Source organism: Arachis ipaensis, chromosome B8, assembly GCF_059453495.1.
Source record: "Arachis ipaensis isolate K30076 ecotype BB chromosome B8, ASM5945349v1, whole genome shotgun sequence".
NCBI lineage: Eukaryota > Viridiplantae > Streptophyta > Magnoliopsida > Fabales > Fabaceae > Arachis > Arachis ipaensis.
Genome location: NC_142443.1, coordinates 135,238,848 through 135,310,936, shown reverse-complemented (window position 1 = coordinate 135,310,936; position 72,089 = coordinate 135,238,848). Strand labels below are relative to the sequence as shown.

General features: G+C 29.8%; 4 protein-coding genes and 1 long non-coding RNA gene across 11 annotated transcripts; 1 reads left to right on the top strand and 4 right to left on the bottom strand.

The window, feature by feature from the left end:
* Positions 1 to 8,067: 8,067 nt before the first annotated feature.
* Positions 8,068 to 9,533, bottom strand: LOC110266102 (uncharacterized). Its single transcript, XR_002353041.2, has 2 exons — positions 9,128 to 9,533; positions 8,068 to 8,664 (listed from the first exon to the last, which is right to left on the bottom strand). It is a non-coding gene; the product is annotated as an uncharacterized LOC110266102 (long non-coding RNA).
* A 6,020-nt stretch (positions 9,534 to 15,553) lies between these two features.
* On the bottom strand, positions 15,554 to 18,411 carry LOC148549946 (uncharacterized). Its single transcript, XM_088495862.1, has 6 exons — positions 17,595 to 18,411; positions 17,454 to 17,499; positions 17,301 to 17,352; positions 16,403 to 17,210; positions 15,737 to 15,883; positions 15,554 to 15,669 (listed from the first exon to the last, which is right to left on the bottom strand). The coding sequence occupies exons 1-6, from the start codon at positions 18,409 to 18,411 to the stop codon at positions 15,554 to 15,556; spliced, it is 1,986 nt and encodes a 661-aa protein (XP_088351988.1).
* Positions 18,412 to 26,212: 7,801 nt separating this feature from the next.
* Positions 26,213 to 31,280, bottom strand: LOC107612683 (putative terpene synthase 2). The gene is made up of 7 exons (XM_016314389.3): positions 31,102 to 31,280; positions 30,732 to 31,014; positions 30,275 to 30,647; positions 29,359 to 29,577; positions 28,769 to 28,907; positions 27,126 to 27,374; positions 26,213 to 26,622 (listed from the first exon to the last, which is right to left on the bottom strand). The coding sequence occupies exons 1-7, from the start codon at positions 31,234 to 31,236 to the stop codon at positions 26,287 to 26,289; spliced, it is 1,734 nt and encodes a 577-aa protein (XP_016169875.2). The 5' UTR covers positions 31,237 to 31,280; the 3' UTR covers positions 26,213 to 26,286.
* A 14,296-nt stretch (positions 31,281 to 45,576) lies between these two features.
* Positions 45,577 to 51,676, top strand: LOC107612682 (SWAP (Suppressor-of-White-APricot)/surp RNA-binding domain-containing protein). 7 transcript variants are annotated; one of them, XM_088496599.1, is made up of 6 exons: positions 45,609 to 45,950; positions 46,300 to 46,692; positions 47,242 to 47,959; positions 48,148 to 49,223; positions 49,903 to 50,177; positions 50,618 to 51,676. In XM_088496599.1, the coding sequence occupies exons 4-6, from the start codon at positions 48,199 to 48,201 to the stop codon at positions 51,394 to 51,396; spliced, it is 2,079 nt and encodes a 692-aa protein (XP_088352725.1). In that variant the 5' UTR covers positions 45,609 to 45,950; positions 46,300 to 46,692; positions 47,242 to 47,959; positions 48,148 to 48,198; the 3' UTR covers positions 51,397 to 51,676. The 7 variants fall into 7 exon arrangements, with proteins under 7 accessions (XP_088352726.1, XP_088352724.1, XP_020965652.1 ...); XM_088496600.1 differs by lacking the exon at positions 46,300 to 46,692 and having other exon boundaries at positions 45,577 to 45,950; positions 49,903 to 50,171; XM_088496598.1 differs by lacking the exon at positions 46,300 to 46,692 and having other exon boundaries at positions 45,577 to 45,950.
* A 2,138-nt stretch (positions 51,677 to 53,814) lies between these two features.
* Positions 53,815 to 58,795, bottom strand: LOC107612684 (putative terpene synthase 2). The gene is made up of 7 exons (XM_016314390.3): positions 58,618 to 58,795; positions 58,154 to 58,436; positions 57,693 to 58,065; positions 56,759 to 56,977; positions 55,888 to 56,026; positions 54,284 to 54,532; positions 53,815 to 54,180 (listed from the first exon to the last, which is right to left on the bottom strand). The coding sequence occupies exons 1-7, from the start codon at positions 58,750 to 58,752 to the stop codon at positions 53,884 to 53,886; spliced, it is 1,695 nt and encodes a 564-aa protein (XP_016169876.1). The 5' UTR covers positions 58,753 to 58,795; the 3' UTR covers positions 53,815 to 53,883.
* Positions 58,796 to 72,089: the final 13,294 nt, after the last annotated feature.

Sequence of the window (72,089 nt, the reverse complement as noted above, 5' to 3'; positions counted from 1 at the left end):
TAGGCCTTGCTTGTGGTGGAATATCCAACAAACATTCCTTCATAAGATTTTGGATCAAATTTTCTAAGGTTTTCTTTATTATTAAGTACAAAGCATTTGCATCCAAAAACATGAAAGTACTTAAGATTTGGAGGGGTTCCTTTCCATAGCTCATAAGGGGTTTTCTTCAACCCTTTTCTAATGATTGTCCTATTCAAAATGTAACAAGCCGTATTCACAGCTTCAGCCCATAAAGATTTAGGAATCTCATTTTCACAAAGCATAGCCCTAGACCCCTAGTCATCTCTTGAAGGCTCCTATTCCTTCTTTCAACCACCCCATTTTGTTGGGGGGTTCTAGGGCATGAAAAGTTATGAGAAATTCCTAAGTCATCACAGAATTTTTCAAAGTCTTGATTTTCAAATTCTCTTCCGTGATCACTTCTCAAATGAGCAATTTTTAAATCTTTTTCATTTGAATTTTCTTGCAAAGAGTTGAGAAAGCATGAAAGGCATCATTTTTATGAGCAAGGAAAAGTACCCAACCAAATCTAGAGTAATCATCTACTACCACAAGACCATAGTGTTTACCTCCTAAACTTTGAGTTCTTGTTGGTCCAAAAAGATCAATATGTAACATCTCTAATGGCCTTTTGGTTGAGATTCCATCTTTAGGTTTAAAAGAGGATTTTACTTGTTTGCCCAATTGGCAAGCATCACAAGTAAGATACTTATCAAATTTGATGTTTAGAATTCCTCTAACTAGATTTTTCTTAACTAGCTTAGAAATTTGGTACATGCTTGCATGACCCAACTTTCTATGCCATAGCCATTTTTCAGATTCAAGGGATGTAAAGCATGTTACATTTTGTTCTTTTAGGTCCTCAAGAGTCAATCCATACACATTATTGCATCTTTTAGCTTCAAATAAAATATCCCCAGTTTTCTCACAAACAACTAAACAAACAAACTTCCTAAAAATAACCTCAAAGCCTAAATCACACAGTTGACTAATACTAAGTAAATTATGTTTCAAGCCATTCACAAGAAGAACATCATTTATACAAGAAGAAAAGTTTTTACCAAATTTCCCAACAGCCACTATTTTTCCTTTCGCATCATCACCAAAAGTGACAAGTCCTCCATCATATTCATCAAGCTTTATGAAGAAGGTTGTCTTTCCGGTCATATGCCTAGAGCATCCGCTGTCCATATACCACATGTTTTCTTTTCATTTGAATGCTAGGCACACCTACAAAACAAGCTCAAGTTACCTTAGGTATCCAAATTTTCTTGGATCCTTTCACGTTAAACCATCTCTTATGCCCTAAGCCATTATAATCAAAAACAACTTTATAGACTTTATCACCAATCATTCTTTCACCAAAGAAACACTGAATAGGAAAGTGTCCATTTCGATTGCATAATCTACAAAATCTTGGAGTTTCTGTTTTGTTAAAGTAGGTGGGGTCTTGAAATCTTGTATCATTAGAAGATGATGCAAAATTTTCAAAATGAGATTTTTCAGCAGATTTATAAAACCCCAACCCAGCCTTGTCATAAAGAGGTTTTTGACTAGCCAAGATTTGATTCAGATTTTCAGAACTTTGGATGAATTTGGCTAAGTCTTCCTTAAGTCTTTTAACCTCTTTAAGCAACTCTTCATTTCTTTTAAAATAATCTACATATGCAAGAACGGAATGATCACTTTTACAGCTCTTAATTTGGGCTTTTAACTGCTTATTCTCTTCAACAAAATCACAAGCAGTTTCGGCCTCCCTTACTTTTTCTTTAAGAAAACTATTTTCAGCTTTAAGAATGGTAATTTGTTGTTCAAGTTCTTGATTTTCCAACAGAAAGCATCTTACTTTTTCAGAAAGGTGGTCTATCATAAGATGAAGATCTTCAGTGTTAGGGTTATGAAAAACTACCTGATCTATGTGATCTGCCATGAGACAAGGTTGTGACTTAGTCTCAGATTCCTCATCATCATCATCCGAGTCATTTTCCAAATCTTCCCATGAAGCCATCAGTCCCTTCTTCTTTCCTCTTTTTGGCTTCTCTTCCTTCTTTAACTTGGGACAATCAGATTTGAATTGCCTCATTTCCTTGCAGTTGTAATAAGTTACTTTGCTAAGGTCTTTCTTCATTTTCCTTGAGCTGCTGCCTTTGCTTTTGAGCTTCATCATTTTCCTGAATTTTTTTGCAAACAACACAAATTCATTTTCAGATGAGTTATCACTGAATTCATCATCCAGAGGGTTAGTGACAGAAGAAAAAGCTATTCCTTTCTTTTTTGAATCTTTTTTCAAGTAGGTGTTTTCAAAAGCAAGTAAATTTCCTCTCAAATCATCATAGGTCATAGAGTCAAGACTACTACTCTCAGAGATAATTAAAGCTTTTGTTTCCCACTCTTTTGTAAGACATCTCAACACTCTTCTCACTAGCACAGATTCAGGATACTTGATTCCCATAGCATCCAAGCCAACGATGATGGTGTTGAAGCGTTCAAACATCTCATCAATGGATTCTCCTTCCTTCATAGCAAACATTTCATACTCTCTGTTTAACATATCAATCCTGGTCTTTTTCACAATGGTTGTTCCTTCATGAGTAACTAGGAGTTTATCCCAGATTTCTTTTGCTGTTGTGCAACGTGATATCCGTCGGTACTCCTCAAAGCTGATAGCACAGTTGAGCAGATTGATGGCCTTGGCGTTGAGCTCCACCTTTTTTCTATCTTCATCCGTCCAACTTGCTTCAAGTTTAAGAGAAACAACTCCTTCGGCACTTGTAACAGTTGGATATTGAGGCCCTTCCAAGATGATCTTCCACAGTCTGTAATCTACTGCTTGCACAAATATCTTCATCCTCTCCTTCCAATAGGTATAATTTTTCCCATTGAAAAGAGGAGGTCTGTTGCTTGATTGTCCTTCGGTCAGATTGTAGGACACCACATTTGAGCCACTATTTTCTGCCATAAGGATCTTTACTCCAAGCTGCAAAGCTTGATCTCTTTGAGACCAAGCTCTGATACCAATTGATGGTTTCAGTGGCTAAGAGAAGGAGGGGTTGAATCTTAGCCCCCTTTTTTTGCTTAGTAACACTTGCTGGCCTTTGAGATAACTTCAGGAGATTTTTTTATTTTTGTCTCGTCCTTAGCCACGAGACTTTTATTTTTATCTCGTCACTTGGCACGAGACTTTTCTTTTTGTCTCGTCACTTGGCACGAGATATTTTTTCAGTTTGAGCTCCTGTGTAATAGAAACAGAATTGGAGTAGAGAAGAGAGAAAATAACACCCAGATATATCCTGGTTCAGCTGCTAAGTGCAGTGCAGCCTACATCCAGTCTCCATCACAACCATGATGAAATTTCACTATAATCTTCTTGATTACAGACTGTAAAGTGCTAACCCAAGTTACAAGGGGATTCCCACAGAATCATGAAACACAACATAGACGTACAAAGGAGATCTAAGGACATCTATGGCTTTTTCTTTTAATTTTGTACTCTCTGCCTTTTTCCGCTCTATGGCTTTTTCATACAAACCTCACTGTTTGCCTTTTTCCATGAGACTCAAGACATGACAAAATTTAAATAGAAAAATACAAAACAGAATACATTGAAGGAGAAGAAAATCTGTAAGCTTAGGTAGCTCTGAGAATCCTGTGCCTTGCACTCTCACTGCTTACTTCTAACTCCTTGCTCCAAACAGTGGCTGTTCTCTCTTTTTATAGAAGAGAGAAGCCTCCACACTTGAAGCCAAAATCCAAGCCGACTTCTTCTTCTTCAAGAAACAGAACCGGTTCGGCCACATAGAGAGAGAAGAGATAACCATGCAAAACCCAACATGCAATTACCTCTAGTCCTTCCTTGGTCACCATTCTTCATCAATCCAGGCTCCCCATCCTTGGCTTGCTCTCCAAGATGGATTTCTGGCCCTTGATGCTTCATGATGATGATGATGACTTCATCTGCTTCAATCTCTGTCTCTTCCATCACTTCGCCACTCTAGCTACTTCCTGTGGTGGTTGAACAGAATCAAAGACAAGCCATGCCTCCAATAATCTCTTCCTTGCTGGCCGAATCTTCTTCTTTCTTTTTAAGCATGAAGAGCTCGAGATTACCTCACCAAATCTATCCATATTTGGTGAAAATCTCAGCCACAGCACACTTTTGTTTTGTTATGCTTTCTTGCCATCATCATGATGGTCTTGTAGAGTGTTCTTCCTTCACTTTGGTAGCTCATTTTTGCTTCCATGGTTTTCTGGTTAATGACCAAAGAAAAGAAAGAGATGAGAGAGAAAATAGAGCTAGAAGAAAAGTAATTAAATGAATCAAATTAATTGAAGTGAGATTGCTTTTACTTCCCTAGTGGTTTAGCGTGCAGCATTGATGTTTTGAATCAAATCAATGACACATTCTCTCTCATAGTTCCCATGCATTAACTTATCTCAATAAAATTTTGAGTTCCATTATATGCTTAGAGAGGATATCCGTTGAAAGCCTCAGCAAATGATAACATTTACTTTCCTGATGGATTGGTTTCGGATCATGCATGAGAAGCACTTAGCATAAAATATAATTGGGCTTGTAATGATAGAAGAATCAATTTGGCCCAATATAACAACTAGTTTCAGCCACAAACAAATTTGAACACTCAAAGCTGAGCCAATATTAAAATACTTGGGCTTGTTAATTTTCTTTTGTTTCGGCCCAAAATCAATTCAGCCATACTCATCATGTCTACTTGCATTAGTCAAGACTGAGTATAATTGGGCTTGCACCAGAATTTTATTTTCGGCCCAATTGTTCCTGCATAGCAAGAATTAATTTATTAACATATGTGAATTAATATTTTTGCTATTTATCAAAGTAATAATGTTTAGTTATCACAAATATTTGCTTAGAGTTTTCCAAACTCATCATAATATAAATTTTAAATTTATTGTAGAGTCAAAATATGAAGTGTATATTAAATTGTAACATTTAAATTTAATGTAAAATATTAAAAAAAGATTTATTAAGTTGTTTAAACCAACAAAATAAAATAAACACAACAGCAATCTAATTATTTTAAGAGACTTGTGTAAAAAATTAATATTAATATGCATTTATGATAGACAAATTCCAAATAAGTTCAGCACTTTTCAACTCTGAAGCAGAAAAATTATGCGTTGAGCTAAAAAATTATGGTCCGTAAATAAAACGGGCTTAAATAAATCAACCCGTTTAACCCGCTCAATTAATCTAATTTTGTTCACTTAATTTAAAATTTCGAATTATAACATTTTTAATTTAAAATTTAAATAGATATAATTAACTTACATGAATGATTAAATTTAATTGAGTTAATAGTCAAATTAGTCTCTGAAAGACGGGATATTTTTCAAATTTATTCTTAAAAGATTTTTTCAATTAAATTAGTTTTTTAAAGATTACAAATTAATCATATTTATCCTTCAATGATTTCATTAACAATTTTCGACAACAATTGATAATAAAAAATATTAATTGACAACATACATAATACTTGACATGTCTAATTAGATGTTAACTAGATATATTTATCAAAATCTATTAATTTAGTTTATTTTCCTAATTACATAAACTATATTTCTAATATAACTTAATAGTTAATAACAAATTGATAAATTTTCATAAGCATATTTGGCCAGCGTTCAATTGATCATGTTAGGTATCAATGTATGCTATTATTTAATATTTTACATCATTAATCATTGACAAAAATTGTTAATGAAATTACCGATTGACAAGTATGATTAATTTGTAATCTTTAAAGGACCAATTTGATTAAAAAAATCTTTTAGTGATAAATTTAAAAAATATTTTATTTTTCAGAGACTAATTTAACTATTAACCCAAATTTAATTTGATAAAAAAAAATTGTAGGCATATTATTGTACTCATAATACGATTAATGTTAGGACTATAATTAATTTTGTTTTCAAAGAAAAAAATCCAGCTACCAAACATAATTTTTAAGTATCTCAACAAAAGATATAGATATATGCAATCCTTTAAATTAATAAAATTTATAATTTAAAATTTTAAATCCAAATAATAAAGTTAGATTAATTGAACAAAGAAATTTCAAGTGAATTATAAAATAGATATATTATGTAAGAAGCAATTATATGTAGACATATAATTGTTTATTAAAACAAGCCTAATTTTTTTAATTTTTTCTAATACACACCAACTATGTTAATCGATATTTTTTAACGTTTTTTAATATACTTAGAAACGGATGGATTTGAGCCTCAATGTGAGGTACAGACTTTTTTGGAGCAGCCTCCGACGTCTTTTCTGGGTCGAGGTGTTGCCGTCCGAGTTTATTGTGAGAAGATGGGAGTGGTACCTGCAAAAAATTCTGATACTTAAATTAGCAAATGTTTAAACAAATTCAAAATATACTTGAGAGTGTAAGAGTACTTATAACTGTAGATGTAGAGTCAATAATCATTTTTTGAGTAGTTTCACCTTTATAATGGGTTGGTTACTTTCTTTAGTAAGAAGTTTGTTAAAATCTTCTTTTTAGATAAATACAAGAGATAATAGGAGTTAGTAGTTACTTATTTAGATAAGTACAGTCGCGTTTATGCCGTTATGGCCGACCTCCATGAGTTGAAGTTGGATAAATGTCGTTCTATATAATGTATGTAGATTGAGCTTTATTTATTTTGGATTTAGACTAAATTATAAATCAGTGCATGAACAATAAATTTATTATATGATCTAAAGACACATGTTAACTAAACTTACAATATAAACTAATTTTTTAATTAATTTTTTTACTGGTCCATATAGGCCCAAGGGTTAAACACATAATTTCATACTCTTTTATTAAATTTAATCTTTTATAATTCTAAATTAAATTTCAAGCGAGGTACAAAATAGATAAAGTAATTTAACATCATTTATCTTGTAAGAAGCAATCATATGTTTATTAAAATAAACTTAATCGTTAAATTTTTTTTTATAATACGTTTTAACTATGTTCATTATTATGTTTTAACGTTTTTCAATATACTATAATCCTATAAATATGAATTTATGATGATTGAAAAATGTAGTTAATACACTTGGTATGAATATAAGTGCAAAATCTCTAGTTAAATATGGTTGACTTTTATTATTATTATTAGGCAAATTCTATAATGCCTATATATAATTTTGATGTTGAAATTATCAAACTTATTTTTTATAGTAAATTTTAAATATTAAAAATTTATTTATTTTTATATTTTTAAATTTAAATATTAATTTTTATTTCTTTTTAATAAATTAGACAAATATAGATAAATACCATAGAATGCACCTTATTATTATTATTATTATTATTATTATTATTATTATTATTATTATCCCACCGTATTAGTATTTATATTTAGTTAATGTTGGAATGCTTTATTTCTTTGTTGAGAAATAAAATCACATACATTAGCTCTTCAATTTAATATTGATTTTTTTTTTTTTTGGTCATAGTGATTTAATATTAATTTCTATTTGATACTATTCTAGTAAACTAATATATTTCTATGAACTTTTTATATAATATAATAATAATAATATAATAGAAAGCTCCAAAAATTGAAGCTATTCTCTTAAAATAAAAATCCCATCAATAATTACCCAAAACTTATTAATAGCTCAGCTATTTGTGCCACTCCCTCACGTGGATCTGTCAAACTGCTCTCTCAAAAGAGACAAAAAATCTATGTGTCACAAAGTAATTCAATTAATGGGAATATCTGTATTTACACCGTAGAACGATACTTGTTTCATTTAATTATTTTCATTCATGTAGCGCTTTCGTAAACCAACGTGGCTTTCCATAACAAATATTTCAAACTTATAAATTAAAAATTAACAATAAATAAAATAGACTTCACTGAATTCCTTAAGATGATTCGATATTCTCTATGCCCTACTTGTAAAGTTCCATTCATATGCCTTTGAGCGAGATATATGCTTGATTCTTTTTTTTTTTATGAAAACGATTGCATTATTGTTTCCTCTTCTTATTACTATTCTATTTCTATATATTTGTTAATGAGTGGAAATTTTTTTTTGGAATTTTGCTTTTAGAAGCTTTATTTGTTTGACTTAATCATATATAGCAGCATCTATAGCATCCTGATTTTTAGTCCTAGAGGTCCTTGCAGCAAGAAGGATAACATACTCCTTCTCAACATCTTTAGCAAATACCTCAATCAAGTTTCTATCAATATTGAGCTTATTCAATGTCAAGGTTACACTTTTATTACTGCAGAGGACATCCATCCTAGCTATTTTCTCAATAGTCGTCATACGTTTCGAGCAATTGAGCAAAGTTACCAATTGTTGTAACCACTTTCTAGAAGTGTCCAACTTGGTTAGCGCTGTCCACCAAGTGAGCCGCTTTACCAAAGAAGGTGTGCACACCAGTGACTATCACAACTGCTTCTATCTCACCCTTCTTGATTATTGATCCAGAAAATACTTCATCAGTGGAGTTCTTAGTCACTAGAAGAGATTCTCCTGTTAGAGCAGACTGATCAACACTTAGAGAATTGTCCTCGAGAAGACAAGCATTGGCCGGAATGATATCTCCTAATTTAATGTTGATTATGTCTCATGGTACTAAAATTACAGCATCTTGTTCACTCCTGTGGCCATCTCTTAAAACACGCAATAGAAAAAAGATAACTTGCACTGAACAAATAACAAAGTAACAATAACTAATTGACCATTGAATTAGATCTAAAATCATTTTAGATTTTTGACAAAGAAAATAAGATATATTTTAAAAGTAAAAGTAAATTTTCCATAAGGTTTCAATTTGTTAAGCAAGCATATGTGATTAGATGCGCCAGAAGCAGTGAGTAAAAACTCATAATTTATGTTTTTAGCACAAATAATTACAACTAAAAATCATAACCAGATAATTAGGAAAAAAATCAGAACCAAAAAAATAGAATGAATAATAAAAACAATAAGAACATAATTAAAACCCTAAATAAAAAATCAGAACCAAAAACAAATAATCATAACAAAAAATCAGAATTTAAAATCAGTTTTGAATCAACAATAATAACAAAACCATGAGAGGTGCAGAGATTCAAAAGACTCAAAATACAATACCGACAGCAACAAGAACATCAAGCAGGACCGCCAGCAATGCAACCGGTAGCAGCAACAGCTACTGAAAGAGCTTATGACAGAAGAAATCAAAGAGAGACGGAGAGATGCTGGATGGTGAGATGACGGAAATGAAAGGACCGAAACCGAAGAGATGACGAAGATGCTGGATGGAGACCACGACAGCGCTGGGAAAGGAGCGACGCAGAACAAAATGCACAAGGGGATTGTGGGCTGGATGGGGGCGCGACTGTGATGGAATCCACCGCCAACAACAAATGGTGAGCCTCTGGTGGAAGCTTGAGGAGTGTGAGAAACCTAAAGAGTGCAGCGCTGGAGTGTGATGTGTGTGTAAGGGTTAGGTTTTAGTGGGGCAGAGAGTAGTACAGCAGTACGGGTTAAGCATGTTTAACGGGTATAGTATAGATGAGGAAATTACTAGAAATAATGGGATTTTGGGTTTATTTTTTATTTTAAGTACTAAAAAGTGCGCTTATAAGCATTTTCAATTTTTGAAATTAAATATTTTTTAAATTAATATAACATATTTTATTTTTTGTTTTTAAATTTTTATTTCATTTTTAAAAAAGAATTTACGTTTTAAAATTTTTTTTATAAAACAGATAACTTTTTTTAAATAAATACAAAAAGATTTATGTAAATATCAGTGATCTTATATTAAAATAAATAAATTAAAATAATTTATATTTTTTTAATTTAAAAATATTTTTATATTTTATAATTTATATTTTCACCACCAAAATCTCACAAATAAGTTTAATGTAAATATAAGTTACTATTAGATACTTTGTATATAATAAAATTTATTTAAAAACGATATATATCATATAAATAAATAATAAGTAAGTATTTGGCATTCAAATCTCATTTCGTGTATATAATAATTTATTGACTAATAATAAACTGTTAAATAGAATTCTAATCACTTGTCAGGTTAAAAAATGCCATAAAAAACTAAAAATAGTAAAGATATATATATGAGATATACTATTTTGTCAATAAAAAGTGGATTTGTATATATGATAAATAGACGATTATTTTAAACTATTTTATGACATTTTAGTTTAATCTTAATCATCTATATAAACTATTTAATAGATCATATATCTGATCTGTATACTTTAATATATTTGTTAGTATTATTTATTAAATTTAATATATATATATTATTGAATTTATTCATATATATATATATATATATATACACATAGGTACTTATTATTTCTTGTATCAATATAGTTTAGTTATTGAAAATCCTTTATTTATGAGCTTCAATTTTCTAGCTATTTCGAATAATTTATTGTCAGAGTCTAACCCGGTAAATTTTTTATTAAATATTAAAAAAAAAACTCTATTTTTTTGGGATGAGCAATTTAAAAAAAATATATTAGCTAAAAATATTTTTTAAATTAGTCGTGTTACATTTTTTAGAGAGCTAGTCGAATTTCAGGTCGAATTTACAAAAAAAATATATTAGCTTATTTTGGAAAAAAAAAATGCATCCGTTTGACCCGAGAATTGACCAGCTTAATTCGCTATTTTTTCTGATTAATCGAGTTAAGTCATTTAGGCTCTCTTTTCTTATGAGTTTGATTTTAGAGTCAAATACATACCCATCTATTTAAGTCAGGTAAATGAGCTAGTTTGACGAATTTAGTCCATTTTGACGATTCTAATTAATTCAAGAGCTAACTCAGTTTAATTTTTATTGAACGAATTCCTAAATGATTCTAATTAATAATTAATAAAACTTTTATGATCATATGAAAATAAATTATCATTTACAAAAATAACAACAAATTTGTGATCTAATTGCGACAAAAATATTTTTTAAGAAAAAACTTTTGATTTGAGTTGTTTGAGATTTTTTAAAATCGACATCTTGCTAGATTATTACATTTCTAATCGATTGAATTAAAAAAAAATTCATATTATCATACGAAATTCAATCGATTGTGTTATATTTCCAATCGATTGAATTATCAACAATTATGATTTTTTCCTAGTTTTTACGGATGTAACGGATCAAGAAATAAAAAATCATTAATTCGCATTGCCAAAATATTTATGGAGGTGACGATTAATGGAAGACTTATTTTGTTGTTGTTTTGTTTCTAATTGTTAATAAACATGATAGATAAATAATAAAATAATAATTTATAAAATACGGGATAAATTTTATAATTAAATAATATATAAAAGTTTATTTTATAATTAAAATTAAATAAAAATTATTTAGTAATTATTAAAAAACTTAAAAACATATTTTATTATCGGAATCATTTAATAGTGCAAACATTATGGAACGGTTGAATCTTTTGCCTAGCTTCATAATGCTTTTATTTTTTAAAGTTATAATATTTATGTTTAATAAATTAAATTAAAAATAATTTTTAATAAGTATAATTAATAATAAATATTAATATAAAAATTAAATTTAAATATTAATTAATATATGAAATTATATTAAATTTTTTATTTTGATAAATACATGTTATTTTTTAAAAAAAAATCTACTTCAGATATTTTTAAAAGTATTCTTATTTTTTAAAAGTATAAGCATATAGTATTTTTAATTTACCAAATACTAAATGAAGAGTTTGTATTTTTCAAAACCTCTTGAAATTTTTTTTATCAAATTAGGATAAAAAATTTCAGTTATTAATAAATTTTATTCACTAAAAATTTTCAAAAATTATTAAACTAGTCTTTTTTCATTTTCAATCAAATTTTGAGTATAAATAAATAAATTTTTAACAAATTTTATTATAAGATAATTAAATTTTTAAAAAAAATATTATAAAACAAATTAATCCATTCAAAATAGCAAAAAGACCGATCTATTTCATGATAATAATTTTTAAGAACTTATAAAAGAAATAAAAATTCGTTACGACCAACAAATTTGTTAGAGATTGCTCTTTCTATGTTTTATTGACAAAGTAGTGACTAGTGAGGCAGAGGATCTTGGTCTATAGATAATAGACTAATTACACAATGAAGAAGAATGTTATATGATAACCAGAATTTATTGTTTTTTGTTATTAATTAGTTATTAATATTTAAAAGTATAGACTAAAATATATATTATTAGATTATTAAATTAAAAAAATTAAAAAATAACCAAAAATATAAATTTTAATGATTTTCTAGTATTTTTTTTACAATAATTAAGTGTTATATTATAGTATTTTATAAATAGCAAAAGTTGTAAATTTTATTAAAAAAAATATTTTAAAGGTAAAAAAGTGTTACCACTTTCGTAACAAATTTTGGTTTTTGTATTAAAAAAAATTTGTTACAAAATATTACTTTGAGTTGTAACAGTTCCGTTTTTTGTAACGGGACATACTGTAACGGCCTCTTTTTTTTGTTACAAAATCCTTTTATTTTAAAATTTCGATTTTTTATAACAATTTTTTTTATTACAAATATTGCTTTTTCTTGTAGTGTTACAATCTCTAAGTGTAAATAGCTAGATAATTTAAAGGGTAATATATTAACAATCCTGCTAAGTAAACAATGAGAGTAAATAATGTGAATAACTAGTCGTATTTCAGACCTACTAATCATATTATATCTAGTTAATTCAAAATTTTAAATTTTAAAATTAAAATTATTTTTTTAACCTATTATTTACATTATTAAAAAAAATATTATTCCTCTTTACTTTCTCATATGTTAAATAAGAGAATTCTCCTCTAATTTTATTAGATTATGTTTTGCTTAGGTATAAGAGGTTTCATATCCTTCCTTCTCATATTATTGGCACTGGATCAACAAGCAAAGCTTGAATGCATTTCTTCATTTTTCAACCTGGTACACGTGGTGGCAAGTCACAGTACTTTATCCAAGAAATCTCGTATCTCAGATCATTTAATCATTTAAGCCAAATATTATACATGATCATTCATTTGATTATCAAGCCAAGTATCATACATAATCATCCGTAACATTTCATAATCAGCTCATCACTTTCCTTTTTAGCTTTACTTCACTGCCAAGTTATCCCCATTTCCTAACTTCATCTGATTGTCAGGTTTAATACCACTATTTATGACTAAAGGAAAGGAAATAGAAGTTTAGAGGTTTGAAATAAGGTTTTTAAAACTCAAAAATCATGTTTGCTGGAATAGGGGCCACGCGTGCGCGTGGAAATATAAAACTACAGCTCGTGCGCGCGTCCCCTTGTCACGCGTACGCGTAGGTGCAAACTTCATGTCACGCGTACGCGTGGGTCATGCGTACGCGTGAACATGCTTGTTGGCTCCTTTCGCGTACACATAGGACCAGTTGCGTACGCATTACCAAAACCCATGCCACGCGTGCGCATGGGCCACGCGTACGCGTGGACGTACGTTCTTTTAAAAATACAGAATTAGTAGCAAAAGCTGCAGAATGATAGTAAAAGACAGTTTTTAGATACAATTTTCCAACAACCATAACTTCTTCAATTTAAAATATGTTTCTCCCGTTCTTCGAATGGCATAAACTTCACGAACCCAATTTTTACTTTAAAACAAGTTGGCAGCAAATTGAGAGTCCGAAGGCCAAGCTATGCCTCGTCGAAGTTCGGCCAAAAACCAACTTTGGTAAACTTGCAAAACCTCTTTCCTCATTCAAACAATTTCCATGTTTCCAACACAATAACCTACACATGCTAACATCAACAAATCCTTCTTCCTTAACACCATAACTACCATGAAAATCACCCTTCGCACCAACAATAATCACATATACACATGCCAAATCCACCATCAATAATTGCATATACACATGCCAAATCTCAGAATCAAACCATAGTTCATGAATTACATATTTGTGTCCTCAAATCCCTGATTAACAATTTGTCAATTCTTCAACTAATCAGCACCACATCAATCCATATTTAATAACAAAACACTAAACCACATATACATATACGTTCCAACTTATCCTTCGGTCGTCTAGTCTAAGTTTTCATAGAACATTATATATTAAATGCAAGAAACCTAAATTATACCTTGGCCGATTCCCACGTAACGATCAAGGAAATTTATTTAAAACCAATCACAGTCCCAAAACCTCAACTACACAGCTTCCTCCAAGTTCCGGTATTCACAATTTCAAGCTCCAATTATTTATTCACAACCTAATACACATTTATAACACATATATACCCAATTTAATACTCAAAGCTCAAATTCAATGGAATTAAAATAGAATTATGGTATTCTCACCTTACCCAAGCTTCACATAAGCAAGAGTGAACGTTTTTCTCAAGCTAATTGGATCCTAAAACATCAGAAATCAAAGAAATTCAACATTCCTACTCAATTTTCGAAAATTTGGGGGAAGAGGAGGCTGAGAGTGATTAAACAAGTTACCAATAAAATTGTTCCGCTAGAAATGTAGAGCTCGACGCGGTGGACGCGTGGCCACAAATGGTGCGGCGATCGGAGCTCGGACGGAGAGGTTACGACGTTCGGGATTTGACACAGGGGTTTCGTGCCCTTCTCTTCTCCTCTCTAGTACGTTGCTGTTTCTACTATGTTGGTGAAGAAAATGAGCTTTAGGCTCATTTAAATGCTGAACCGGTTGGGCCCACGGCCCGGTTTGGGCTCGATTCAACTGGTTCGGCCCGTTCGGCCCAATCTTGGGCCGATTTCTTCGAAATTGGTGTCAAAATTCTTGTTTCGATGAGCTCTATCCTAATTTAATATTATATTCACATTTCTAATCTTCTTCATTAAAAACTAATTTATCGACTAATTATTTACTAATTTAATGGGGTTTACATCCTACCCGCCTAACAAAGAATTTTGCCCTCAAAATTCAAATGTAGTTACCTGAAAAGGGATGTGGGTAGTCCCTCCGCATATCCAATTCTTTCCCACGTATTCGTTTAATGCTGGTGTCATCAATTCTTACCGGAATTACTGGAAGTGTTAGATTTTCTCTCACTTGGATCGGTTCCGATTTTAGAACATGATTTGCGTCAGGAGTATATCTCCGAAGCTGTAATACATGAAACACGTCATGCAAATTCAAAAGATATGGCAGTAAAGCAATCCTATAAGCCACCGGCCCAATTCTTTTCAGGATCTCAAACGGTCCAACATAACGGGGATTCAGTTTCTTAGTCTTAATAGCTCTTCCCACTCCAGTAGTTTGTGTAACCTTTAGAAAAAAACATGCTCCCCTTCTTCAAATCCAAAGGCTTTCACCTTTGATCAGCATAACTTTTCTGACGGCTCTGGGCTATAAGCATTCGGCTATGAATCTCCTTTATCTGTTCAGTAGTTTCAGCTATCACCCCAAGTCCTAACAAGCTTCTTTCTCCAGTTTCATATCAACATAACGGGGATTAACATTTTCGGCTATACAGCTTCATACGGAGTCATTCCGATGCTCGCATGGTAGCTATTATTATAAGCAAACTCCACCAGTGGCATATATCGATCCCAACTCGCCGGCTGGTCTAACATACAGGCCCTTAGCACATCCTCCAAGGTCTGGATAGTTCTCTCTGATTGACCATCTGTCTGAGGGTGATATGCAGTATTCAAACTTAACTGAGTCTCAAATGCACGCTAAAAGACTCCCTAGAACCTTGATGTGAACAAGGGTCTCTATCAGATATAATGGTAGAAGGCACGCCGTGGAATCTGACAATCTCTTTGATGTACATCTGAGCCAATTCTTCTATTGTACAACTTACCCGAATGGGGAGATAGTGAGATGATTTTGTCAGTCGATCTACAATTACCCAAATAGCGTCATAATCAAACCAGGTTCTAGGCAAACCTATCACAAAATCTATTGCGATACTCTTCCATTTCCATTGTGGAATCTCTAAAGGCTGAAGGGTTCCTGATGGTCTCTGATGCTCAATCTTAACTTTCTGACACGTTAAACATTTAGATACATGCAGTGCCACATCATTCTTCATTCCTAGCCACCAAAATATCGCTTTCAGATCTTAATACATTTTGGTACTTCCTGGATGTATAGAAAATCCGCTCTTATGAGCTTCTGCCAAAATACTCTATCACAGGTCCCCAACATCTGGCACAACAATCCGGTTCTTAAACCTCCATAAACCATCCTTATCTTTTGACACTCTCCATTGCTTTCCATGTTCAATTGCCGATAACACCTTACGTAATGCTTCACCATCTTGATGAGCCTTCAGAAGTTCTGATTTAAAATCACTTGAGATTTGCAACTAACTCAAACACAGAATTACAGATTCTTCCCTAACTTCCAGGTTCAAACCTTGAAATGCCTTTAATAACTCTTCTTCCCATAGTATCATCCAAGCTACATACAAAGACTTCCGACTCAGGGCATCCGCCACAACGTTCGCTTTTCCTGGATGGTAATTTAATTCGAAATAATAATCCTTCAGAAGCTCCATCCACTTCCTCTGACGCGTATTCAACTCTTTCTGCTCAAAGAGATACTTCAAACCCTTATGGTTTGAGAAGACATGAAACTTAATGCCATAGAGATAATGCCTCCAGGTTTTCAGAGCAAATACAACAGCAGCAAGTTCTAAATTGTGAGTCAGATAGTTTATCTCATGCGGCCTTAATTGCCGTGAGGTGTATGCTACAACATTCCGGTACTGCATCAAAACGCACCCCAAACCCTTTAATGATGCATCACAATATACTTCAAACGGTTCACTTGGCTCAGACAATACCAACACAGGTGCAGTAGTCAACCTTTGCTTCAATACTTGAAAACTCTCTTCGCACTCTAAAGTCCAGACAAAAAGTGTATCCTTCTTAGTCAACTTAGTTAAAAGTAAGGCGAGCTGTGAAAATCCCTTAATGAATCTCCGATAATATCCCGCCAAGCCTAGGAAACTCCTGATCTCTGTCACTGAAGTTGGTCGCTCCCATTTTATCACTGCTTCTACCTTAGCAGAATCTATGGCTATTCCCTGTTTGCTCACTACGTGACCGAGAAACTTCACTTCACTCTTCCAAAACTCGCATTTAGATAACTTAGCGTACAACTTCCTGTCTCTCAGAATTTGTAGCACAGTTCGCAAGTGATCAGCATGCTCCTCCTCAGTCTTAGAGTAAACAAGAATATCATCAATGAAGACAATAACAAACTTCTCCAGGTTCGGCCGGAAATTCTTGTTCATATAATCCATGAATACTGCTGGAGCATTAGTTAACCCGAAAGCCATCACCGTATGACCATAACGTGTTCTGAAAGCAGTTTTTGGAATATCTTCATCTCTAACCTTTATCTATTTTAAACCTAACATCACTCTAAATAGATCCACCCTTCTAAGTTAACTAAACATTACTTCGTCTTAACAACTAATAGCCTTCGACCAATCATCGACTTGGGCTCTACAATTATCATCGCACGTCATATATTACGAATGAATATCACATATTAATGATATGCAAGGAAGTTTGAAATTCAATTGCTAATTTATGGTTACCTCGGGTTTGAGAATCGGATTCGGCTGCATCCCGGTGTTTCCTGTGTGAACAATCTCGAGTTATATGCCCCGGCTTCCTGCATTTGTAGCATTCACCTAACCCGGCCCTATGCGGCTCATCTGGAGCAGTCTCTCCATAGCCTTCCTGTAGCATCGCCCACTTCATGGAGTAATTTTCTGTGAATTGACTCTTCTTAACCAATTCAGTGAAATTCGTTAACTTTTGCGGATACACGTAGTTAAAGATGTCTCTCCTAAGTCCTTCCTCATACTGAGCACACTTCCACTCCTCATAGTTGGCTAGATTTCCTTGACAAACTCTTGAGAGACGGCACAGGTTATCGAATTCACGGGTATAGTCAGCAACAGACATATTCTTTTGCTTCAGCTGCATTAACTCCAACTCCTTCACAATGTGAAGTGCATGCAAGAAATATTTTCCGTAAAATTCGGTTTTGAATATATTCCAAGGGACATCCGTTAACTCTATCTGCAAGGTATGATATAACTCCTGCCACCATTTCTGAGCATCTCCCTCCAACATGTGGGTCACTATTTCCACTAACTGTACTTCAGGAACGTGCTGAGTGTACAAAAACCTCTCCACGTCTCGAAACCACCGATCAGCCTCCAACGCATTGGCATTTTCATTAAACTGAGGTGGACCACTCTTGAGAAAATCAGTAAAGGTCATAGACCTGTAGTATTGGCCTACATTACTTGTACCAGCACCCATGCTTCCATCTCGAGGTCCTTGCATTGGTTCTGTCCTAAGATTTTCCCTTTGGGCACCTCGCTCGGATCCGCGAGATGACATTTGGTCCCTATTCACACCAAATAATTGATATTAAGGTGATCAATCTCAATATCTCAAGTTTAATGCTTTAAATTCCCAAACGCATGCTCACGAACATGTATGCAACACATACCAGTCGGATATCCTAGGTAGAACATAGTCACACACAGAGTATGCACAGAAGCATAGTCAGTCCGTCTCTCAGGCTCTACAGGAACGAACTGCTCTGATACCATAATGTAACACCCTACCACACAGAGCTTTACACCTAGGATGTAAAAAATAAAGGTGGAAAGGTGCTACGACTTCTAAAAATTAAAATACATACATATAATAGTAGAAAGAATGTAATAAACTAGGAGTCTTGAAAAATGGGTAAAACAAAATCGCGAAATAAAAAGCGCAACGCTTCGAAAACGGAATAACTTGCGTGTGAAGAAAACTTTAACTGTCAATTATAAGATAATAAAAGTAGGAGTAGAGAGCCAAAGATACAGAATAGCAAGCTCCTAACTCAGACCGCGAAGTCAAGACTGGCCAGATATATATACATATCCAAAACCCAAATATACATAAACAAAATCCTACCTCTCCATAAACCTCTAGGAGGATCAAAAAGAACAAGTTATGCGGAGAAAAAGCTAAGTACACATATACACATCACTGTACAACAAAATAACACAGTAACCACTTCGCTTCAGGAGTCCAGACGCCTAACGAGATGCCTCTCGACCTGCATATGAAAAACAACAACATAGTATGGGGTGAGAACCAGAAGTTCTCAGTATGGTAAAGGTGCCACACACATAATATATAAGGTCCTGGGAATGCCAGAAGCAATCCTAGAACGCCGACACTCAGATTATAGAGCTTAAAGTATTAAACAAAAGTCATAAAAGGTGATTTTCTAAGAGTTTCTAAGCCTAACTTAACTTAACCTTAAAACCTAAGTCTCATACTGTCATTCCTCCATACTTCCATCTCTGTCAGCATTTCACAGACAAATAAACAGATAAAAGCAAGCACAAGAAGGTTACAAATACCGCAGATAACAAATATACAATTAACATGGCAAGTACATTTAGGCACACCCAGTTAATGCACAAACAAGTAATTCAAGTAGTATGCATATGATGCATGCCTGTCCTATGGCTGATGAGGCTCATCTGTTGGTTATCCAGCTAACCTGACAGGTCCGAAAACCTTAGACTGTCCCTCGACGTGCATCCCCAAGAGTCTATGCATAGCTTTTCTCAAATAATCAATATTGCTCAATGGGGGTTAACATTTCCGGGAATTTATAAGTGTCCGGTCACCCTTACATCGTAGGGTCAACAGAGTATCGAGTTTTCAACCTGGTACACGTGGTGGCAAGCCACGATACTTTATCCAGAGAATCTTGTATCTCAGATCATTTAATCATTCAAGCCAAATATCATACATAATCGTTCATTTGATTATCAAGCCAAGTATCATACATAATCATCCGTAACATTTCATAATCAACTCATCACTTTCCTTTTTAGCTTTACTTCACCACCAAGTTATCCCCATTTCCTAGTTTCATCTGATTGTCAGGTTTAATACCACTATTTATGACTAAAGAAAAGGAAAGAGAAGTTTAGAGGTTTGAAATAAGGTTTTTAAAACTCAAAAATCATGTTTGTTGGAACAGAAGCCACACGTACGTGTGGCTCACGCGTGCGCGTGGAAATATAAAACTGCAGCTCGCACGTGCGTCCCCTTGTCACGCGTCCACGTAGGTGCAAACTTCATGTCACGCGTACGCATGGGTCACGCGTACGCGTGGACATGCTTGTTGGATCCTTTTGCGTACGCGTACACGTGACCCACGCGTACGCGTGGACATACGTTCTTTTAAAAATACAGAATCAGTTGCAAAAGCTGCAGAATGATAGTAAAAGACAGTTTTTAGATACAATTTTCCTACAACCATAACTTCTTCAATTTAAAATATTTTTCTCCCGTTCTTCAAATGGCATAAACTTCACGAACCCAATTTTTACTTTAAAACAAGTTGGGAGCAAATTGAAGGTCCGAAGGCCAAGTTATGACTCGTTGAAGTTCGGCCAAAAACTAACTTTGGTAAACTTGCAAAACATCTTTCCTCATTCAAACAATTTCCATGTTTCCAACACAATAACCTACACGTGCTAACATCAACAAATTCTTCTTCCTTAACATCATAACCACCATGAAAATCACCCTTCACACCAACAATAATCACATATTCACATGCCAAATCCACCATCAATAATTGCATATACACGTGTCAAATCTCACAATCAAACAATAGTTCATGAATTACATATTTGTGTCCTCAAATCCCTGATTAACAATTTGTCAATTCTTCAACTAATCAGCACCACATCATTCCATATTTAATAACAAAACACTAAACCACATATACACATACGTTCTAACTTATCCTACGGTCATCTAGCCTAAGTTTTCACAGAATATTATATATTAAATGCAAGAAACCTAAACCATACCTTGGCCGATTTCCATGTAACGATCAAGGCAATTTATTTAAAACCAATCACAGCCCCAAAACCTCAACTACAGAGCTTCCTCCAAGTTCTGGTATTCACAATTTCAAGCTCCAATTATTTATTCACAACCTAATACACATTTATAACACATATATACCCAATTTAATACTCAAAGCTCAAATTCAATGGAATTAAAATAGAATTATAGTATCCTCACCTTACCCAAGCTTCACATAAGCAATAGTGAACGTTTTCCTCAAGCTAATTGGATCATAAAACATCAGAAATCAAAGAAATTCAACATTCCTACTCAATTTTTGAAAATTTGGAAGTGGAGGCTGAGAGTGATTAAACAAGTTACCAATGAAATTGTTCCGGTAGAAATGTAAAGCTCGACGCGGTGGACGCGTGGCTGCAAACGGTGCGGCGATCGGAGCTCGGACGGAGAAGTTACGGCATTTGGGTATTGACGCAGGGGTTTCGTGCCCTTCTCTTCTCCCCTCTGGTATGCTGCTGTTTCTGCTATGTTGGTGAAGGAAATGAGCTTTAGGCTCATTTAAATGCTGAACCGGTTGGGCACACAGTCTGGTTTGGGTCCGGTTCAATTGGTTCGACCCGTTCAGCCCAATTTTGGACCGATTTTTTTGAAATTGGTGTCAAAATTCTCGTTTCGATGAGCTCTATCCTAATTTAATATTATATTCGCATTTCTAATCTTCTTTATTAAAAACTAATTTATCGACTAATTATTTACTAATTTAACAGGGTTTACAGATCCGGTCAAATCGGTTCAGCCCGTTAGTCTGATTTTTGGTTAAAATCTTTAAAATTAATATCAAAATTTATATTTTAATATTTCTACTTCTCTAGAATCTAAAAGTTTAATTTCCTAATTTTTTGAATATTATTTAATTTATTGGCTAATTATTTACTAATTTTTCGGTGTTTATAAATTATAGCATCGCTGAAAAATAACCTCAATAAATAAAACAATAAATAAATTTTAAAAAAATTAAAAACGCGATAAAAATTACTAGATATTCACATATATATATTTAAAAAAGACTTTAGATATCAGATTTTAATGCAATTTTTTGTAAGTATTATTAAAGAATAAATTTTCTATCCTTGAAATTTAGTACTTTAATATCAAGTGAATTTTTTTGAAAAATTATTGTAAATGACTAAATTTTTGTTGAAAAAAATAAAGATCAAATTTTGCTCTAATTTTATATATACTTTTTAAATAATTATTCAAATGTTGCTACAAATATTCGAATAAAATGGATAAATTATTTGTTAAATATAAAAAAATTTTGTCGTTTATAAAATATAATATTTATTAATTATTTTTATCATATTTTTAGATTATTTAAAGACTTATTTATTGTTCGTATCTTTAAAGATTATTTTTGTCAACAGTATAAATTTTTAAGTACTATATTTTAGTAGTTTACGGTTAGATTTAACAAAAACAATGAAGTTATATTATGATCTACAATAAAAATAATATTTAGGAGACTATTGAAAGAACCGAAAATGATGTGTAATTTAATTAAATTATTTTATGTAATAAACAGAGAATTGTAAATTTCAGTTCAACTCGTTTAATTTATGTCTTACAATAATTTAATACTGAAAAATTTTATAATATATAAACATGTTATTTTAGTAAAAAATTAATGATTAATTAAACCATACATTTTTTATTTTTGTCTAAAAACATACATTTATTTAATATATTATTATTTTAATATCATGTGAAAATAAATAAATATTAAAATAATTTAACTTTTATGTATATGCTTTTTATTATTCAATTAGGATTTGTTATAAAAATTAAAGTCTTTTTCATATGATAATTGATGTAAGAATTAAGAAAAAAAATAAAAGAAACAATAAAAAAATCGTTGAATAAAATAATGGTTAGAAGAAAAGTTAAAAAATAGAAGAAATAATAAAGATAAGGTTCATTGAACAAAATAATTGCTCCATAAATTTTTTTACCACACTATTAATGTTTAAAATGTAAAGAATAAGATTAAAATCTAGGTTTGCAGTGAAAAAGGTACTAATTGAGCACTTTACTAATAGGTCAATTATTAAATTCAATACACGTATAATATATACTAAGTTTCAAAATTTTTTGAGGGTCTATAGCTCTCACCCACCCTTAAAATCGTATGTGCTCATTCTTATTCTTCACATTTCATATATGTTGTATTTGTCTCACTAATCTGCGACTTGAAATTAACGAGGAAAGCATTAGTTGCTAGGCGGTAGCTAATCCGTCACAAATCATATTTTGCGTCAGATTAGCAACGATTTTACGATAATTTTTGTAGTAGCTAATCGGCTTTATTCTTGTAGTGAGTTAAAATTTTGAGGTGTCAAACTCATCTGTTTTTGTCTCTTGAGGTATCAGATATAAAGATTTTATGTTCTACTTATTTGTATTATGTATGGAGAGATTATCTCAAATTATTTCGGTGGCAATAAATCATAAACTTTGAAAACTAATTATCTTTAATAGAGATAGTCTAGAATTATCTCACATTTACTTTGCATATGATAAATTATTGTTTGAAAAAATGTTCCTACATCAGGTTGAGATAGTGAGGAGTATTTTAGACTTATTTTGCCAAAATTCAGATCAGAAGGTAAGTTATGAGAAATCAAGTGTCTTTTTCTTTGGCAATGTTTGTTTAGCGAGGAAGCTGGAATTGAATAGAGTTTTGGGAATGAAGTTGATGTTCAATTTGGAAAAATACTTGGGAGTCCTCTTACTGCATGATCGTACAAAAAAAAATATTTTCAGTTCATCCTTGATAAAATGGCATCTCGACTTAGCACTTAGAAAGCACAAAATCTCTCTGTTGCGGGCAGGGTTACTTTAGCCTAATCAGTCTTGGCAATTATCCTTATCTCATGCAAACAATGAGACTGCCACTTAGTATGTGTGACAAGATTGATCAAGTCTGCATTAATTTTGTGTGGGGCAAAAGCAGAGCTAGTAGCAAGGTCCATTTGGTTAGTTGGAAAAAATTATGTTTGCCAAAAAAGTTCAACGGCTTAGTGTTTAGACCGGGCAGAATATTAAATAATGCTATTTTCATGAAATTAGCATGGAACTTGGTGTAAAACAAGAATGCTCTTTGGGTCAAGATAATCAAAAAGAGATATAAATGCAAAAAAAAATACTACGTCCATCATCAAGAAGTTTCAATCTTGTTCAAATTCTTGGAAGTGTATTGTTCGAGTATGGCCCAAATTTGAAAATAATTTGGTATGGCAAACCGATGATGATGATAGTCCTCGATTTTGGAAAGATCATTGGATCTCGGGCAGGAATAAATTTGAAGACTTTGTTCAACCAGATATATTGGAAGATATGCTGAATAACATAGTTAGTGATTATGCGATGAACAGCAATTGGAATTTGGGTCAAATTGAGGCGGTTTTAAGAGATGATTGAGTCCTTATTTTCTCATCATTGAAGACTCCAGAAGCAAACTTAGGGGACGATCAGGTAGCGTGACTTTTTAATTCTAATAGTAAATTTAGCATTAAGTCAGTGTGCTCCTTCTATTAAAATGCCCCAGAGAACTTTAAGTTCGATTTATTTTTGAGAATTTAGAAAGTTGAACCTCCCCAAAAGCTGCGCATCTTTCTTTGACTAGTTACTAATGAAACCCTTTTGACAAATGAGGTTCGAGCTTGCAGGCACATGACCTAAGAGGATATTTGCCCAGTTTGTGGTTCTTCTTAAGAGTCTTTGCTCCATGTCCTTCGCGACTGCATAGCCGCAAAAAATACATAGAAGAGCATTGATACTTCATTGAGTTCTGATACATTCTTTAGTCAACTTCTCTTTTCCTAGTTGTTAAAGAACTTATTAACTCAATCTTATTACCAAGGCATTCCTTAACCTTTATTGTTTACTAGCACCCTGTGCTTTCTTTGGTATCGTCGTAACAAGCATATTTTGGAGAGGGACAATGCAGTAGACGAAGATGAGATCCATGATTTGAATATGCACTTAACTAAAGAGTATAACTCAGCGCATGAAGAGATAGCTCGAGTAAAGAAAAGGGTAAGGGTGTTTTGCTAAATAAACAAATCCGTTGGATCCCCCAAAACCTTGCCTTTATTAAGCTGAATTTCGATGGTTCTGTTATAAAGAAAGGTCAGGCGACTTGCGGAATTCTTTTAAGAGACCATGAAGGTAAGTTTTTGGCTTGTTATAGTGTGAATCTAGGTAGTTGTACGGTGACTTTAGCAAAGCTCTGGAATATTCTATTGGGTTTGGACTTGACTCTAAATCTTGGGTATATAAATGTTTGTATGCAAGTAGACTCTACAGTAAGTCTATGCCTTCAAGAAACTGTCGACTCGCACTCTACAAAAACGTTAGTTTTGGCTATTAAAGAACGTTATAATAGACTAAGTAATTGGAACATTCATCATGAGTTCCAAAAATCCAATGCTTGTGCAGATAGATTGGCATGTTAAGAACATAAAATTTAGCTGAAATGTCATTTTTCTTTTCTATTCCTTCTTGTATTTCTTTAAATTTTCATCAAGACTTAATTGGAATTGCATTTTTTAGAATAATTTCTGTCTATTTTTTTCTGAACTTTATGTCCCGTTGTCTATAAAAAAGTATTATAGCATTTCATAAGCAGCAAAGGTTTGCACATTTTATTATTACAATCTCTAAGTATAAAAACTAAATAATTCAAAGGGTAATATATTAAAGCGTATTTATCTATTTTGGTCTCCAAAAAATTTCGGACTAAATTCTTTAGTTTTTAACTAAAATTAATTAACTTGTTAGTTCTCAATATTTAATTTCATAAATCATATTGGTCTCTGACCCACTTTGTTCCGTCAATTTTTAATGAAGTTGTCCTACATGTCACGTTAAGTTATTGCGTCAAATGTTAATTGTCACGTATACAAAAGAGACAAATTGATTCTTGGACAAATTACAGTCAATTTGATCCTCAAATTACTAAGTATCAAATAAATTAGTCTCCAAAATTATTCATTATAAAACAAATCAATCCCAAAAATATTATCAGAAAAATTAAGTTATTATTGTTATACTGGGCCTTCTCATTACGAATAATTTGTCTTTTTCATACATGTGACACTTAACGTCTAACGCGACAACTATGCAATATAGTTCTATTAAGAGTTGACGGAACAGAGTGGACCAAAAACTAGTATAATCTACATAATTAAATATTGAAGACTAACGAATTAATTAATTTTAGTTAAACACTAAAGTGTCTAATTCAAAATTTGTTGAGAACCAAAATAAGTAAATACTCTATATTAAATAAGAAAATTCTCTTACAATTTTATTAGATTTCGTTTAGGCGTATATAAAAGGTTTCATATCCTTCTTTCTCATATTATTGATTGGCACCAGATCAACAAGCAAAGCTTGAATGCATTCCTTCATTTTTCCTTCAGCATGAGTGTAGCAATCTTCATCTTTGTACATCACATCAATAAATCGTGCCATGTTCAGAACACGCGTTAGAAATAACATTGGAACTTTGGTTGGCTTGAGGCATTCCTCATTTATATCCTTCCAAGCATCTGTAACTCCCTTTTGCAATTCTTGAATGGCTTCTTCTTTAGATACACCACAATCTCTCATATAGCATTCTATTATTGAGGTAACATGTTCTCTTTCATGTTCAAACTGTTCAATGAGATTTAACTTTTAAAATAACTTTCACATGACTAAATAATAAGGAAAAAATTTAAAAAAAAATATACATTAAAATTCAATTATAATATAAATTGAACTTTCAAAAATACAATATGCACACAAAAGTCAACATTATATATTTTTGTATAATGAAAATATTTGAAAGACAATAAAAATCAATTCAAAATAGTTTAAAGTTTTTTTTTATTATTTTATATTTCTTAATTATTATTAAAATAAATGGATAATTTTATATAATAAGTATGTAATTATAAATGCATATATAAATTTTTAAATATTAAATTAAATAAAATAATTTTAAATTATTATTTTTTTAGTATTACCTTTTGTATAAATACAAATATTTTTTAAATTTATTTTTAATGTATATTTTATATTTTAATATATATTTTATACGAATAACTCATTATTATATATACCTAATATGATAGTTAAACTTTTATGTTGTGCTTGTATATTGCACATAAATATACCTCATTAGAGACAATGTCATCCATAAACCTGCAAATAATTGTAGAAGCTCTAACAATTTTGGGTTTACTTGTTACCCATTTGAAGATGTCTTCTACGGCGATATCTCCCATGCCAATGTAAGAACTTGTCACAAGGAATGGATAAGCAGATGATATTGTTGATATCTGAATGTACTCTGCCATTGTTGGTATATACTTGTTATTCAACCATTTGGCCTCAGTCATATAGGCCTGAATTGTCTTTTGAAGCTGTCATTTCACACGTATTATATAATAAAATTATTATTATTAATTTTTTACGGTATTTTTCAACTCAATAAATTTAGAATAAGCGAATTAACCATTTAACTAAGATGGAATTTAAATTTTAAATATTTATTTATACAGGCGAATAAATTAACTATTCAATTAATCTAAATTTATTATGAATTCAATTATTTTTAGTAAGGATGAACATGCCAACTAAATGAACCAAAGAAATTCATGAAATTTTTAGACTAATGTAGTGTGAAATGTGTCCATTTATAATTATTCAATTTGTCAGACCATATAAAATTTCAGTTTCAAGTCTTATTATATATTACTAATGTATAAAAAAAATAAAAATTAAAAATTAAAGGATTGAATTTCAATTCTTGAATTTTGGATCTTTTAATGTCATTCAAAGGATTATTAACTGAAGTTAGGGTTATGATCCCTAAAAAATTTTAAAATTTTTATAATTATATAATAATGCATTTAATTTTAAAATCGAGTTATTAACTTAGTAATTAATTAGAATATTTTTTGTCTTATGACCTGGATTCAAATTCTAATTGTATTTTGAACATTAATAATATATTATATTTTTAGGCTAACTATTTTGATCAATAAATCTTTTTTAATGGTTCTTTTTATTCTTTATTTTTTCATTAATAATTTATTTTGATGAATTCTTTTTTTTTAAATTGTTCCTTCTATCTTTTTAATTTTTTTCTTAACTTTTAAATTTATTATCATATAAAAAATACTTTAATTTTTTATAACAAATTCTAATTGAATAGTAAAAAAGTATATACATAAAATTAAATTATTTTAATATTTATTTATTTTTTTATAATATTAAAATAATAACATATTAAATAAATTATATATTAATATGAATATTTTACATATTTTATTCATTAATTTATTTTAAATGCATATATAAAAAATATCAGAATAACTAATCTATATTGTTCATGTTACATTCTTTATAATAATAAAGAATAAAAACTAAAATTTTAATTATTATAAATGATATTAAACATAAAATTATTATTTTTAGTAGAATTTTTTATTTTAATAATAACGCTTGTGAATAATTTTTATTAAAAATAATAATAAAAATAATATTATCAATTATATAATATAATATTTAATTATATAAATATTTAATTTTTGGCCTCTTCTTCAAAAGATATTTAGATTCACTATGACTGGAGTTTGGCTCTAAGAGATCTCAATGGAATAAATTTGATCGGTCGTATGATATATATCTCATAAATTTTGCAAATGTTATCAAATTTAAAATGAATAATACTTGTTATTTTATAGAGTTGGATGGATGTACTCCACAAAACAAATATAATATATTTTTAAGAGGTTAAAAAAAAGGGTCTTACTTCTTTAATGGAATATTTAATGCAATATGCTCTTCCTTGTTTTTCAAGTTCTCGTTCTACTTCTTCAAAAATTTTGAGGAGAGACTCATAAATTAATTTCATGTATTCTGGAAGATCATCCAAGGAGCTAATATCCCACCTGTAATATATCCCACCATGGAACAACTTTAGAAGTTCACCATCAATATCCACAAATTTCGTGACCATTAATTCCAAATTAACTTTCAAATTTTAAAATGAGCAAGTCTAGGGGGACAGTAATTTTTATGATTAGTAGCCATCAAATAGCCATCAATGATGATTTAATGGTGTGAGATTGGTATGAGATTTCATCCAATGGCTTACCTTTCTCTGCTGGTTACATGCTGGCCAAAATTCAATAAAATTGCTGGTCCCATAGACTTTCTCTTTTAAAATTAATAAAGCCATGATATTTTCGCCAACAAACTATAACTCAAATAGCATAATCACCTCATATTCATCTAAGAAGTTGCAGGGTTCAAGTTTTGTACCACCATCAATTAGTTGGACTCAAAATATCAGCTACCTAGCATAAAAAAATTAGTATCTATTTATAATTTTTAACCAACCTTTCAATTGCTTCGGTGAAAAGTTTTAGTTCATCTATAGTTCCATAGGCATCATATGTATCATCAATAATTGACATAAGAGCAATCAATTTTATCAACATTTTCCTAGCTTGAGAATATTGAGGCTCAAAATAAACCGCCAAAATCCAATTACAACATTCTACAATTCTATCTCGAGCATATGGTAGTTTTACAGCAACATTAAGCTCCTTCCACCACCTAAAATTAAAAGACAAAAACACAATAACAATGTTAGTTATAATTATGGTGTGGTTAGTTAAATAAATAAATTTAACTTCGATAATACTAGAGAAACAACAACTCAAAATTATTTTATTTAATTTAATATTTATAATTTTATACATATAACATCTATAATTACATAATTATTATATCAAATATTACTTAATTATTTTAGCAGTAATTAAGAAATGCAAAAAAAAAAAATAATAGTTAGTGTTAACAAAGTATGAGAGTACACTAAAAAAATAATTTATGTGTATTCAAATTGTATACAATAATACAATATATAGAAGGACATTAATAGAAAGAGAATCAAAATCATAAAGATATAATATCATATAATAAATATTTAAATATATTAAATAATTCTAATCAGTGCTAATTAATCTTAATATATTTTAACAGCTAAAAAATACAAAATGAGATAACTTGAAATTTATTTTTTTATTGTCTCGTAAATATTTTTATAAAATATATCAACAGTTAACTTATACTATAAACATTTAACAAAAATAAAATAAACTAACACTTAATATATATCTAAACTAAACATTTTGATTTTTAAACTTTTGTAGAACAGTATAAACATTTAACCAAGATGACTATTTTGATAGGAATTTGAAAACTTATTTAACAAAGTAGAATGGTTTTGTGGTTAAATTAAAGAGCTTACTCGGTAATGTTGCCAACTTCTTGTCGATGCAAGTTTTGTAGGAAATTAAAATCTAATTTTGCAAGAGTGAGGAGAGTGTGATTATGGGTTGGATCTTGTTCATATATTGAAATAAAACGGCGTGCCTCCAATCTCGGCAAACCTCGGTGTAAAGATTGCTTTAAACTATAATTGACTTGTGCTGCAAGTGAAGGCTTCAATTGGGTGGCAATGGATTTAAGTTGAGTGGAAGTGAATGCATAAGCTTCATCTAATATCTCTTCTCCATGAATTCTGAGATGACATGCTTCATACAATTCTAGCAATCCCTCCACATCCTTCACAAGTTTTTCACTAAACTTTCCATTCTCATCCTTGTATTTGTTGAACACATCTAGATATTGTACAAAAATTAAACTAAGGTTATTTTAAGCCAAAATATAAAATTAACCGAAAAAATATAGAATAAGGTATATACTTGGTGAAACGTGATATCCTTGTTGCCTTAATAACCTAAAAAGTAAAGCAAGTAAGCGAAGGTTATCATCAAGATTTATTATTTCTCCATTTTTGGTATAATTCTTGTGAATTTGTTGCAGCAATTCATCAATCTCGCTTTCAAAGTGATAATGAATGCCCAAACGACATATTAAATCAATCAAGTCAACTATTTCTTCAATGGGCTTTGAGGCATCAATAAGCATTTTGACAACTTGTTTCTTCAGATTTTCAATTTGTGCCTTCGTTTCATGGTCAAATTCCTGCATTATATCCATATAAAAGATATATCAGTTGATTATTATTGCATTTGCATGCATGTATAAGGAACAATATAGAGAGATATATACCATGGATTGTGAAGCATATTGAAGGAAATAATCCTTCCAAATACTTGGATGATAATTTGCAGTGTTTCGATCACGCATGTTGAATTTTGCATCAGGTTTGAAGCAATCAAGTACTGAAGTGTTAGTACTACACATCCTTTATTTCTTTATCAATATTGCATTCTATGTTATGACTTCTATCATGCCTACTCATATATAGGAAAAATCTGTGGTCCGGATAGGAAAACGGATATATATCCACCGACACACGTTTGGTTATTAGAATAAAATAAAATATGATACTAAAAATAAAACATAATAGATTAAGATATAAAATTTAGTATTTTTATATTTTATTTTATGATAAATTAAAATAAATTATAAAAATTTAATTTATTTTTATTTTTTTCATATAAAAAATTTAAAAAAAATATATATTTGATCAATATAAATATTAAATTATTTTTAATAAATAAATTTTATTAATTTATGTATATAAATTTTAATAAATAATATAAATATAAATTATATATTTTTATTTATAAAATTTTTATAAAAATAAATATAAATTATTGTTAATTAAATAATAAATATTAATAAAAAATAATAATATTTATTAATCCATGTAATATTATTTTTATAGAAAAAATCTATGGCATAAAAGAAAGATATACACATGTGGATATAGTTATTTCGCACACCTTTTTAAAGATGTTAGATACAAATATTGCTAAAAGCCACTGACAATGACATATACTACCATGTTTTAAAATTTGTTAAAATGAAATTAATATTTTTGCTATATAATTAAATTATAATAATTAATATTTTCAACCCAAATCTCTCTCCTTTAACCGGATAATATATTCTCTTAAGAGAAACACGAAACTCTATATCCACACTTAGAAAATGAACGCGGATTGGACTGAATTGGATACGTTCAAAAATTTGATCTAATTCGCATTAAAATCATCGGATCAAATTTAATATTCGTAGTTTTTAAGTTTGGATTCGATTCGATCCACATTGGATATCAGATATATCCACAAAACATAATAAAAATATTTTTAAAAACTTATTTTTATTAAAAAATATCAATAAAATTTATTTTTTTATTCTTTTAAATATGTTTATTCTTAAAATAATATTAAACATACTTTTTTTAAATAATAAATTAAAATAATACAACATATATAATAATTATTAGTTGAAATAAAATATAAAAAGAATATTTACTTATTTATTTCTTTATTTTTATAGATACGCGGATATGCGGATCGAATACACGAATACTTACACAAAATTCACAATTCAATCTTATTTGTGTGCATATCAGATCTGATAACTTTGCAGATCGAATCTTATATATGACTTCTCGGTTCGCCACATTCTCTCAACAACCCTCTTTTTCCTCCCATGTCATTCTCTCCTTAAAAAAATATTAATTAAATAAATATTTAAAAAATAATAATTTTAATTAAAATATATTTTAACATATTCGATTAAATTTTAGAAAAAGTCTGTGGTACAGAAAAAATGATATATACATGTGTGAATAGCTGCCTTTGGTTATAAGAATAAGATGAATAGGACTATGAGAATAAAATATAATATATTAAGACACAAAATTTAGTAGGGGTATTTATGGATTGGATTCAATCCGTATATCTGCGGTATTTATCCGAATTCAATTCGAAAATTGTGGATATGGATCCGATCCGCAAGGCTATCAGATTGGGTCCGATCCATACTCTAATCGGATCAGATTGTGGATTTTGTGTCGATTTTCGCATATCCGCAAAAATAAAGAAATGAATAAGTAAATATTTTTTTATGTTTTATTTCAACTAATAACTATCGTATATGTTGTATTATTTTAATTTATTATTTAAAAAAAATATGTTTAATATTATTTTAAAGAATAAAAAAATGAATTTTATTGATATTTTTTAATAAAAATAACCTTTTAAAAATATTTTTATATTTTGCGGATATATCCGATATCCTATCCGATCTGATCCGCAAATGTACAGATCGGATCGGATTGGATCCAAGCTTAAAAATTACGGATATGGGATCCAATCCGATCCGATGATTTTAGCGTGTATCGGATTGAAATTTTGGCCATATCTGATCTGTGTTCACCCTTAAAATTTAGTATTCTTATATTTTGTTTTGTGATAAATTAGGACAAATTATAAAAGTTTAATTTATTTTTATTTTTTTCATATACAAATTTAGAAAAAAAAACATAACGATGAAAAATATAATTATAAAAATTTTATAAATATAATAAAAGAAAATATAAAAAATAAATTGTGCCTTTTATTAGTGTCTTTGTGATTTTTCTGTAAAAAAAAGACACAACATATACTAATTCAATATCTCTAAACATATTATTTTTATCTATATTTTATCTGTCAAACATTATTTTATTTTTCTATATTTCTTTTTCAGTGTCTATAAATAAATACAACCTTTCTCCTACACCTATCTTTAAAGATGTTAGATGTGTGTAGTGTACAAATATTGCTAAAATTATCATTGACATATATAATATTTTAAAATTTGTTAAAATAAAATATATTTGTTATATAATTAAATTATAATAATTATTCAAAATAAAAAATTAAATTATTTTATCAATCTCTATAATTTTATTAAATTATTAATTAAATTTTATATTTTTATTTTTAAATATGATTTTACCATTGAAACATGAAAAACATGTGATGCTTACATACGTATTCACCAATCTCTGCATCTCTTCAAATGCTTCAATTGCTTCTCACCCATATTCAGAATCCATTTTAGCTACCAAATCCGACATCATTACGTTCTATGAAACTACACGTTTATTGCAAGTTTTTTTGAACACCTCATAAGCCTTATCTAAACTACCACTTCTAAAATACATACATAAATATGAAAGAGTTATATATATATATATAAATATATATGGTTCTAATTTTAAATGTTAAATATTTTTAATCTATATTGTAATTACAATTTTGAATATGGTTCTAATTTTAAAATGACATTAATTAATCAATTTTTGCAACAATATTGTATTAGTTGGAATTAATTGATCTATTATTTTTATTTGAAATAATATTATAAATTATTTAGACCACACACTCCGAAACTATGAACATATCTATATTGACTTTTCACACTTTTTTTTTTTGGTTTTAGTAAGGTAATCAATCATTAAAAAAAAAATTAAACTTTTAAATTAAAATAATCAAATATATTTACAGCAAAATATCAAAATTTACAATAATACAAATATCAATCACCACTATATTTTATATTTTAATTCATATTTTGATTATATTACTTACAAAGTTTAATTATATTATTTGTAAAGTTGGATTTTACCTGTAAATTTAGTTTAATTATATTTCTAAAATTAAATTTATGCTGATGGAAAAATATGAATTAACATACACTGTTAAAAAAAATAAGCCACTACGTTACTGAATATTAAAAAGTGTAGATTAATTGTATTTCCTAGTGTAATTTATAAGATAATTAATTTTTTAGTTATATCTAAATTTAAATTATATTGACAAAATTATCCTATCTAAAACTAGTGTTAAAATATTAATAATTGGTATCTAATTAAAAAGTACACAAAATAACATAATACACTAATATATTAATAGAAATCAAATCTTAGAAAAAAGGATAATCATATGATCTTATGCATAATTATAGAAATAATTATTTTATATTATTGGAAATGTATATATATTTAATAATAATTATATAATTACTTTTACATGACAACAACAATAAAATTTTTTATTTTTATATAAAAAATATGATGAGTTATATTTATGTTTAATACAAAAATTAAATATTCATAAGTAAATGTAAATGGGAGTCATAAGTCATAACATGTGGGTTAGTCCGATTTAAGCCATAGTGGTAAGAATCGGGCCGGACCAGTTGATTCGACCGAAAAATTAATGAACCGAATCTTTGATCGGTCCAGTTGATGAATATGATCGAACAATGAATAAAATTGTTGAGAATCAGTTTGAACCGGCCGATTTTGATAAAAATCGGAGAATTGGCGATTTTTATTCAACCGGCCGGGTCAAAAATTTTTTTGTAATTCACTTTCCAAAACGATGTCGTTTTGGTTTAAAAAAAAAAAGAGACTCGAATAACCTCCCAATCCCTGTTTTCCCAATCCTAATCCCCTAACCAGTAACCACAACGGCTAACCCTCCCCCTTACCTCGCGACGTCACCTCACTCTGTCACTCACCGCGCTACCGCCGCCCGCCATCGTCTTCTTCGTCTCACCTTAGAAGACCTCACCACGACACCCATTCTGAAATCTCAAGGAACAAAACAGAACCGCGTTTCCGCTTCATCTCACCTTCGTCCCTATCTCTCATATTTGTCGTTGACGCGCTGTCACCGTTGTCTTCATCCTCTGCTCTGTTAAACAGGTTAGTTGAATATGTTGTTCTTCTCTGTTCTGCTCTGTTCTTCTAATGCTTGTTGAATATGCTTGTTGAAAACTTAAAATTATGAAGCTGTTATGAATAATGTTGTTATGTTGTTCTGTTTTGATCTATTACGAAAACTTGAAATTTCTGGGATGAATAGGTGAAATTTCTATTGTTGAAATAACTACTTGTTGAAATAGGTGATGTTGAAGTAATTATTTAGTATAAAACTATGAATATGCTTGTTTTGTGAATTTAAGGTTGCTGTCTTGCTGAATAGGGAATAGGAAATAGAAAATTTAGGGTTGCTGTTGTTTTATACTTTTGCTACTCCATATTGTTTTAGAATGGCTTCCGCGAATACACCATCAGAAACACCATCTTCGCAAGAACAAGGATCAACTCCTGATGCATCAATTGGAACCCAAAAAAATAATAATAGAGCAAAAACCGATCCTACATAGGGTCATTGTAAAAAAGTTGTGGAATCTGAAAAAACTATTCTATTATGCATATATCGTGTCTAATTAAGATACTATTGTAGTAGTACTAACTAATTTCATATCTATCTTTGTATTAATTATCTTTAGACTTTGAAACTTGGTTGTTTTTAAAATGTTAGTGAAGAACTGAAGATATGTATTTTAAATTTTTTAAGTTTATAACTATTTTTAGTATTTTATATTTTTTATTTACGTAGAACCGATTTTATTAGTTCAACTAGTAATTTATCAATTGAACTAATAAATCAATAAACCAATAATTTGATCGATTTGATCACCAATTCGATTCTTACAACTAAGATTTAACCCAACAATTGATAAAATAACATTAATCTTAGCACACTAAAACACTGGTCAATTTAACATGACCCAATCGAATACTTTTTGGATTAATTGGTTCATCTCATAAAATTTGTGGTTTATAATTAACTTTTGATGACGTTGGAGGGAACTAATTGTGGACCATGTGCTACTTTGTGGTTCTCTCCGCTTAGAGTCAAGTTGCTTTGAACGATAAAAAATTAAAAACAAATCTCATAAAATTTGTAAATTGAGTGGCTTTAAACTACTTCTTTTCACGCACATGTTTGGATTATTCACTCACGTTTTTTCTACTACTTAAATATTTAAGAGTTAAGACGCTACTGCCATTTAATTTTGAGTGCCACGTGTTATACTTGGGAGCCACTCAGACGTTAAAACGTCTTCTTTTTTAAGATATTTTTTAATTTTTAAAATTTAATATATATAATCGATTAAACTATATCATTTTTATTAAAATTAGATAAGACAAATCAATTTGACTAAAAAATGATAAACCAAACCTTAAACTAATTTAAATTAATATTTTTTTTATAGAAATTGACTATAATACACTTATTATAAAAATTGATTAAAATACTCCTATTATATATATATAAATTTTAAAAATCGTAAATTCTAATCCTATGACGACATACAGAGAAGAAAAGGATTAGAATTTAGAGTTCTCAAAATATATATAATCAGTGACGGACCCAAAAAAATTTAGCTGTGGGGGCAAAAATATAATAAAATTTAGGTATAGATATTTTTTTGCTTCCTACAATACCCAACAAGTTAAAAACTAATCCATCATGAATTTGAGTTCCATTTAAGAGTCAACAATTGACCAGTAATGTGTTGCTACACATACCAGACGGAATTTGAACTCTAATACTTACTTAAGCTAACAACTTACTTGACCAATCCAAATTAGTTTAGATATATTTAAAATTTTAAATTAGAACTATCTATGTATCTATACATATTGATAAGAACTAAAAATATATACACAATCACTAATTATAATATTTAAAATATTAAAATATAATTTTATACACATAGTATAATAGTCAAAATAACAAAAAAATTAATTTATAATAACTTTCTTTTATTTTTAACATGACTAAATATTATTTTTCTATATATATTCTTAAATAATTATTTTACTTTCTATTATCTCACATTTAATTGTCAAATCTACTTATTATAGTCTTTATGATATAAATAAATTTTTTAACGAAAATAATTATAATATATTAACATAATATAGATATTATGTTTTTTATCTTAAATAATTTTTAAAAATTATTAATAATTTAAGTTATATTTAATTAAAAAATTAAGTTTTAATTTAATTATTAATTAATTAATTAATATAATAAAATTAATTATCACTATTTTTTAAATTTATTTATTTATTTTTTATGATAAATAAAATTTAACAATATAATTATTAAATTTAACAAAATATTTTCTTAATATAAAATATAAAAAAACTATTTATATTTTATTTTGGGATAAATATAATATATATATATATAAAAAAGTATTAGTTTTTTTGAAAAAATTTTGTGGGGGCAAATGCCCCCTCTTGCTTGAGCGTGGGTCCGTCCCTGTATATAATAGAAGTATTTTAGTCATTTTTCATAATAGGAATATTGTAATCATTTTTTACAAAAAAAAATATTAATTTAGACCGGTTCAAAATTTAGTTTACTAATTTTTTAGCTAAATTGATTTGTCCGGTCTAATTTTGATAAAAAAAATTTGATTTAATCGATTATATGTGTTAAATTTTAATTGCTAAAAAAAGATTTTTAAAAAAAGATATTTTAGGTGTCTTTATGTGAGTGACTCTCGTTGTACTTATAAGGAGTTTTCTATACCACGAAAGTTTCTATCATTTACTATGATGCATGGATATGGACACGAGACATGACAATACGCTGACACATAAATTTTAAAATCTTATATGACATAGGATACGTATATATATATAAAATATAAAGTATTTTTTAGATAAATCGTAATAATATTTTGATATTTTATTTATATTAAAATATAAATTAAATTTTTTAATTATTTTTAATGTCTTATTTTAATTATATCAAGTATTTAGAATATTTTTTGTTTTAATAAATAATAATATATACTATATTTAAATTTATTTTAAAAATATATGTTAAGAATAAGACTGGACACGCTAACACGTGACGATATTTAGGTGTGTCCAAGCGTGTCCGGAGAAGAATTTTTGATTTTTTATTAAGACACGGTTGGACACAGCAAATACGCGTATTGGACGAGTGTCGGTGAGTGTCGTGTCCAAAATGTGTCCGACACACGGATACGACAACTTAGCGAAGTGTCTGTGCTTCATAGATCATTTATGCTTTGTTTGGCCGTAGAAAGAAAATAAAAAGAAAATGAAAAAAAAAAGCAAAGAAAAAGAGATCAGAGAGAAGAGAAAATAAGAAGAAAAATATATCGTAGAGACAACAAGGATATTATTGTAGAGTCAATCGAAAATACTTTAATAATGTATTGATCCTTCTCATTTGATTTTACAATAGTCGTTATTATTTCTGAAAATATATACCAACAAAAAAATATTAAAAAAATATATTAAAAATTATTTTTTTAATTTTATTTAATACTGAAAGATTATCATGTGTTCATAACACGTAGCGAAAGAAAAGAAAGTAATCCTTAAAGATCTATTTTGTATTTAAACTTTATTCCAATAATATACAATATATAGATCAAATCTAAATACCTGAGTACGCTAGTAAAAAAATTTTTCTCCTTCGATGGTACGAAGGCACTATGCGTATCCACACCGAGACCAACCTTTGCTGTCAACTCTTTAACCAATGGATATCTGATCTAAATTGAGAACCTCTTTGCAATTTTTTGCACACCATAAAATTCTTCTCCAAGAATTAGGCTCACATACATTTATGTGTGTAGAAGTAAAGGAATAAAACTCTTGTTATTCTCTCTTCTTTTCTCTGCTCTTGGCATACATATATATAGTATGAGATTTGTTACTGATTTTAAATTTGAATCTCAATTCAAATTTAAATCATATCTTAAAATTCTAAATCTGAATATTTCAAATTTTATGAATCATATCATAACAATTTAAAACAAAATCAGTTAGAATCTCATCCAAACTTAGAATTTAAATTTAGAAATTGAATAACTAATTATTCTCAAATCTCATTTAATATTCCCAATTATCATACTATTATTATATTCTTGGTGCTAGCAAAGAATATAATAATATTCCATTTGAATTAATATAATTATTTATTCGATCAAATCAAAATAATAATTAAATAATTCTATATCAAATATTAGAACACTCGTTAGTGTGTGACCTCATAGGTTCAATACTAAGCGGGTAGTAAATTAGTCATACTAAATTTATTAATCAAGGTTGGCATCTAGTAACACTCTTCAACGACCCGGTAATATGAAGTAATATATTTTTACTAAGAACCTCAGAAGAACGAAGTATAACTCCTTCCATCTTTCCAGCTCTTGATTAACTTTTAGAGTATGGTTTAATTGTCAAACTCTAACTTGTTACCATTATTATAATGAACTGTGAATGACCTAAGAAACTCATTTCTTCATTCATTCAATCCCCTTGGCCAAGGTTTTATTCATCTCAGTCATTATAATCATAGAGCTCAAACTCTTTACCGAGAGTTGACGGATTCCTTATTAACTAATCATTAATTCTACAAGTATTTAAATTATACCCAATATCTATTCAACTAGCACCCTAAGGTATTAGGTGTCCGGAATCAAAGTATAATAAATACATTGTTAATTACTATGACAGTCGCAAGTCAAAGGAACTCTATTACTATGTTCATTTTGAGAATATCCTATTGACAAATATATGGTAATTATAACTATTAGAAATTTTCTAGTTCAATGGTCATATCTCTATATGCACCATATATATATATATATATATATATATATATATATATAAATGAGATCTATTAGTCTTCATCCAATGAAGACTATTATATATATATTGATCTTTTCGGATTATTAATGTCCTTTTTAATAATCCTATGACCAAGAACAATTTAGATTAAATTATAAAAGATTTATCTCTCAATATTATGATCACTATCACAATGATAAATCTCTAAATTTAATCAAGGACCTTATTATATTAACATTTTAATATAATAACAATAACAAATTATTTGACACATGATTAATTGGATTGTGATCATACTTCTTATTCCCAACAAATACATTCTCTAATAATTAAATGTTAAATAAGATAAATTTTAACTGATTATTTTTGTCTCTTTTGCATTACTATATTATTTCTGTGTGGAAAATGGTGAATTTTCTGTGAATATCATATATAATATCAATTTTCCTCTATTGAGTCTAAAAAGAATGAAATAGTCACTTTGCAGCCATTTTTTTAATTTTTCGCTTATAGAAAAGAACAGGAGAATTGTCCATAATATAAGATTAAAGAGATTATTTCAACAATTTATGTTAAATTCTTGCACAATGATAAACCGAAAGGATCAAAATTCTCTAGATACAAACAACCAAAGTTGCAAGTTGATAAATATAAATTTCTACTTAAGAACCTTTTAATGACGAAGTGAATGTTGTAGGGATTGACAAAAGAGTAATTTTTTCAAGGGAAGTGTTAGGGGAACAATGAAAATTTTGAACAACATGAACAACCACCAATCAAATAAAAATACACTACGTTCTAATTTAATGCTACTAATTAAATTTACTCTTTTAACCCTATTAATTCACATTGTTTACACATTGTTCAAAAATCTTGTTGGTTACCTATACTTTTCCTTTTTTCAATAATTTTACTAGCTAGTAGACCCAAGTACATGATGAACAATTATAACAATACATTTGTCATATGCAAATATGTAAATTATCCTGAATATTTTATCATTATGAGCTACAATCCTAAATGAGATGTGATAAGAAAAAAAGTTACTCTCGTATTGGTTTGAAGGCAAAGACCGCCTTTATTTGTGTAGTGCTTTCAACATTAGGTTTGATGGTTTGTTTGAGAACCTAAATGATGAGAAAACATTCAAAAAGATATCTGTTCAACTTGCAAACAAGATCAGAAGCAAAAAGAACCAACCCTGATGGAGGCTTCATATAAACTTCTTCTATCAAATTGCCATGTAAAAAAGGCAGTATTAACATCAAGCTGGTGTACCTACCAATTCCAGATTGCAGTAACGAATAAAACAATTCGAAGAGTGCTCACTTTAATCACTGGACTATAGGCCTCAAAATAATCAACCCCAGCAGTTTGGGTAAATCCTTGCACGACCAACCGGACTTTATACCTCTCAATACTCCCATCTGGATTTAGCTTGAGCTAAAAAACTCATTTGCATCCAACTAATTTCTTCCCATTAGGTAGTTTAGTTAATGTCCAGGTCTGATTCTCCTTCAAGGCTTTCAATTCAGCATTGATTGCCTCTTGCCAACATGGATTACTGATGGCCTCAACATAGCATTTTGACTCTTTGAGTGAGTTAGGTACAAGGATGTTGATAGAATGTTAAGTATGTAAATAGTGCAATAAAGATTCTGACTCAGAGAACAATATAGTGATTCTTCAAAAAAATCATGTAAAATATTAGAATAAAACGAAGAACAATAATGAGGTTCAGATAATGCAGTCATGCAGTAGAAACCATCTAAATATGCTGGTTTTTTTCTAGTTCGAGTCAAGTGTCTAGTTTGTAAATGCGGTGAAGGTGATCTAGATGTAGAGATTTGTGTTCCTTTATGCTATAAGGCCTACTTCACTTTTGTTTTGAGGTCCTCATGATGTATCAATGTCATGCTGGTATTTGTGTTATTTTTCTAAGTGAGACATGTTTTGAGTAATGCATGGAACTATGAGAAAGGAATTTTCAAAGCATAGAAAAGGATTAGAAGGATTAAAGATCTTGTCACAAATTCTTTATTGGCTATAATTTCACAATGTACTGCAAAGGGGAATTCAGTTTCATAAAAATGAGTATTCCTTGATAAGAAAATATTTTTGAAAGCTAAATCATAGAGTAAATACCCCTTTATACTATTTTTGTGATATGAGAGAACACATTTTCTAGCTCTTTTGTCCAATTTTATTCTATGTGCATGTAAAATTGAAGCGTATACTAAACAACCAAACACGTTTAAGTATGAGATATCTAAAATTTTGCCTTTCAAAATCAGATGTGGTGATGAATTTTTCAACAAAGAACTTAGAATTCTATTAATAAGATGCACTGCATGAGCAGCTGCGAAATTCCAGAATCTTTTGGTCATAGATGAGTGAAACCTCAGGGCCCTTGTTATTATAAAAAAAATTGTTGATATTTCTTCTCAACTATGTCATTTTGTTGAAGTGTTTCTACACAGGTTGTTTGATGGACAATGCCTTTTAATGCATAGAAATTGTGTAACATGAATTATGGACCATTATTAGTCCTTATTTTTTTTTATTCTGATATTAAACTGAGTATCTATCAAGTTTACAAAATTTTGAACTAATGCACTGCCTTCACCTTTGTGTTTCATAAAGAATAGCCGGATGAATCTACTTTTATTCTCAATTATAGTTAAAAAATACCTATGACTATAAATTCAGTTAAAAGATAGATTATATGAGTAGATTTTGATATGTTATAAAAATGTTATTTTTATTTAAAGTGTGACTAAATAAATAAATCACAAGTTTAAACAAATCATCTTTACGAAAAGATGTCTTTGACATCTTCATTTATGATTAAAAAACAAAAATAAAAAACATGAATTTATGAATAAAAAATTATAAGAGAAATTGTTTCAATCTTGTTGATCCAAACATAAATAAATAAATAAAGATAACATAGAGTCCCTCATTTGGAGTGCTAGGCATGACAATTTATTCTGACAAAACAGATATCCACATGCATAATTATCAGAACCAAATCAGTAATCGAACCGATTAGACTATTGGATTATTGGGTCACTTGTTCAACTGGTGGATCACCAATTGACTTGGTTATTATTAAATAATTATATAAAATTTTATTTTATTTTTTTAGTTTCATAATAAATATCTTTTTCTTTAGTTTTATTTTGTATTAAATTAATTATTATTTTTAAATTTTAATAACTCATCAATTGATTTATATTTATTATACTTTTCAAGTATTTATAAATTTATATTTATTACACTCTTTAAGTATTTATAGAAAAAAAAATCATAAAAATAGAACATATATTAATTAATAAAATATTATTTTTCTTTAAATTTGTAAATATAATTTAATTTTATTTACATAATATATTTAACAAAAAATCATGTATAGAAAAAATATTTTTGTAGTTTAACCGAGTCAATTTAAACTGATTTTAAACAAATTTTATCGAATTTGATTGAATTTGACCAGGTAAATAACAAATTGTTTGATCGGTTCAAATGATGACTCAACTTAAATTGATGACTAGATGACCGAATTTTCAATTTGACCGATCAGGTCGGACCGAGTTTGATAACTATGTCGCGAGAATTACTTGTTGGGGGACAAATTTGGAGGCTTTTCACTATTCGTGGGAACGAGGACCATACATAATCACCGTATAGTAAACACACATATTAATTAGAGTATCTCCAATATTAGTTTTAATTTCATTTTATTTTGGATCCTATAAGAATATTTGTGGGATCATATTTCATAAATAAGGGTAAATACCCTTTTCGGTCTTTGACCTTTTTCTTGTGAGACAGCGCACCATAAACATCTTTAAACCTCAACTAGGCCCCCATCCATCAAGAAAAATGGACAAATCAACTCCTGCTACCGGTCGACAAAAGGTTGCAAGGATGACGTGTCAGGTTGAAGCTAATGTGTCAACTCCAAATAGTTATAGAGACTAAAAACTCCCTCCTCGAAAAAAAAAAAAAAACTCCTCTTCTTCTCTTCTCTTCTCTTCTTCTTCCTCCCTTTCTTGTTCCTCTTCTTCTCTTTTTTCTTTGGCCAGTCACAATTATTTCCATCACCATCATCATCGAGCTTTACCTTCACCACCATCACCACGGCACCACCATCATCGAACCAACCTCTCTTTTCTTCTTCCTCTTCTTTTCCTTTTCCTACGACGTGCCCTATTTCTTCCCCAGCCCCACATTGTTGTTGCTTTCGCCGATTCGAGGATGAGTCTTCACTGCTGCTTCCGTCTCTTTGCACTGTAACAGTCTTTGCCACGTGTGCTTTTGTTGTCATTTTTCTGCTCTTCATTCCCCTGCGCCATAGCTGGCTTGCATTTGTTCTGTCTTGATCTGCTGTGGTTGTCGTTCTGACTCCACGGAACTAATGCTGCCAGAGTTACCGATGCCATTGCTGCTGCTATTGTCCCTGCATCTTGCTTCTCTTGTCTATGTCGCAATCTCTGAGCGGTCAAATCGCCACTGTCGCCGTCTTATCGTTGCTACTGTTGGTCGCTGAAGCTACATCAAAGAAACCGCCTGCCACCATTACCGAACCTCACAATCTCTGCCAACTAATTACTTTGAAGTAGCAGATTTTTAGTGAAATTAAGTATTATTCTCTCAAACTCTAGGTTATGCGATTATGATGAAATTGGTGAACTTAATCGTGTTTGTTGTGTTAATTATTCATTGTATGATTTTCATAATCGTAAGTGAATATGATTGGAATTTATGTTAGTATGGTGAGCTTGATTATATTATAGGTTGGAATTTTGAAAAAAAAAGGAGGATGAGGAGAAGGAAGAAGAAGAAAGGTCAGAGAATGGAGTTTTAGTCCCTGCAACTATTTGAAATTGAGTTGACACATGGCACTGTTACTTGACCCGTCCGCAGCAATCTTTTATCATCCAATAACAAGGGGTCGATCTATCCATTTTTCTTAATGGATAGGGTCTCATTGAGGTTTAAGTATGATTAAGGTGTGCATTGCCCTTCAGAAAAAAAGTCAGAAAATAGAAAAAATATTTATCCCATAAATAATAATTTGAAACTAAAAATAAAATTTACTCTTTCAATATTCAGTATTAGTTCAATTAAAATTTAAAAATTTATATTATATTATTTTAAATAATTTTATCTATATAATTATATAAATAACAAAATTTTATTAAATTTTCATCAAAATAATACCATATTTATAAGATGATACCAATTTTATTACCGAAATTAACTCCAATCAAGATTTTCTTAAAAGAATTAAAAGTGACACTGATTGTAAATGCTCTTAGTTTCACCTAAACCCTAAATCCCCAAACTGTCGTCACTTCCTCTCATTCAGACCCTATTCAGTTCACAGATTCTCTCCACCTCTCCTCTCACCGCCGCGCTCCCCCTTCTCACTGCTTCACGCCTGAGAGACATGCCCGAGGAGAACGTCTCGTCGCGCGCCTGACCCAGCCGAGGAGAACGTCGTCGTCATGCGCCTGACCCAGCCAAGGAGAACGCCGTCGTCGCGCGCCTGACCCAGCCGAGGAGGACGTCGTCGTCGCGTCAGAGGCAGAACCGTCGTCGTTCCTCCCCCTCCGTTGCTCTGCCGGTAAGCAATCCTCCTCTGCTACTTCAGTTTCAATTATTTTTTCATGAGTTAACTTTTATGATTGAGTTTCTGACTTCTGAGTTAAGGGCTTCAGTTCTTAGGTAAATTTCTTTTTTGAGTCAATTTTATGATTTTATTTTGTTGATTGTTGATGGTGCTTTGTTAATTTTGTTGATTGTTGATGTAAATGTAATTGTGTGGTACCTTGTTAATTTTATTGTTGATGTAAGTTTGTGTTCAATCGATGCTGATTGGTGATTAGAATGATTAGACATTGTTAGCTATTGAGGATTATCTTCTTTTTTTTTTTTCGATTTTTTGAATTTTTTAAAAATCTGCGGAGACCTAGATGGCTAGATCCCCGGCGGATACGGGGTCCCATTACCCGTCGCTACCCTGATCAGTGACACCCGACTAAATCACCTTCTCATTCACCATTCAACCATCCACAGCGCCTCCAACCTCCATTATCCACTCTCATATTCTCCCACACACTCAAGTCTCATACAACTTCCATCATTCAAAACGCCTCAAGCTCCTGTTCCTCCGTCTGCGATTAACTGTGTCTGGAGCTCCGCCGTCCGCGCTTCACCGCCCCTCAAGCTCCTCCGTCTCGTGAGTTATGCCACCGTCGAGTCTCGAACATTGCTGCCTTCGTCTGCCCGGTGTCGCGGCCGACCTGCCATCCTCTCCTCCGAGCTCTGTGGTTTCGCCATCATCTTATCTAGCCCTCCCCTTTGTGGTACCATTTTCTGCTTCTATATTCTATGTTTTTTTTTTGGTTGTCCCTGTAAGCTTTGATAATAGTTCTTCAGAGAGTGCTGAAATATACATAGAAGACAGAAAAGAAAGTAAAAAGAAAAACAGAAGTTAGTTTTTTGTAGAGAAGGAGTCCTTGCTATTTCCCCTTCTCTTTCCTTCTTCCTTGAACATTGCAGTTATTAAGACAATATAATAATTGTTAGATAGTAACACTATTGGAATTTAAAAATCTGGTTTAAGGAGATATTTTCTACTCCAAAGAAAGGGGAAAAGGAAAATTGTGGATGCAATGTAAAAAAAGTAACTATTTGGATTTAAGGAGTACTTACCACTGATCTAGGAGTTGAAGCATGAATTAGTCCCCTGATTTTTTACAAAACTAAAGTCAGCATGTTAATTTTGTTATTGTAAAAAGTACATATACATATGATTTATTTCAATAAATAAAAAATCTAAACACTAACCTTTATATCACGAAGAACTATCTCCATTGTTATGTTTGAACATTACTTTTATTTAACCTTGACAGGAACGGCTGAAGAATTCCTTCTTTCATGGAAAAAAAAAGAGTTCCACCATTCTGCTGAAAAGAAGGCTCAACTTGTTCTGTATATATATAAAAACATTTTGGTGGGAAAAAAGCTCCACCATTTGAAATTTAAGACGTTAAAATTTTGAAATTTGCTTTCGATTTTGATTTTTTATCTTTTATATTTTGGTTTCTAAATTTGATTTTGAAAGGGAGCTATTTCCGCTGCCTATAATGTTAATTTGTAAGCACCGATGTAGGGTAGATATAAGATTGTACTCAAACACATTTGAAAATCCCAGCATACCTATTTGCAAAAAATCAAATAGACTAATAGCTTACATCTAATGGCCATTCACTAACATATACACATGATAGACCAATGAGCTTATGCCACAGTAAATGTTTACATGACATGAATAATGCTGCACACAGCACACATCCAGTTTTGTGACACTTGGATAGCCTCTCCTTTCAGACTTTCCAAGAATTCTATATTGAAAGATTCTCGAAAATCTGAGCCATTACCGCATCAGAAAGCCACAAACCCTTGACCCAAAATGAAAAATCGGAGTGAGAGAAGCCACAACCCACAAACCATCCCCACTCTCCAGTCCCTTCCTCTCTCACTCTCTCTCGCATGTCACCTCTGAAGATTTGCCATTGGTCAGAAGGTGCTGCTGGTTCGCCGTTCTGTGTCGGTGGTCATTCATCACAGGTAGGTCTTCTCCATTTCTATGGATCAGTGTCTGTGCCTAATTGATTATGAGAATTGTTTGATTAAAAGTTTCCTATTCCTGTAGTTCATTGAGTATTTTTGTTATGAATGTGATTTTTAACTTGATATGATTTACTGGAATTATAACAGAAATGAATTTTTTTTTTTTTAATTTTTACTGTGTGTAGGTCATAAAGAGCTATTGAGGTGTATTGTATAGAAATAGTTACAGAATTCCAATGGAACGACAGGGTCATGATTATGCATCTGCTTCTGCTATGGCTTATGCTCAGCAACAGCAACAAGCTGCTAATATGCGGCAGCAACAACAGCAGCAGCAGTTTGGATTTCATCCCCAGCATCAACAATTTCCCCCCTTTCTTCCCCCAGGTCCTGGTCCAGCACACCCCTCTTTGCAAAAGTTCCCTTATCATCATGCCATGCCTCAGCAGCAGCTGCAGCTTCAACAGTTACACCCACATGCCCCTCCCCCTCCTCATCTTATGCAACAGCAACACCAAGCACCACCACCTGCATTCCCATCTCCTTTTGCTCCTCTTGTTCCTTCACCTTATTATGATTCTGCTCCGCCTCCAGTTGCACCCCCTTCTGATCCCGAGCTCCACAAGCGAATTGACAAACTTGTTGAGTATGCTGTGAAAAATGGTCCTGACTTTGAAGCCATGATATGTGAAAAGCAACGTGATAATCCTTCTTATAGTTTCCTCTTTGGTGGGGAGGGCCATGGTTATTACCGTTATAAGCTCTGGTTATCGACACGTCCCCCTGGTGGTCCTTTTAACCCACCTTTTCCCTCATCTTCCATGTCCATGATCCATCCTCCTCCAAATCCACTGATGAATCCATCCCCTCCAAATGCTCCCCCAATGAATGCTGCAGGAATTGGTTCTTCGCCTTCAATGTTAGGTCCACCTTCTTTCCTGCATTTCTATGATCAGCAGCACCACCATCAACATCCTCAGCCTTTTGGGGTTCATGGCCGACCTGAGTATGATCAGTCATCCAAGCCTTTCAAAGAACTTTCTGGGCCACTTCCATCTGATGTTGCAGTGGAGCTCACTAATGTTCTTAACAATCTAAATGGTACAAAAGAATCTATTAAAGGTGCCAAACTTTGGTTCATGCAGAGATCTCCATTTGCACCAGCTCTAGCAGAGGCTCTTAGAGAGAGGGTCTTCGCATTGGACGATGTTGAGAGGCAGCTACATATAATATACCTTGCAAATGACATTCTTTTTGACAGGTAGCATATATTATCAATTGATTAATTAGCATTAGAACTTTGCTTCTAATCAGCAGAAATTGTGGATCACAATTTCACTGTGTTCCTTCATCTATCCATTGCTTTACCAGCTATCAAAATGACCGTGGTTATTAGTGTATTTCTAGTTCTATTTTTGTTGTGCTGTTTTTGCTGATGGGTGGATTAGTTCCCTGATGGGAAATGGCATAAAATTTATGTTTACTAGGAGTTAAAAAGTTTTGATCAATCCCCACTGCACAAGTGCACATGGGGAACTACTTGTTTATACTCAACTTAGTTGTTTTACTTTTCTCTTAAGTCTGCTATTTGCATCTTAAACTATTGGAATGTGGTCTGCTTATTATATTATGAATAGGCAAACACCACCATCAAAGCCCTGTTTGGTATGCTTTTTATGTTTTGTCTTGTTTTGTTGTTTCTACTTTTTAGTTCAGAGGCTTGTGAATCACATCTAGCTGTTTCTCACATCTTAGACAAAATTTTTATGAATTAAATTTTATTGTACTTCCTTGCAAGTTTTTGGCTCAACAAGGTCTTCTCATCTTGCTTATTGGCTTAATCTCATTGCAGTTTTACTTTAGATAATCTGCCCGACATGTATGCTAATGTGGTTGTTCTGGTTTTCATCATCTTTGATCCTTGCATCATTGGTTTACAGCTTGAATCGGAGGACAAGCAGTCGTGATCTTGACAATGAAGCCCTTGCATTTAAGCCTGTTTTAGGCTCCATGCTTGCTAGAATTTATCACAATCCACAAAGCAATGAAGAATATAGGAAAAGGTTGCAGCAAATGGTGGAGTTCTGGGCTTCTAAAGAGGTTTTCGATCAAGAGACTATTTCTTTACTGAAGAGTGAGATGATTGGTGGGCCACATGCCAATTCTTTTCCTGGGGCTTCCAAGGATTTATCTGCTTCAGCAAATTCAGGTACTGGTAAGCTTCTCTTCTTTATCTAGAATTCTGTAAATGCCTTTACAGTGTAGTTGGATAATGTTCATGATATAATAGAATTATTGGGGACCCCTTTGATGGGGAACTAAAGCCACAAAATGTTTCTCCCTTGCTCTTAGAAAATTTGTTTCTTTAATTGCTATTGCTGTGAAAGTGGTTTGCAGTTTGCTTGAGTTGGAACTTCTTTTTTTTCCTGTGGGTATTTTTTTGATGCTGCAAGTTATCTTTTTTTTTTTTGTCCCTTATAAATAATACATTGTTGCTCACACATATACTAGTGATTGCATATGAATGCACCACTTTTTTCCACCAAAGAGTCTTTAGATAACTTTGTTACAGCTTTTAATCTTATCAAGAAAAAATTGATTTCTTGAGGTATAGATTAATTGGATTAAGAAATTATTGTTCCCTCCCAATTTCAGGAATATTGCAGACCCCAATCCAGCTGTGGCATGCTGATAGGCTGGGCTCTGGTTCAAGTATTGCAGAACAAGATCGCCTTGATAAACATGCAGTTCCAGGGCAAACTTTACCATCATCTATGGCAGCTCAACAATTTGTTCCAAATTCTGCTCCTCCAAGTGCTTTTCCAGGGTCTATGGCTATACCTTCTTCGGTTCAATCAGCCAATCAACCTCCTGGTGGACATTTATTGCAGGCTCCATCATCCAGCACCAGTGATCAATTGCCACCATATCCGTTGTTCCCTCCTGGCCTCATTCCTGGAATGGTTAGAAAGATGCAGATTGGTAGCGGAGTTCCATATTCTCCTTTGAGCCCTTTGGACATCCCAACAATGATACCACCATCAACTGTGCCACCGTCAGAAATTCTTCAAAGGGTGTCGAAATTCTTTAAGGAAATTGGAGAAGCTAATCCTTCTGAGGGTCCTATGAATTCTGATTCAAGAGATGAAGATGATGAATACGAGAGAGAATATGAGAGAGAGCCTGCAGTAAGGAAGGGAGGCGCTTGCATTCCTCCACCACCAAATTTGCAGCAGGTGGATCCAGAGACTGGGACTTATGCCGATGGGAGCGTAGATCGGAAACCAGGATCAGTAAGCTCGGCTAGGTTGGGACTCGGGGCAACAGCAAACCCCAATGAAGTGAGTCAGTATGATGATGTATATACATCCTACAGGAAGCAGAGAAGTACCACTTACCATTCATCGATGAGTGCTAGAGCAGCTACAAGATGAATTCAACTAATTGTATCATCACAAGTTTTTCAATTGCTGAGTATCATTAGACTAGGTCTGTTGAGTAATTTGTTAAAATTTTTATCTGTACCAGTGACCTAAATTTCTCTATCATTTGTATTTGTTGATGAATTTCATGTGTCCAACGAAACCCGCTAACAACCTTCAAAGCCAATGAAATAGTGGTATAAAAATACCAATGACAATCGCATGCTAGAACTGTATTTCCAAGTTTCAATTCGGTACTTATAAATTCAACATCAGAACTTAGCCGGAAAAAGAATGGGTTGTTCTAAGTACGTTTGTGGCTATGTGGTGTATTAGTTTGATCGAAAGTTTAGGAAATTACATTTCTTAATATTTCATGAAAATTTAAATATTGAATTAGTGTCATAAAATTATCAAACGAATCACTTATATTGGATGGTCTGGTTAGTTTTGTCCAATTATTTTAATTTTTGATGAGTATAGAATTAGTTTATATATTTTATCGTTAGTGTTCAATTCTGATGGTTAAAAAATATATTCAGTTCAAAATTGATTTTTTTTTTCCCTAAGTATTGATAAGCAATTTAAATTGTTATTGACCTTAAGCCATTTACCCTGCTATTTTCTTATTATTTGGTAGTGTTTTTTAGTTTATACTTTATAGACAGTTTTTCATTGCTTTTTTCTGGCGTGGACAGCCTTAATGCTGTATTTGTTTGTGAGAACACGATAAAATAAAACACTAAGAATAAGATATAAAAGATAGAGACATAGAATTTAGTGTTTTTGTATTCTATTTAGTGATAAAGTAGAACAAATTAAGAAAATTTAATTAATTCTCTTTTTTTTTTTTCATTCAAAAAATTTGAGAAGAAAAATATAATAATAAAAAATATAATTATGAAAAATTAATAAGAACAATGAAAGAAAAAATAAAAAATAAGTTGTGTCTTTTGTTAATATCTTTGTATTTTTTCTGTTAGGGTAAACACAAAATACATTAATTCAGTATCTCTGGACACAATGTCTCTATTTATGTCTCATCTATCAAATATGATTTTGTGTTTTTGTGTCCCTAATTCAGTGTCCTGTTCCTGTAAACAAACACCGTCTAAGATCTTTTGAAAATATATTGGGAATATGCTATTTGAAAAAGCTCTATAATTTCATTTGGCCATAATTTATGGTTATACTAATTATTTGTTGGATTTAGTTAATATGTAATTTTAGGACATAAGTTAAGATTACTATTAGCAGAAAAATTTTAAATGTTTTATTTTAATAGATGCACAATAATTGTATTGAAAATCAAACTTTGATATAACTTTTTATAATAATTTTTTTTATCAGTAATTTTAACATAGCTAAGCCTTTATTTGTAAACCAAAATAAACTATAATTAAAATTCCAATTATATGTAAAACTAACTGCAAACTTAAATGTAATGATTATTTCAATAAAAACTGTTCTTATTAGTCATGTAAATTATATATTATTTTATGACAAATTTGTAAAATAATATTTCAATCACCACTAAAAAGTCCCAATTTTTTTTGTCTTACATATGAAAATTATAAATTAATTACAATAAGATAAAGATAATTCTGAGAATATTTTTGACAAAAACTGTGTATCATATTTTTGTCTAAAGAAAAAAAAAACTTTTTTTTAGCGTATTTTCCTTATATTTTATTTAGTTTAAGTGATGATGTATTTAGTTTGCTTTTAATCTTGTAAATTATTTACTATTGTCAATAATTTACAAGATTGCTCTGGGTTTATTAATCCTTTGGTGTTAAAAATCTGAGATATCATGTCTTGGAAATGGCGTGCTGATCTTCGGTTGATCTTGAGAGATGCAAATACAGTAGCAGACATCATGGCAAAGACTGCAATGAGGACTATTTCTTCCCAAGTGGAGCTTCCATTGCCTTTGAAGGAGTTTGAGAGTAGTATTCAGCGAGACTGCCTTTCTTAAGCAGTTTCTTGTTTTTTTTCTTTCTTAGTTTTTGTTTATTTTCTTTTAAGTCACCAAAAAAAAAAAAAATTTAGAGTTCAAACTATAAAGAGGTCAAATATTAAAAAGAAGTCAAAATTCTAGCAAATACTACAAAGCCTTCACTTGATTCGATTTATGAGTTGCGCCAATATATCAAGACTGAAGTTCAGATTTATGAGTTGCGCCAATATATTTTATTAGATATTACTTTTGCTTAGGCATATACAAGGTTTAGTGTATTTTCTTCATTTTGAGTAGGAAAGGTTAAATATATACGAGGTTTTAGGACTTGTTTGCATGAGCTACTAAAAAATAATTCAAAATTTTAAAAAATAAAAATAATTTTATATTTAGATATTTTATATAAAAATATTTTTTATTTTTTTAATATTTTTACTTTAAAATGTTAAAATTTTGCCAAATACACTAAAGAATTAAATTTTTTTTTTCTCATTTCTAACAATTTAATGGTCCAAACAAACAATTAAGATGCTTCTTTCTCATGTTATTGGCACCGGATCAACAAGCAAAGCTTCAATGCATTTCTTCATTTTTCCTTCAGCATGAGTGTAGCAATCTTCATCTTTGTACATCACATCCAAAAATCGTGACATGTTGAGAATATTCATTAGAAACGGCCTTGGAACTTCTGTTGGCTTGAGGCATTCCTCATTTATATCCTTCCAAGCATCTGTAACTCCCTTTTGCAATTCTTGAATGGCTTCTTCTTTAGATACACCATAATCTCTCATATAGCATTCTATTATTGAGGCAACATGTTCTCTTTTTTGTTCAAACTGTTCAATGAGATTTAGCTTTTAAAATAACTTTCACATGACTAAATAATAAGGAAAATTCAATTATAATATCAAAATAAAGAACTTTTGCACATGGCTATACCTCATTAGAGACAATGTCATCCATGATCCTGCACATAGTTGCAGAAGCTGTAACAATTTTGGGTTCATTTGTTACCCATTTAAAGATGTCTTTTGTGGCCATATCTCCCATGCCAACATAAGAAATTGCTATGAGCAACGGATAACCAGATGAGATTGCTGATGTTTGGATGTACTCTGCCATTGTTGGTATATACTTGTTATTCAACCATTTGACCTCAGTCATGTAGGCTTGGATTGTCTTTTGAAGCTACCATTCAACATGTATATAATAAATTCATTATTGATGATAGTGTGTTTTTGGAGAATTATGATGAGATTAATTCAATGTTGCATCTATACAAGAGACAGAAACTAAAATAAACTAAAATAAGTCTTAGTATTGTGTTTGGTATAAAGTGAGAAACAGAGACTAAAATAAGAATAAATCTCTAATTTAATTTGCACAAAGTATAAAGTTGAAATTAATTAATTGAAATGAGGATATTTTAAGTATAAAATGTTATTAAAGTTTCAGTCTCCGCTCCCACAAACTCCAATCCCATGTGTCCCCAGTTTTTAGAGTTACTGAAATACTAAACTATTGGAAACAGAGACTGAAATTTTAATACTAGTCTTTAAACTAACAAACATAATACTGAGTTTCAGTCTCCGTCCTAGTACCTCAGAACAAACGCTATAGAGGTAGCGTTTGGTGGAGAGACAGAGACGGAAAGACTGAGACTGAGAGACTGAGATTGAAATAAATCTCAGTATTCTGTTTGGTACAAAATGGGAGACAGAAATTGGAACAAGAATGAAACTCTAATTTAATTTGCACAAAGGGTAAAATTGAAATTAATTAATTAAAATAAGGGTATTTTAGGTATAAAATGTTATTAAAGTTTCAGTTTTCATCTCTAAAAATTTTAGTCCCCCTGTGTCCCTAGTTTTTGGAGGTACTGAAATACTGAAATTTTGGAGACAGATACAGAAATTTTAATACCAGTCTCTGAACTAATAAATATGATACTGAGTCTCAGTCTCTCAGTCTCAGTCTCTCTGTCTCTGTTTCTCAGTCTCTGTCTCAGTAACTCAAAACAAATGCTACCTTAGTTTCTGTCTCACAGTATCAGTCTCTTAGTCTCTTTTTTAAGACTAGAATTTAAAAGAAAGACTGAAATACTAAAACTAAATTAAATCTCTATATTATATTTAGCATAAAATATATAAAATTGAGTAATGTCCTATTTGATTCAAGATAAATATGAATAAAATAAGAATATTTATTAAAATATCTTTAGTTATTAAAAAAATATTGTTAAAATTTTAGTTTTCATTCTCAAAAAATTTTATTTCTTTGTGTCTCTATTTTATGCTGAGTCATGATTTTCCAATTCCAGCTCCAATCTCTAGAAAAAAATACTACTTTAGTGTCAAAAGGATTATTAACCGATTTTGGCTTTAACAAATCTCAAACTAATAAACTTCTTCACTCATGTTGCATCTATCTTATAAATTTAAAATGGTTATTTGTTAATTTACAAGCTAGATATGTCCAAATTGAATAAGTTTAATAATGACAGAATATAATAAAGAATATATTATCGAAAATTCAAATCTTACTTCTTTTATGACATATTTAATGCAATATGCTCTTCCTTGCTTTTCAAGCTCTCGTTCTGCTTCTTCATAAATCTTGAAGAGAGACTCATATATTAATTTCATGTATTCTGGAAGATCATTTATGCAACTAATATCCCACCTGTAATAACCATGTAACCATATATATTAATTTTCATTAAGAATGTTGGATACGAAGAAATAAACGTTTTAGATTGATTTTAAAATTAACTCTTTGAATAAAAAAATTAAGAAAAATGTAGGAGAGATGCACAAATTGTTGGAATTGAACTGAAATTGATTGAGTTGCAGCCTCAATAGATTTTTTGAAGAATTTTAAAATTAATGAGAGAAAAAATATAGAATTGATTCAAATTGGTAATAAAATAATGAAATCAATTAATTAAATTGATTTTGTTAATAAAGGAAAGATAAAAATAAGAAGAAATATGAGAAAAAAATTTTGAGAATCTAATAAAAATAGAAAAGTTAATTGTATAATTGTATATTTTTATTAAATTTTCAATTTTTTTTTATATAAAATATGTATAAAAAATAAATACTGTGACACAAATGGTGAGTACTATGACAAAAATGTGAGGGAAAAAATTGAGAATTTAATAAAAATATACAATTAATAAATTCTCATTTTTTATATAAAATATATATCGACTAGAGCAATCAAAATTAGTAGTTATACTTATGATAAAAACTTAGGTGCAATCAACTTTATATGAAGTTGATAATTGAAAGCCGTCAGATAAAAATTTAGTCAAATTATTCAAATCATTTAATAGCTCACAACTATCAACTTCACGTGAAGTTGACTGTACCTGAATTTTCAACTATATTTATTCATAATTGCTAACCGAACCTTTGAATTGCCTCGGTGAAAAGTTCCAGTTCATCCATGGTTCCATACAAATCATATGTATCATCAACAATTGACATAAAAGCGATCAGTTTTGTCAGTATTTTCCTAATTTGAGAATATTGGGGCTCAAAATAAATTGCCAAAATCCAGTTACAACATTCCACAATTCTATCTCGAGTAAATGGCAGTTTTGCAGCAACATCAACCTCTTTCCACCACCTAAATGAAACCACAAAAACACAATAACGAAATTTAAACACTCTTGGGAAACAATTTATATGTTAAATTATGGAGAGTTTTGTTAAATAAATAAATAAATTTACTCACTGATGTCAACAAAAGTTAGTTAATTTAATTTCAGTAATATTAGGACGACAAAAAAAAAACAGGCCAAACAGTCTAAATTTATTTTATTTAATATGTCTGTATGTATTGTAAGGTGCATTAAATAAAGTTTAAAATAATAAATTTGACGATTTTTGGTTAATATTTTTTACTATTAAATACTTTTTATTTAATTATTAGCAAAAGAAATGCACATCCAAAATTTAAAAATTCAAAATTCAAAATTTATTTATCTAAAAAACATGTTAGCTTATTGATTTTGACTTAATTTATTGTTCCTAATGGCAATAATGCCAAAGGGGGCAATTCACCAGCCATGAGGTCCCTCCTTGCCGTATTTAAAGGTTGAAGAACAATAAAACAAACTATTGGAAAAAAATATTTTTATAAAATGTATATTTTTTTGTTTGGATTCATTTCAAGAACTTTTGTCTCTATAATAACTTTTTTGTCTTCCTTTCTTTTGGTTATTTTCATTAATTTGATGTTACAATATATATTAGCATATAACTTATAACAAATATTTAACAAAAATAAAGTAAAACTCAATATATATCAAAACTAAACATTTTAAACTTAAAGAGCTTACTCGCAAATGTTGCCAACTTCTTTTCGATGCAAGTTTTGTAGGAAATTAAAGTCTAATTTTGCAAGAGTGAGTAGAATTTGATTATGGGTTGGATCTTCTTCATATATTGAAATAAAACGGCGTGCCTCCAATCTCGGCAAACCTCGGTGTAAAGATTGCTTTAAACTATAATTGACTTGTGCTGCAAGTGAAGGCTTCAATTGGGTCGCAATGGATTTAAGTTTAGTGGAAGCGAATGCATAAGCTTCATCTAATATTTCTTCTCCATGAATTCTGAGATGACATGCTTCATACAACTCTACCAATCCCTCCACATCCTTCACAAGTTTTTCACTGAAATTTCCATTCTCATCCTTGTATTTGTTGAACACATCTAGATATTGTACAAAAATTAAACTAAGGTTATTATTTAAAGCCAAAATATAAAAATAAGCTAAAAAGAATAGGAAAAAGGTATATACTTGGTGAAACGTGATATCCTTGTTGCCTTAATAACCTAAAAAGCAAAGCAAGTAAGCGAAGGTTATCATCAACAATTATTATTTCTCCTTTTTTTGTATAATTCTTGTGAATTTGTTGCAGCACTTCATCAATCTCGCTTTCAAAGTGATAATGAATGCCCAAATGACATATTAAATCAATCAAGTTAACTATTTCTTCAATGGGTTTAGAGATATCAATAAGCATTTTGACTACTTCTTTCTTCAGTTTTTCAATTTGTGCCTTCGTTTCATCATCAAATTCCTGCATTATATCCATGTGTTGAAAGTCTTAATAAAGAAACAAAATAATAAAATAAAAGATATATATACCTAAATGCTTATATATATGTGTATAAATATATGTAAATTTTAAAAGATATATCAGTTGATTGTTATTGCATTTGCATGCATGTATAAGCGAGAATATAGATAGATAGATATACCATGGATTGTGAAGCATATTGAAGGAAATAATCCTTCCAAATACTAGGATGATAATTTGCAGTGTTTCGATCAAGCATGTTGAATTTTGCATCAGGGTTGAAGCAACCAAGTACTGAAGTGTTAGTACTACACATCCTTTATTTCTTTATCAATATTGGATTCTGTATTATGATTTCTACCATGCCTACTCATCATATATATAGGAAAAATCTGTGGTACAGAGAGAAAAACGGATATATTTTTTTACTTAAATATTTAAGACATTACTCATTTACTCTCCTTTAATTTTAAATACCACGTGTTGTTCGTATAAGGAATTTTCTATGCCACGGACGTTTCTATCATTTAATGTTCATCTCTGATTTGAGATAGAATTCTAGTCAACCAGGAACCTCTGGCGCGAACAAATTAATAGAGTGAAAAAAATAAATATTTAATTATTAGAGTAAAGTATCGTTTTTGTTCTCAACGTTTGGGTAAGTTTTATTTGTGTCCCTAACGTTTAAATAGTCTTATTTATATCCTTAACGTTTATAAAAGTGATTCAATATTATCCTATTATCAATTATACTAACAAATCATATTATATTTTTCAATTATTCTCACTTTGACGTATTCGTTCTCAATTAGATCTCACTTTGATGTGTTTGATTTTAATAGGGATAAATATGGTTTTGGTCCAAAGATTTTCAGCCAGAATCGAAACCGTCCCTCATTTAATTTTCGATTTAGAATCATCCTTAACGTTTTTTTTCGTATTAAAATCGTTCTTTTAAAAAAATTTTTTAATTTAATTCCTAAACTACCTCTATTTTAATATAAAATTAAAAAAAAAAAGAAAGAAAGGGAGATACAAAGAAGCGGGGTGGGTGAGGAGAGAAAGAAAGAAATTGAGGGGGGGGAGCGAGAAAGGGGGGAGGGTGGAGGGGGGAGAGAAGGGGGACGCCATGCCGCCGCCCGCCGCCCGCCGCTTCTTCTTCTTCTTCTTTCCGCCACCGCACCGCCGCCCGTTTCTTCTTCTTCTTCTTCTTCCAGCCGCCGCACTGCCGCCCGCCGCTTCTTCTTCCCGCCGCCCGTTTCTTCTTACCGCCGATCCACCGCCGCATCGCCACTTCTTCTTCTTCTTCTTCTGTGAATTCTGTGAATTGGATTTTTGTGAAATTTCTGGATTTTTTTGTGATTTCTGTGAATTGGATTTCTTGTTAAATTTGTGCTTGAATTTGTTGATTTTTTGTTTCTGCTTCTCTGTGTGGAGGTGGAGGTGGAGGTGGGGGGTGGGGTGGGGGGAAGGGAAGACGGGGAGGGGGAGGGGACACGGGGTGGGGGTGGGGGGAAGGGAAAGGGGAAATGGGGGAGGGGGACGGCGGCGGCGTTGGTGGTGGTGTTGGTGGTGCTGGTGGTGCTGGTGGTAGTATTGGTGGTGCTGTTGGTGGAGGTTGTGGCGGTGATGTTGGTGTTGGTGGTGGTGGTGGAGGAGGATGTAATTGTGTTGGTAGTGGTGAGGGTATTTTTGTCCAAAAAAAATAAAAAGAACAATTTTAATACGAAAAAAACGTTAAGGATGATTCTAAATAAAAAATTAGACGAGGGACGATTTCGATTCTGGCTGAAAATCTTTGGGACCAAAACCATACTTATCCCTTATATATTATACCACTATTTGTGTTTAGATTCAATTATGTCCCTAGAAAAGTGAATTCTGTAAATATTATAGGAATTAGTTTTAACATTTGATGAACTATTTTTTAAAGTAGAGTATCAATTCTTTCCCAGACATTTGTATTTTAACTTTAAAAATATTTTTTTATTCTTAAATGATCAATTATAAAATTAAATTTTGATATATTAAAAAAATATTATTTTTATTTAAAATATAGTTAAATAAATAAATTATATTTTTAAATAAAATATATTTATAAAAATATATTTTTAATATTTTTATTTGAATAGATGGCTTTTCATTTCATCAGTCACCCAAAAAAATTCTACTTATTAAGAATCACGAAAAAAAAAAAACTCTGTATTATGATCTACAATAAAAACAATATTTATGTTACCACTGAAAGAACTGGTAAAATCATATGTAATTTAATTAAGTATTTTATGTACAAAAATTGAGAATAGTAAATTTCAGTTCAGCTGGTTTAATTTATAGACTTGGGAGTTAATACTCAATTTGGTCTTTAAATTTGAACATAAATTTTAATTTAATTTCTAAAATTTTAATTGTTTCTATTTAGTTTTCAAATTTTGTAAATATGATTTATATTAGTCCGATCCTTGAAACAATTTTCGACACACAAACATTAATGAAACGTTGACATAGATAATCAGATGCCATGATAAAACCTGTAAAATGATACAATTTTGGTTTTAGCGCACAAATAACCCAAAAATGACATTATATCACTTATTTTTTAAGGAAAATTTTTAATAATACCACTTATAAAGTCTATTGTGACATCCGGCTGTTTATGTTAGCGTTTCATTAATTTTTATGCGTAGAAAATATTTTTAGGAACTAATATGAGTCGTTTACAAAGTTTGGAGACTAAATAGAGACGGTTAGAAATTAAAGGTAAGAGAGTGCAATAAAGAAAAGATTTGTATGTATATCAGATGTATAGAATGATATAATATAAAATGATATTTATAGTGAGAGCCTAGATAGTAATGCAACTGAAGATTGTAGTGCTAAGATTAACAACAGAATCAATCAATTCCAATAAAGAATTAAAGAAAAAACCATAAAAAAACAGTTTTTAATCGTTTCAGATATTTTTTTTCTTTTTTTCTTAATTTGGGGGCTTTTTTGTGTGAAGGGATGTGGTAAAAAAAAAAAGAGAAAGAACTTACTATAATAAATTTATCTGTCAAGAATTGGTTAAGGTCCTCCACCATCATTATTACCATTAATTTTGGCTTGGTTTGTTATAGGAGTAATTTTGAATTTTATGGCAAGAATTTTAAAAGTGCAGGTTGAATTATGAAAGAATGAAAAAATGAGTTGAGATTGAAAGTGGAATAATTTAAAAATTTTATTAAAAAAGTAATAAAAAATTAGAATTTAGATATTTTTATTATACGAAATCTATTTTTATAGATATATCATTAATTTTTTTAATTTATAGGTATTTTTATCAACGTTCGTAATTTTTATAGATATTTTGATAATTTTTTCTTTGATTTTTACCATTAGAATTTAGAACATTAACACAAACATTATTTGGGCATTAACACAAACATGTGATGCTTCCATATTCACCAATCTCTGCATCTCTTCAAATGCTTCAATTGCTTCTCACCCATATTCAGAATCCATTTTAGTTACCAAATCCGACATCATTACGTTCTATGAAACTACACGTTTATTGCAAGTTTTTTTTGAACACCTCATAAGCCTTATCTAAACTACCACTTCTAAAATACATACATAAATATGAAAGAGTTATATATATATATATATATATATATATATATATATATATATATATATATATATATATAGTTCTAATTTTAAATGTTAAATATTTTTAATCTATATTGTAATTATGGTTCTAATTTTAAAATGACATTAATTAATCAATTTTTGCAACAATATTGTATTAGCTGGAATAATTAATTGATCTATTATTTTTATTTGAAATAATATTATAAATTATTTAGACCACACACTCCGAAACTATGAACATATCTATATTAACTTTTCACACTTTTTTTTTTGTTTCAGTAAGGTAATCAATCATTAAAAAAAATTAAACTTTTAAAATAAAATAATCAAATATATTTACAGCAAAATATCAAAATTTACAATAATACAAATATCAATCACCACTATTTTTTATATTTTAGTTCATATTTTAATCATATTATTTACAAAGTTTAATTATATTATTTATAAAGTTGGATTTTACCTATAAATTTAATTTAATTATATTTCTAAAATTAAATCTATGCTGATGGAAAAATTCGAATTAGGATACATTATTAAACAAAAATAAGCCACTACCTCACTGATTCTTAAAAAGTGTAGATTAATTGTATTTCCTAGTGTAATTTATAAGATAATTAATTTTTTCAAGATCTTGAAAAAATTATCCTAACTAAAATTGGTTTTAAAATAATTAATAATTGGTATCTAATAAAAAGTCACATAAAATAACATAAGATAGTAATATATTAATAGAAATCAAATCCTAGAAAAAGGATAATCATTTGATGTTATGCATAATTATAGAAATAATTATTTTACATTATTGGAAATCTATATTTAATAATAATTATATAATTACTTTTACATGACAACAACAATAAAATTGTTTATTTATTAGATAAAAATTATTATGATTTATATTTAATGTATAATATAAGTTTACGATTATGCTGCTATATTACGTGTACATACTAAAATCAACCATTAAATTAAAGTAGCCACTATTATAAAATATATATTGAAATATATATATATACATTGAAAATAAATTAAATTACATATATATTTATATACAAATATATTGGTAGCTGATTTTAGTGACTAATTTTAATATATGAATAATATTTTTGATAAATTTAATACAAAAGTTAAAATATTATTATGGGAATCAATAACATATATAATATTAAAATAAAATTTATGTAAATAAATTATACAATATAAGATTTATTATAGAAATATGCTGATAGAAAATATATTTTGGAGTACAAAAAATATATGTGTATTTTTTTAATGAAATGGTACACTTCTGTACTTCATATCATAAAACTCATCGATAATAGAATTTGTGTCAAATCTTTTAACAATTTTTTTTATGTAAATCAAAAGACAATTAATAAGAAATTCATTTCTCATTTTGTTTCTGAGTCTATTCTTCACAACATTCATAGATAGCTAAAAAAAAATCTTTCAATTATAGTCATTAAAATAAAAAAAAATTAATACCAAACAAATCCAACAACTAATGATATGTTAATTAAAAACTTTTTTGTCTTTATTAACTCTTGACATAACTTAAAAATTATACACAAATTATTTAATTCAATATATTAGGAATATCAAATTTATAATATCGAATTTGCATTCTAATATAAAATTTCTTTTAGTCATTAAACTCATTTAGATAAAATCATTCTACTATTTTTTTTTTAATTTATCATCTTAACATATATTTTTAGAACATCAGTTAAATAAGTTCTTCGATCCAACATGACCCGAATACTTTTTGGATTAAATGGTTCATCTCATAAAATTTGTGGTTCATAATTCACCTTTGGTGTCAACGTTGGAGCCTTGGAGGGAATATAATTGTGGACCATGTGCTGCTTTGTGGTTCTCTACTTCTCTCCGCTCAGAGTAGAGTTGCTTTGAACGATAAAAACAAATCTCATAAAATTTGTAAATTGAGTGGGTTCAAAGTTTAAACTACTTTTATTCACGCACATGTTTGGATTATTCACGCACATGTTTTTTCTTTTTTCACTTAAATATTTAAGACATTGCTCCCTTTTAATTTTGAATACCACGTGTTGTTCGTATAAGGAATTTCGTATACCACGAACGTTTCTATCATTTAATGTTCATCTCTGATTTGAGATAGAATTGTAGTCAATTGCGTTTGTTTGGAGAAAAAGTGCTCTTGTATATATACAAGTCTTTTTAGCAAATCAGTGATACAGATTATTTATATAATACATGTGTAAAATTACATTTTTTTTATTCGGTGTTTTTTTTCTTTTTCTTTCTCTTCTATCTTCTTTTTTTTTTTTTTCCTTTTTTGCGTATTTCATTTTTATCCACATTTTTTATTATTGTTATTGTTGCTACATTTTTTTTTCTTTCTATTGATTTTGTAATATTATGTATTTTTTATTTTTTATTTAATTTTTTCTTCTAAAAAAGAATTATAAGAATATAAAATAAGAAGATGAAGAAAAAGAAGCAGCAGAAGATGAAGAGGAGAAAGAAAAATAGTTTTGAATTATGCAAACATATCAGTATACATACACCAAAAATTCTTAAACAATACACTCAAATATCTGTGTTACATCCGAATTTTTTGCAAGTACAGAAACATATTTTCTCTAATGCTACATCTTTTTTTTTCTTCTTCTTTTCCTTATTTTTTTTTAGTTGAATGAATATAAGTTTATCATCTTTCAAGTAATTTTGCAGCATTATTATGTGTTTCTTTTTTTTTTGTTTATTTTTTTTTATTTTATTCTTGTTAAAAGAGTAAAACAAGAAAAAACTTGAGATGATAAAATAAAAAAGAAAAGATGAATAAGAGAAGAAGAAGAAGAAGAAAATGGTGATGATGAAAAAAAGAAGAAGAAACAGTAGAAGATGAGGAGGAGGAAGAGGAAGAGTTTTGAATTATGCAGAACTTATTAGCACACATACCGAAAAATGTTTCCTCTATTATTGTATTTTTTTCTTTTTTTTTTCTTATTTCTTTCTTTCTTTTAGTTGAATAAATGTAAGTTCATCCTCTTTCAAGTAATTTTGTAGCATTATGTGTTTCTTCTTCTTCTTTGTTTGATTTTTTTTGTTTTTATTCTTATTAAAAGAGTAAAACAAGAAGAAATTTGAGAAGATAAAATAAGAAAAAAAAAGATGAATAAGAAAAAGAAAAAGAAGATGATGATGATAAAAAAAAGAAGAAGCAGCAGAAGATGAAAATGAGGGAGAAGAAAAGTTTTGAATTATGCAAAACTTATTAGCACACATACATCAAAAATTCTTAAACAATACATTCAAATATTTTCGTTTTACACCCAAATATCTTCGTGTTACATCCGAATTTGCTGCAAATATAGAAAAATATTTTCTTTAATGCAGAACTTTTACATTACATTCAATTCAAATCATCAACGACGAAACATTATTCACCTACAGAATCATAAACTACTAACGAAAAAATTAAATAGAATCGAACCACACTTTAGCCACTTGATTGGATTCAAAATAATAATCAATTTCGTTCTGGTTCAATTGACAATCTAAACTTGAATTATTCATTATCTTCAACAACGAAATAACTAATGATGGAGGAGAAGGAGGAAAACGATGGCGGAGAAGAAATTTCAATAAAAAGAGGAGGAGGAGAAAAACGAAAAAAAAAATAACGAAGAAGAAGAAGAATGTGCAGTAACGGCACGAAGAAGAATGTGGGCACGTGAATACAAGTGACTTGTATCAAAAAATGACTTGTATGTGGAGAATAATTGTTAGAGAAATAGAACACTGAGACAGGAATATAAAGATACAAAATCGTATTTGATAAAAGAGATATAAATAGAGATATTGTATCTAGAGATATTGAATTCATGTATTTTGTGTTTATCTTTGACAAAAAAGACACAGAAATACTAACAAAAAATACAACTTATTTTTTATTTTTTCTTTTATTATTTTTGTTAATTTTTCATAATTATATTTTTTATTATTATATTTTTGTCTCAAATTTTTTGAATAAAAAAAATAAGAATAAATTAGATTTTTATAATTTGTTCTAATTTATCACCAAACAGAATATAAGAACATAAAATTTTATGTCTCTATCTTTTATGTCTTGTTTTTAGTATTTTGTCTTATTCTGTTCTCCTCAGAAACAAACACAACCTTAAATATCAAGAACCTCTGACAGAAACAAATTAATTAATAAAGTCAAAAATAAATATTTAATTATTATTAAATTAAGATAGTAAAATTTATAAATGATTGAAATTATAAATATAAGAGTAATTAATTTTTTTATTTTATTAATTTTTTATTTTAAAATATCTAAATTTGTAGTCAATTACATAGACATTATCCCAGTAGGATTTTTTTTATAAATATTTTAATAAAAATTTTATAATTTTATTTATTTAAAAATAATTTTTTATTTTTGAATGATAGATTATAAAATTAAATTTTAGTATATTATAAAAATATTATTCCTATTTAAAATATAGTTAAATAAATAAATTATATTTTTAAATAAAATATATTCATAAAAATATAATTTTGATATTTTATTTGAGCAGATGCTTTTTTATTTCATCAGTTCACCCAAAAGAATCCTACTATGGTCAAGAATCACAAAAAAAAAAAAAATGAACTCTATATTATGATCTACAACAAAAATAACAGTTATGTTACCACCGAAAGAACTGGTAAAATCATATGTAATTTAATTTATAGATTTTAGAATTTAATATTTAGTTTGGTCTTTGAATTTGTATGTAAATTTTAATTTAATCTCTAAAATTTTAATTGTCTTTATTTTAGTCCTTAAACTTTATAAATATGATATATATTAGTCCAATCTCTAAAACAATTTCTGACACACAAATATTAATGGAACGCTGACATAGACAGTTAGATATTATGATGAAATCTGTATAATAATGCAATTTTAATTTTAGCACTCAAATAATTCAAAAATGACATACATCATATCACTTATTTTGGGAGGAAAATTTTAAATAATACCACTTATGAAGTCCAGTGTGACATCTGGCTGCTCATGTTAACATTTCATTAACTTCTGTAAATAACAAATTTGTTTAGGAACTAATATGAATTACATTCACAAAGTTTGGAGACTAAATAGAGACTGTTAGAAAGGTAAGAGAGAGTAATAAAGAAAAGACTTGTGTGTATTTTACTTGTATAAAATGATACAATATAAAAATGTATTTATAAGTGGTAAGGGAATTAAGATAATAAAGACGTAATATCCTATAATAAATATTTAGATATACTAAATAATTCTAATGAAAACTAATTGATCCTAACATATTCTAACATCCTCCCAATTTGAGTTTGAAACTTATTCAAAACAAGGAAATAAAGAAAAAAATTGCATAAATAAATGGAACGGGTGCAGACGGAATTGTCGGAAGGAAGTGCAGGTGAAACTGCCAGAAGGAAGCGCAAACGGAACTGCCACAAGAAAGTACAGACGGAACTGCCGCAAGAAAGCGTAGACAAAACTTCCACAAGAAAAGCGCAGACGAAGCTGCCTCAAAGAAAATGCAGACAAAACTGCCGCAAGGAAAGCGCAGACGAAACTGTCAAAAACATGGCGAGCTGCCGAAAAACCGAAAAAGTAACCAACTACAAAGAGATGGTAAGATGCCGGAAGATGACGAAAAATTAAATATTTAGTTTTTCCATGAGAATAAGTAAGTAGTAAATGACAGTGCTGTTTGATTCATTAGACTCGGAAAAACTGTCAAAAACATGGCGAGCTGCCGAAAAACCGAAAAAGTGACCAACTACAAAGAGATGGTAAGATGCCGGAAGATGACGAAAAATTAAATATTTAGTTTTTCCATGAGAATAAGTAAGTAGTAAATGACAGTGCTGTTTGATTCATTAGACTCGGAAAAACATAAGATAGAGAAAATAGGCTAATTAGTGAGGTAAAAAAGTATCAAAAGAGTGACAATAGACAAGAAAAAATGGCATACAGGAAAAGTATAAAAAATACAGTGATTTTAATGGAAGAAAAACAACTTATCTTTTTTAAGGAGGATATCATGACTCTGATATTATGTTAGAAAGATAAGAGAGAGCAATAAAAAAAGGATTTGTGTGCATTACATTTGTATCGAATGAAATAATATAAAATAGTATTTATATGTGCTAAGAGAATTAAGATAATAAAAATATAATATCCTATAATAAATATTTAAAAATGCTAAATAATTCTAATGAAAGTTAATTGATTCTAATATATTTTAATAAAATTAAAACTTTAACAATTAAATTAACGCTCACTTGTAAATTTAGATGCCAAATTAAATATTATCTCATAAATTTAACTATCATATATCTTAGGAGTTAGGATACATATTAAAATGACTACTAATAAAAGTTCTTAAATTTTTTATTTTAATAAATGTATAATAAATATATTACAATTTCAACTTTATATTGTTTTTATAAAAAAAATAATTGATAAATTTAACTTATATTTTTAAAGTACATATTAATTAAATTTTTAATTTATTAAAAAATAGTTTATAAGTTTAGTTATTAAGAGTTGGGTAGTCTAAAGAAGATTTGGGGAGGAAAAAAGTTAATTAAAGGAATAAATAAGCTCCTGAATGGCACAGAGTTGAGTTTCATTGTTTCAAAGTAAAAAAAAAAAAAAAATTTGTTTTATACAAAAATTTATTATTTTATTATATTTAATTCAATTTTGTTTAAACTTTTAAATATTATCGGCGGGTCGGGTTTTTTTAATTGTTATTGTTAAAGGAAAGCAGCAGAAATAAAGCAAAAAATTAAAGCAAAAGACACTAAGACAGCAACACAGGTACATGCCCTTTCCTTTGTACTTTTCAATTGTTCTTTTAGAAAGAAACAAAAAAATTTAAATTATAAAGAAGCTTAAAAGCATTATTTAAGATACATTAGATTTGAAGCTAATGAAAAAAAAATGCACCCTAGTCCCTAGTTATATTCTAGACTAACAGAATTTTTGTAACTGTGCACCACATTTTTTTTTCCCCATTTTTGATGACTTGGGGTTGAGAAAAAACATTATGTTTTTAATTTTGTATTACTTTTTTTTCCATTTCTTTTTATAAGTCATTAATTTATTTGAATACACGCAATTATTAAGAAACTTATAATGTAATCTAAAAATAATATTATTAAACAATTTCTAATTGATGAAGAAATAAAAAAAAATTTTCAAACTTTTTATATATTAAGGATAGAATTATAATTTTGTATTAAAAAAAAGAGTGATGATATATATTGTAGGAAATAAAATGACATACAGAGGAAGTATTTTTCGACTAATTTTTTTGCATATGAGACCAAGTTTGATGTAATGCGGGGTTATGAAATTTAGGAGAGTTTGACAGTATTGTGATGGCAGTTAGGTGACGGGAAGAAATCGGACGATCCGATTTTTTGCAGCTGAGAGAGGACACAAATTGGACTGTTTGATTTGTGGTTGAAGGATGTCCGTTTGCATAGAAATTCGACCCAGCAATTTCATGCATTGATGTTTAACTTTTTTTGGTCCAAAGAAATCGGACCAACCGATTTCAAGGTTTCAAGACAAAAATTTGGCTGGACAATGAAATCGGACCCCGATTTCTGTGTTTCCAAAATTTTTTTGGCAGGCCTTTCCACTAATCGGACTGTCTGATTTTAGTGGTCCAAAAAATTTGAATCATGAAGAAAGCGGTCGGATGGTCCGATTTGGGTATATATATATATATATATATCTAACCCAAAACTGAGCAGCCCACGTCATCTTCTTTTTCTCCCATTCTCCAAATCTCTAAAGCTCGCCTCTGTCTTTCTCTTCTTCTTCTCTATTATTATGGATGATAGAGTGAGATTAAACGTGTATTATGATGGCCAAATTTTGTTATAAACATCTGAAGGAGTGAATTTTGTATGTGAAAATCCATTAGATATTATAATTTCATTCACATACACTGTCATTTGAAGAATTAAAATGTGTGATTTGTGAGAAGATGGATTCTCAAATATCTAGGAGAGTGTCGTGTATTCTGTACAGATATCCTATATCTGTATTTGGTGGGTTCGTTCAATTTCAAACGAAATACGTGACCAATGAAGCGAGCATGCAAGAAATGTTTTTAGTATATCTTGAAAGTCGGTCCCGAATATCGTTCATCGAACTGTATATTGAGTTCCAGCAATCTGCAGCGGACCGAGATATTGAATTGGAAGATTACAACAGTGATAGTGAGAAAGAGTTTGAAAGTAACTATAAGGTTGTTGATCCGCGTATAGGTGAAGATCAAGCTGACGATGCTATGGTGGCAGATGTGGCTGATGTGGCAAATGCACTAGCAAACCAACAGCTGTTTGAGGAGCCGACTTTCATACATTTGTTGGATTTGGAGGTCATGCATGCACCGAAATTTCCTCAATATATAAATGCAGATATGTCATAATTTTAATTTATGATTTGTGCATAGGTTTTGAGTTTGAGACAAATATTTAAAACAACAGTATATAGGCAAAATATAGCATATAATTAGTAATTATTTAATGTTTAATTATGAAATAAACATGTATGTTGAAAAATTTAGTATTTCACATTCTTGTGTGATTATTAATTTATTAAATATCATTTGATGACCTAGTTGATAACTTTATTAACTTTTGAATGAGTTATTCTTGATTTACGGATCATAGATTTTATTAATGCGACACGTATTTAAGAATTATTTACCAAAAATAAAATATTTGTGGCATGATTGCAGCAGAGCTTCTTGTTATGACGGATGGTAAATTTACCGTGGGAATGAAATTCAGTTCTAGAAAGGCAGTAATTAAGGCGATGAAAGATTATACCATCCGTAGAGGTGTAGATTATCGGGTGCATGAGTCAGAACCGACGACATTTTATGCTAAATGTATCCAGTATAGTACAGACTGTGATTGGCTGATCAGGATGAGCAAAATGTCTAGAAAGTACTGTAGGGAGATAAAGAGGTACAATGGTAGTCACACCTGTACTAGGGCCACCATTTCTCAAGATCATTCAAAGTTGGATTCTAACATAATTGCAGAAGCAATAATAAAGCCATTGGTAGAACACCCATCTATAAAGGTGAAATCAGTAATTGCGAAAATACAATCGAAATTTAACTACACCATTAAGTTATCGCAAAGCATGGTTGGCAAAACAGAAGACAGTGGAGTCAATTTTTGGAGGTTGGGAAGCTTCGTACAAAACTTTGCCCATAAGGTTTGAGGCTATGTGTCACAATGAGCTATCCGCAGTCGTTCATTTTGGAACAATGCCTGCATATCAGGGAGATGACTTGGTTCTTAATTTTATTTCTTTTACTGTTCTGATAGTATTTTTTAATTTTTAATTATTAAACCAAATTAATTATACTAATTATGTATATTAATTAATTGATTTGATTAATTTATTCATCATTAAAATAATAAATCTATGAATAAAATAGGCAACTGATATATATTTTCATTAATAATTAAATCAAATCATATATGTTGAGCAAAATTCAAATAATGTGAATTAATGATTAAACTAAAATAAGATAATTTTTTACTTATTCAAATTCAATGCAATAAATACAAATTAATTTTGTTAGATCAGATAATCATGATCTTCTAGTCTTCTATATATAGGTAGCCACAGAAAATTATAAGAATAATCATTTTTATCGTTTTTTACTATTTTAACTCTTTTTTTTTCTTTATGTATAATTTTTTTTATGTATAAATATACTCAAAATGAGAAGACATAGATGAGTGTTTTATTAATTGTTTGTTTGACAAACACTATAACCTGATAATGTCTCAATTTAAACATTTTACCGCTTGCGATGAAAATTAAACCTATAGTAATTCAGGATGACTAGTATATTTTTTTTTTATAGTATTGGATAGAAGAATATCTGTTAAAATAAATATACCCATTGTAATTAATTTTCTTTGTCAATCTATTACTTTTAC

What these genes read in the sequence shown, in the direction of transcription:
- LOC148549946 (XM_088495862.1), bottom strand. Translation starts at nt 18,411, where the DNA reads ATGTCATCTCGCGGATCCGAGCGAGGTGCCCAAAGGGAAAATCTTAGG. An exon ending in ATCCGATTCTCAAACCCGAG is followed by an intron (nt 17,500 to 17,594) that starts GTAACCATAAAT and finishes TGATAATTGTAG; the next exon opens with AGCCCAAGTCGATGATTGGT. An exon ending in AGACCCTTGTTCACATCAAG is followed by an intron (nt 15,670 to 15,736) that starts GTTCTAGGGAGT and finishes TATCACCCTCAG; the next exon opens with ACAGATGGTCAATCAGAGAG.
- LOC107612683 (XM_016314389.3), bottom strand. Translation starts at nt 31,236, where the DNA reads ATGTGTAGTACTAACACTTCAGTACTTGATTGCTTCAAACCTGATGCA. An exon ending in AATATGCTTCACAATCCATG is followed by an intron (nt 31,015 to 31,101) that starts GTATATATCTCT and finishes GATATAATGCAG; the next exon opens with GAATTTGACCATGAAACGAA. An exon ending in TTAAATATTCCATTAAAGAA is followed by an intron (nt 27,375 to 28,768) that starts GTAAGACCCTTT and finishes GTGAAATGACAG; the next exon opens with CTTCAAAAGACAATTCAGGC.
- LOC107612682 (XM_088496598.1), top strand. Translation starts at nt 48,199, where the DNA reads ATGGAACGACAGGGTCATGATTATGCATCTGCTTCTGCTATGGCTTAT. An exon ending in AATGACATTCTTTTTGACAG is followed by an intron (nt 49,224 to 49,902) that starts GTAGCATATATT and finishes ATTGGTTTACAG; the next exon opens with CTTGAATCGGAGGACAAGCA. An exon ending in TTCAGCAAATTCAGGTACTG is followed by an intron (nt 50,178 to 50,617) that starts GTAAGCTTCTCT and finishes TCCCAATTTCAG; the next exon opens with GAATATTGCAGACCCCAATC.
- LOC107612684 (XM_016314390.3), bottom strand. Translation starts at nt 58,752, where the DNA reads ATGTGTAGTACTAACACTTCAGTACTTGGTTGCTTCAACCCTGATGCA. An exon ending in GAAGTTGGCAACATTTGCGA is followed by an intron (nt 56,978 to 57,692) that starts GTAAGCTCTTTA and finishes GGTTTCATTTAG; the next exon opens with GTGGTGGAAAGAGGTTGATG. An exon ending in TTCACCGAGGCAATTCAAAG is followed by an intron (nt 56,027 to 56,758) that starts GTTCGGTTAGCA and finishes TGGTTATTACAG; the next exon opens with GTGGGATATTAGTTGCATAA.